The sequence below is a fragment of the Amblyomma maculatum genome, chromosome 2 (assembly GCF_055883805.1).
Source record: "Amblyomma maculatum isolate TAMU_Amacu chromosome 2, ASM5588380v1, whole genome shotgun sequence".
NCBI classification, from domain to species: domain Eukaryota; kingdom Metazoa; phylum Arthropoda; class Arachnida; order Ixodida; family Ixodidae; genus Amblyomma; species Amblyomma maculatum.
In genome coordinates, this window is record NC_139345.1 from 228,211,357 (window position 1) to 228,283,445 (window position 72,089).

Sequence of the window (72,089 nt, forward strand, 5' to 3'; positions counted from 1 at the left end):
GAAAAAATGCTTGAAGCAGCGATCAAAATCAACGCCACGGGCACGCCTGACAGCTCCGATCTCGGCGACGCGGTGGCACTGTACGCTGACATCGGCGCGTCTCTGACCATCACCATAGAGCGATGACGGCAAAGAAAGCACAGAAAATGTCTTTACTGACGATCTGACAACTGATACGGCCGACAAAGATCTGTGACAAAGATTAGCGTAGCGACCGTGCGCTACGTGCTAAACACGGACTGCGGTGGCGTTTTTGCTTGCGTGCTGCAAATTTTGCAGCCGGAGAGAACAGCGTGTAGGCGGGAAAGAAGTAAACGATGCTTCGTCTTGTTTAGTGGGCGCTTATATAGCACATCGCACAGCGTTTATAACACAGCGTTTTCACCGTATCGCCAGTTTCGTAGTTACCGTACTGAGAAGAGAAGTTAGAAGAAAAATTGATGATGATGACAGTGGCCCCGAAACATAAAAGTGCTACAAAAATTATGCGTAAAAAGACTTTACATGCTTGTCAATAACATTTTTTTTATATTAATATGTACTACGTTGTAGCGAACAGACCAGCGTCTTCTGAAAATTATAGCAGTGCGGTCATAGTCACAACGCCTGCCGCTAGGCCAGATAGGCAGTCTCAATCCATAGCCAACTCAATTTCTGCGCTGTTGTTCTTTGTCTGCCGAAGTGTTCGCCGGTTCCTTGTGTATTCAGGCATATACCTTGTTCTGGCTTCCTATCTAGATATGGCACAATACAGTGCACTCACCGACCCGCTCCTTCTCGGCACTCTCACATGGAGATAGAAGATATGTATGCATGCGCGTCCCTAATGGAGCCGGAGACGCGCCGAAATCTGGGAGCGCGTGGCCTTTTGAATATTGACCGAATAGAGGACTGCGATTTTGAGCGGCATTTCAGGTTCAAGAAGACCGATTTCTATAATCTGTCTTCTTGCCTGATGGTGCCGAACGATTTCGTTAGCGCCCAGCGCGTGACTGTGCCAGGCCATGAGGCGCTTTGCATGGCACTGCGGCGGCTGGCCTATCCCAACCGCCTCTTTGACCTCGAGGTAATGTTCAACCGCCACCAGTCTGTGATCTCGAGTGTGGTGAATATGGTGCTAGCCCATGTCGAGCACTACTTCGACCACCTTCTTCAAGACCTGAGCACCCATTCGTGGCTCACTGTGACTTCTCCCGATCAGGTGTTTACGTCGTCGGGAAAGCCGGACGGATCCGGGAGGTGTACGGCGGACGGACCCTATCGGTGGGGTTCGTCCGACGGACCCAACGCATTTTTCTCCGATATGGGCCTTGGGTTAGGAGGTTAGGATCCGTCGTGAAAGCCGGACGGATCCGAGATCCCCAGATGTGGTTGTAGCAACAACTGAGTAGCCATATGTAGCCAAATCGAAGTTGGTACGAGGTGTGCGAGATGCAAGTATGTACTACATACTACATGCGTGAAATGTGAAATTACAAAGAATAGCACAGTGGCAAGAATAGTGCCTAGAATAGGCGATAGACTACGTCATGGCATGATGATAGGTTTACGTGAGTTGGACCGCGGCAGGTTGGAAAGCACGACCAGAGCGCAAGCGCATATAATCGCGGTGTTGACGGCCAGCCCGCGGCCCGCACGCCCGCTCATTTGGTCCTCGTTATCATATGGATTAACGTCTACGACGGTCATTATGTAGTTATGTAGTTTTGATTCTTCAAAGTTTCCTCACTTCCATATGTGATGAGATGCGTCACGTAACGCATCGCTTTCTGCTCGCATTGAGGTTTGGTGCTGCAAGTTCTACATACATATACAAGCGGCGCTGAAAAAGCTGGGTACCGCCGGCGTGTGTCTAGCCCATACATCGCGTCATTCGTGTTTGTTGTACAACTGGAGGAGTGGTTCGTGCTTACCGTGAGATGCTGTGATGTACGGATTACGTCCTACGAGAGTGCGCCGATGTCCGGACAAACATCAGTGTGTCCTTTTTTGATCGGCGATGTTCCACGTGCATGTCAGTGTTTATTAGGTGCAGTGGTAATTTATTTACACGCGCTGTGCAACAGTCAGACGAAAATAAGTCATCAACAATTTGTTATCAGACTGCACTACAGAGCTCAAAACTCGGAAAATGGAAATGAACATGATGCAGTTTTCGCATGTTGGAGTGGACCGAAAAATAAGTGCCCAGCCCACACCGCCGAATACTCATTACTACAGGTGCAATGGTTCAGGTTTCGGTAAAATAGCTGCATGGCACAGCACCTTCCTAAATGTACAGGCTTTGTACTATTGTTGAAGGCCACTTTATCAATAATAAAGGACCGAATATGCTTTATGTGTTAATGATAGTGCTTTTTCAATATACTATGTTCATTTTTTTTCTCGTTTTTCCTTAGTTTCCTTTGTTTTTCGTGCTAGACACACACAAATGGCACACTTTTAAACTTGTCAGTCTAAAGCTGAACATGAATATCTGCCATGCATGTGACGGCTTTAATGCTGGAAAGGTTGACGTGTATAGCATATACGTACATGCTGCGACATCTCAGCGGCACATTCGGCTACTTGCCCCAAGGTTGTGACGTTTAATGCCAGTGATGGCAGTCGCATTTTGGTGTAGGTGAAATGCAAATGCATCTGTTTCCTGCAAGACGACGCAAAGCACAAAGCCCGGGCAGTCAAATTAGTCTGGAGCTCTCCACTAGTGTTCTTCATAGCTACATATGTCACTTTAGGATGTGAAACCCTACATGCCACAGGTAGAATGTGTTGTTTTTTAGATTTTGCAACTTCTCATATATGTTTTGCAACATTTGGCTAATTTTAGTTCCCGAACAGTTGTTAAAGATGAAACCTAAGCAGTTCTTGGCATGGTTTCCTGCTTGGATTAATTTGCTAATTGCAGTTCTTTGAAACTTGCATCAATGCTGGACAGTTCAAATAGCAGTCAGTTGAAATACAGGAATAATGTGGATCATGAATTTCGGTTCTGACAAATGGAAAGTAACGGTCCCCTTCATGCATGCATAGGTGCCCTTAGACAAATACATACTCGGGTGTGTGATTGTGACACATATCAAGGGTCGACAGAAGGCCATGGAGCCAGTGTGATATTCTTCATGAAGGCTAAAATAAAATTGTACAACAGCTGCTGTACCATGCAGAAAAAAATTGGTCATTTAGCGTATGATTATCTGACCATGAATAGCATCTTACTCAGAGTATGATGTGATATATAATATCTGGTTTAGCATCCCGAAACAACTACGGCTATGAGGAACACAATAATTGAGGGCTCCAGTATAATTTCGACCACCTGGGGTTCTTTTACATGCTCTGACACTGCACGGTGCATGACGGCCTATTGTTTCGCCTCTATTGAAATTCCCCTGCTGTGGCTGGAACCAAATCTGCATCTATGGGTTCAGCAGCCAAGCATTCTAACTACTGAGCCAGCACAACGGGGCCAAGTAACAAAATGCATGCCATTACATTTCCTTCTAGCCTGTGGTTTTCTTCACAGAACTAACGTATACAAGGAAAAGTAAATAGCAAGAAAACACGTTTTATTGCACATTATATTCATATTTCAGCAAACATTCTCTAGGAAGAAATTTCTCATAATGTTTGCATGGAAACCATGAACATCTTACAGAAACAAAACAATGCACTTACTGCACTCCATTTGTTAATGGGCAAGGTTGCATCTATGCTACTACACTGCACTTATCACAAAACCACAAGCCCCATCTGCTTTGGCCAATCACTTGATGAAACTAATGGAGACAGATGTCGCACACCACAGACTGGTCGTCTCGCAACATATCTCTGTATATGTTGCATTTCAATTTCATGCCTTTCCACTTAGCTTCAACTGTTGCCAGCATTACTAGTCACCCATCTTTTCTGAAGTTCCTTTCTACGCTGTTGGGATCAGCATCCTTGTTAACGATGGTCTCTGGAATTTTCGATGCTATCATTTTCACATCTTTCTCATCTGGAAGAACGAAGAACATTACAAGCCTTGAGCAGACAAAAAAATAGGGAGACTTCTAATATCCACCTGTAAGGGTATGATGTGCCAGCGTTAATGGCTCTTGTCTGCAGATCCCACTGTGGATTCTCGTTAATTTACATGCCCTTTGCTACAAACTTAATTACTAAATCCTTAATTCATGCCTCTGTTATCTCAGACATACTCATTAGCTAATGGTCGTAGGCTGCCCTGCTATGTGATAGACAACCTAGCATAGACCTCTGTAAGCCTCACGTTAAGCAAACTGTACAAACATGCCTCCATGGCCTAGGAGTAACCTTTCTTAGTCTGAGCTGAAACATCCCAGAACATATTTCAAATATAACTTTGTAAGCTTGAGTTAACAGCTCCTGCCATGTCGTGTGGCCTCGTGACATTTGGCTCGTGGCTCTTCTGGCTTGCGCAAAGGGTCCATCTGTTAAATACTGGTTAACATGCACGAAAAATACATTTTCACACAAACTGGTGACAAATGGTGAAGTGGTGCACTGCAGATTCTGAAATGTATACCTATATGCATGCAAGGATGGCATCATCACATAACACGATCGAGAGTTCTGTCAGTACCTGCAGTTACATGGCATTTCAATGCCCATTAAAGGACCACCTCAGACAATGGTTGTTGTTACCACAAGACCTGTTCTAACAGCGTACCGACACCATTCCACTGAGCAATGGGCATGTATATGCATACACTAGACAGCTCATGATTGCGATTTATTTCTATGACTTCCAAGGAGTGAAAGGTGATGAAAAGAAATAACCAGGTTATCTTGCCGCATTGCTAAATTACAGAGGGTGAATATGCTGCATGAAGATACCAAGAAGCTTGTACAAAGAAAAGTGAGAGTGAAATGGAAGGATTTTTGAAACATTGAAATAAACTACAAACTATACTTTGTCAAACCTGTCATCGAGGAATGGAAATCATGCAGTCATCAAAAACACTACATGGAGGACATTTTCGGTCATCTTCACATAACACATCCCCCCGCCTGACACACAGCTTCATACTTATGAAAGAGGACTAACCAGTATGCAAGGAGTGTGGAGCTGAACTAACAATAAACCATATCTTACTTACACGTGTGCCAGAGTCGAGAAAATAAGAGGAAAACATTTTGTACAATTTTGCAACAGATTCCTTTCTATCCCAGCATGATCCTAGGAGAGACGTGCAAATTTTCTACATTTTTGGTTTCCTAAAATGTTCCTAAACAAGCTACATCCAAAAGAACATTTGAACATTACACGCAAAATAAATACATTAAACCTTGTTCCTGGTGCATGGCAGCATTAGTCGCTTATGCGTCATAAAAATCAACACAACGCTGTAAGGTATACCTTGGTTAGCTATGTTATATGAGATGCTTTCGGTCTGGTGTGGTCCGTATTCACGTGACAGCGCTGTCATGAGGGTTTATGTCCCAGCAGTCGGAAAGTGACCTATCGAAAAAATTTAAAAAACTGAAGGCGATTTTACAGATCTCTAAAGACACGCGGATGTTTGGTTTCGACTGGAGTGCTCAACTGCTTTATCAGCGTCCGCCTGCCTTGACAGCCTGGAGAGAAACTGTTGAAGAGAACACATTTTTGAACATTTAACGCGTTTCTGAAGGCGTTGCATTCAATTACGGAGCCCACAAAAAGCAGCTGAATGTCAAACGCCGCCTAGGTAGGCTTTCTATAAAGACAGCGGTGCAGCGTGGAAAATCGCTCCGCCGGTCCATCGCTGGCACCGCTGACTTGAAAGGCGAACTGTTCAAACTTATAGCTACTGACCACACCTGAAACACTGAATTGTGCATGGTCAAGGCAAAATTTCTCTAACACTGAGCACTGGTAGCTATCGATTTCACACCCAATATTATGAAAATCCGTCCTCTTTTCAATCATTGATACGTCCACGGTTGAACATTTATGCGCCTCGGGGTAGGTCAGCCGTGGGAACATGGATTGCATGGCACACTCTGCAAAATTCCAAGAGTCAGCTTCTGCAACGAAATATGCAGCGCGCATTTTCTACCACGTACCTAAGTCCGGCGACGCATGCATATCTCCCGCTCGTTTCAAAGCTGCGCAGCCGTTCAGTCGGGTCACGCTAGCCTCGAGCATGCGGGGGTTTAAACTACATGTACGCAAAATTCAACGACGAGAAAAAGTTGCAGGCTGAGCACTTTAGTCTAGTCTTCCCCTAAATACCAAAGAACATTCCTGTTCATAGGGAATTCGGATCATTCGCGCTTCCGGCTTTCCGGTTGTGCACCCATGTATTGCGGTGCAACAGATCTTCGTCTCGACGAGTCGCCGTGCAACTCGCCGCAGTAGAAGTGTAAGCCTATAGTAGATTCAGCATGTCTTCTGCAACGGCTCTGAGGTAGAATTTAAACGAAGAATTTAACTAGAAACATCCTGTTTCCTCTGTCTGCGTGTGAGGAACGAGCATAATGCCATTTCACATACAGCGCAAATACATACCTTAGACTGCCGAATGTTCTGCACGGCGAGGTGTGTGTGTTGTGCCGGCGCTAGATCTTCGGAGGTCGATGCTGGACCTAAGACAGCGTAAATACTAGGAATAGCTCACTTACATTACAGGCAGATCGAGGTGATAGTTTAGTGCGAAGCGAAGGCTGCTCGTGAATGTGCGTATCTTGATGCCAGCTGGTGGAGCTGGTGCAGTATGTCGCATCGCCCGCAGCTATGTGAATGACAGCGATGCTTGCCGTACACAATCCTTAGGAAGACCGTGATCTATGTTAGAACAGATGAACTCTTCGTAGCACTTCATCGAGAGTCGCGGCTAGCTGATACCATAGACCATGCATAGAGGATAAGATTCGTTCACGTGTAGAGGGCGGAATGTGGCCATACGCGTTCGACGTAGATATAGAGGGTATTCACTGACGCGCTGTGCGCGGTGCATTGTGGGTAATTGAGGCGCAGTCGGCCATGTTTGTGTCCACAGAACGAACAGAGCGTACGTACGTATCAAGTGCTGTCGTGCGGTTCTACAAGCAGTGGTATCCGCAGCTATATGTTGTTTATTGAGCTATCGTAGACTGTAATAGGCGCGTACACAGTGTAAACAACGGAAGCTGAAGAGCTGCGCGAACGACCTCGGCATTTTAAGGTTCCGGAAGTACACACGAACAACGCCACTCGAACGAGATACCTCACCGAGATGCGACATCACGTATGGCTGGCACGGCTCAACCGCACAAGTATCATGGAATATGAGAAATGTATGTCAAAATGGGCTGGACTGGAATCTTCTGGATGTGCCCTAGCAGCCAGCTCTTGTCACTATCCGTGCCCGACTGTTCTTCACGCACTCGGAAGACACATTTCCGGTAAAAGAGCAGCGCGGTATCGCTTCCAGTAATGCGCATGCATGCAGCGCGCCGCCAACACCTCTTCGTCATGTTTTGCTCCAATAAAATCCTTCAAAGAGGGCTCGCTAAACTTTGTGCTTGCCGCAATTGCTTTTTTTTTTTTCCGAAGAGTTTGCCACAAGGCAGAAGTTGAGAAAGGGGGAATGGGATGCAGGAGATAGAAAGTTAAAAGAAGGAGTGAAGTCCAGTTGCGCTTATGTATTCGAGAAGGTTGGCAGTATAGCCATTGCCCATTTCTCATAATCACTATCGCGATTCCACCGCAGGTCCACCTTCATGATTATCCGTTGTCTAATATTAGTCGTTGATGGACACGTCCACAACAAGTGACGCACATCGCAGACGTCAGGTGGAGTGTCACAGTGAGGGCACCTGTCAGTCACTGGTGGATCTTTTTCCCGCCATCGATGTCGAACAGACGGGGTCAGAGCCGCCCCTGCCTGGATCCGGCGCACTGTCACCTCCTCCTGCCGAGTAAGACTACGGGGGAGAGGGTGCGAACACGGAGGAATGAGAGCACGTGTTCGCTGGCGCAGAACTTGCGAATCGGAAACGTGGGACAGGAACGGATCTGGGGGAAGAGGGGAAGGTGGTGGATCGCCTGATGTGTTTATATGAGTCATAGCATCCGCTTGAATATTATGTGGATCGCGAGCATGGCCGCGAATCCAGTGTATGCGCACAGGACATGGGTACTTTGAATAGAGCATATGTATGGACTGTGGTATTTGGAATGTTGAGGGTCGCTGGAGAAGGGGTAGGCAGCGAACGCGATGGTTAGATGGCATTCTCGAGGCATTGCAGATGAAGCTATGTGATGTTAAGAAGATAGTGAGATACCGGAAAGCGTGGCGTGACATGGTCCATAGGGTCACGAAGAGTCGGACACGACTGAACGCCTGAACTGAACTGAATTTGGAATGTGCGTCGAACGGCCTTAAGCTGTTTAAGGGCAGTGAGAGAGTCTGTGTAAAGATGAACTGCATTGAATGTAGGAACTGGTGGAAGGGAGTGTATGGCATTGTAAATTGCTTGAAGTTCTAGTGCCAGAGGGGTGCACGTATCCGCGGTATATGTCATGTGAGTGTTGGGATGCGGATGAGAGGGACTATACACAGAAGTAACTCCTCGCTCTGCAGTATGTGATGCATCGGTATATGATATGCAACCTTCAGGCAGATGTGCGGATGATACCGACGGGGAAGCAGTGGGGCGATTGTCCGTGAGCTGGCAGTACGACCATGGAGGTAGTGTCTTTAAATGATGCAGTTGTAAAGATTGTTTGCGAGCTCTGTTTGCCATCCGCTGATCAACGAGTTCAGTGAGCGTATTCAGCTGGGCATACTCTTGAAGTACTGGTATGGGTGTTAGGCGGGGAAGATATGTTATTGCACGCATAGCCTCACGATTGATGGCCTCAAGGGAGTCCCATTGTCTACGGGTGAGACGTTGAAACTGTGCCTGGTAGATTATATGCGGCTGGAGGACAGAGCGAACAAGCTGGCAGGCCGTGTGAGCACGCGCGCCGCCAGAGCGCATAGCTATGCGACGAATGAGACCTAGAGTAGCGTGAGCGGTCTTACGGATGGCTGTCAGCCACGGGGTGCTAGTCCCAGAGGAATGAAGAAGAAGACCAAGAATGCGAACGGTTTGTACCTGAGGAATTGGGGTATTATCTATCATAAAATTTATAGTGGAAGCTTTCCGTCAGCCAGCTTTATTTCCAATGCGAATTAAACAGGATTTTGTATGCAAAAGAGTTAGTCCCAAAGGAGGGAGGCGAAATGTCAATACATCCAACGCATGCTGGAGGGCCGCCTGATGGACAGACGTATCTGGGTGACAGCACTATAAGGTTATATCATTGGCATACGCAAGCACGTGTATAGAAGGGATGGCCTCTAGGGCTCGAACAAGTGGAATGAAGGCCACATTAAATAATGTAGGGGCGAGAACGGAGCCCTGGGGCACTCCTCTGTTTGAGGGAAAGTGACCAAAGGGCTTTCCATGGACACGCACACTGAATGTTCTATTTGTTAGAAAGGCGTGAATGGCGAGGAGAAACCTGTGAGGAAGACCAAGAGTTTGTAGGGAGGCAAGAATGGCTGAGTGAAGGATGTTATCATATGCGTTTGTTATATCTGTAGCGATCACAGTTCTAACAAGATGACTGTGCGGAGAGTGGTTAAGCACGTCAGCAGCCAAAGTAGCAAGACAGTCCTCCGTTCCTATTTGCGGGCGGAAGCCAATTTGGGATTCTGGATAACAATCATGGGATTCCAACCACCACGATAAGCGAGTGGCGAGAATGTTTTCGTCAAGCTTGCAGACTGTTGGCGTCAGAGAAATTGGACCAAGGGCCGAGAAAGATACTGGAGGATGACCTGACTTCGGTATTGGAACAACAATAGAATGCTTCCACTCGTCCGGCATGACACTAGAATGCCACGTCATTGAATGCATCAAGCAGGGCCTGCAAAGCAGTCCCTTCCAAGTTGCGGAATAAGGAGTTAGGTATGCCGTCGTGCCCGGGAGCAGAGTTAGATTTGAGGCGTTCAATGGAGGCCAGCAGCTCTGCCATGGTTAGGTCAGAAGTAATCGCATCGGGGGGTTCGGTAACCGGTAAGCAAGGTGGAGAAGTTGAGGTGGAATCATAGTGGGGAAAAAACTGTCTGGCCGCCTGTTTTGCAAATGTGTCCTCATCTACATTCATCGCAAGGCGAATGCTCTCTGTGTACTCAGAAACTTGAGAAGAGCGCTCCATGGCGTGAAACACTCTCCAAAGTTGTCGATTACTCTGCTTGGAGGACAGGCGCTCACACCATGAAGCCCAACGTTGCCGTCCTAGACGCTTTTCATACCGCCTCGCACGCGCGGTAGCCCGGTGAAGAGCGGGGATAGCCGATGGGTCATCGGGGTTACGAGCAGCATAATGATCTGCCTGGCGACGCAGAGCCCAAAGATTCAGGAGGTGGATGTCCGGGTTTGGCTCGTCTTCATTTACAGTGGTGGTAATCGTGTGGGACGCAAGAACAGCAGAGAGAGTAGACAATGCTGATGATGGGGTGAAATCAGATAAGCGATTGTCTGCGCGTACAGAGTCCCATGATGTTATTTGTACGCTACGGCGTATTTTATGTATCCGCGAAGGAGTGAGAGAGATAAAGATAGGACTGTGATCACTACCCCAGGTATCTGGTTCAACAGCCAGACCAGGGCTACCAGGGCCTAACCGCCAAGTCAAATCAGGTGAATAAGGCCCACCTCGTGGACGTGTAGATGTATTCGGGTAGTTTAAAAGATGAAAAGAATTATCTGAAAAGCTTCCCTGGATGTGTGCACCCCTGGGAGAATCCGATGGGTAACCCCACGAGGTATGTGCGCCGTTGCAGTCTCCACCGACTAGAATAGGGATACCCGAGTAGGTAGAACGCAGAAAACGAACCCATCCAAGATTAGGAGATGTGGAACTAGGACGGCCATAAAAGGAAACTAGTATAAGTGGCGTGCGTACAGGCTTAACTAGGAGTGCTACCACCTCTTGGCGTGTGTTACACCACCGTGAAAGGTCAATCGGTGTGTGGGGAACTGAAGTGCGAATATAAATTGCAGATTTAACTGGGCTGAGGGAAGAGGTGATACAACGGCGATCAGGAATGGAAGGTGAATGGTAAGCGCAGAATCCTGAAAGGTGAGGAAGTTAGTTATGCTCTTGAAGTAAGAAGGCCCACGCCTTTAGCTTTTTGTCGCGAAGACGGATGTTCACTTCAGAGGCCTTATTCGCAAAGCCTCGACAATTCCACTGCACCACCAGAGACAGTGCATTATCCATTGCGAGGCCGAAGAGCTTCTACGATGAGGGAGGTCACCTGCTCCATAAGGGCTAATATTTTATCCACTGTCGGGGTATTCGGGGTTAACGTGCTGTCTGCACGTGATTGGGGTTGGATGCTTATTGGAGGTGATTCATCTTGCTTCATTCAATCAGAAGAAGTCGGATGTTTGCATCGTCTGTGTCGGCTGCTAATCAGAGCAGACCGCATGCAGATTCGGCGAAGGAACGTAGGCGGGCAGAGTTGTTTTGCAGAAGGTTTGAAGAACTTTATAAACTTATTTTTCTAATAACAAATCAAGTTTAGCTTGGCCAAAACTGCGCTGTATTTCCAGAGTTTTGTTGCAAAAAAGTTATTTCGAGCCCGCAAGGCAATGAGGTGGCGCCACCGGTGTCATCCCTGTGGCTTGTGGCAGCGGTTTCTTTTGCTTCGTTACCGCGACAGACGATGCAAACATCCGACTTCTTCTGACTGATTAAGGCAAGTGCATCAAACAAGTTTTGTATAAAACATCCTGACTACCAAACGCCATTTATATGCAGAATATCAGCTACAAAAACTCAGCGGTTTAGTTGGTATAAACGTTGGACGGCACGCACGTAATTGCACAAAGAGCGAGTTCGTCTGCTTCAGCCGCGGCTCTTAACCCAGCCGCTTGTAACGTAGTTGCGTTCTTCGAGTGGTCAGTAGGCTTGCAATTGGTTTCTTGTGACGAAGCTCGTCCGTAGGACATAGAATTCATGAATGTCGCATATATTTATGCGTGGGCACAGGCCGACGCTTACCGTGCAGTTGCGCATATCGACTGCACACGGGTCGGTATCAAAGCTTTGTTTCGTACAAGTCTCTGTCCGCATCGCGCGCACTTTGCCGATAAATCGAACTGTCACTCATTATACTGATTGAGTTTTCATAACAATGGTGCTGGCACGAGGTAGAGTGAAAAAGCAAACGGACGCGCACGAATAAGCTAACCGCCGCCCCGTACTAGTACTAGTCAAAACAGGACGCAAAGATGGCGTCGGCTGCACACTGACGTCAGCTGTGACGTCATGTGAATACCCCCTATAGCCATGAGCCTGTATTGCCTGTATATCGACGTCCGCCATATCTTTACGAGAATCGAATGGGTACTTCGGACCGCGCGTCGGACAAACCTTTAAGGCCGCAATATAGTCCGACGTAACGTGCGCGCGCTCACGTCGGCGAAAAACCGAGATCTATAGGCGGTATTCACTGACGCGCTGCGCGCGGTGCATTGTGGGTAATTGAGGCGCAGTCGGCCATTTTTGTGTCCACGGAATGAACAAGGCGAACGTACATTTCAAGTGCTGTCGTGCGCCGGTTCTACAAGCAGTGGCATCCGCAACTATATGTTTATTGAGCTATCGTAGACTAATGGACGCGTGCACAGTATAAACAACGGAAGCTGAAGAGCTGCGCAGACGACCTCGGCATTTTGAGGTTCCGTATACACGAACAACTACACTCGAACGAGACACCTCACCGAGATGCGATGTCACGTATGGCTGGCACGGCTCAACCGCACAAGTATCATGGAATATGAGAAATGTATGTCAAAATGGGCTGGACTGGAATCTTCCGGATGTGCCCTAGCAGCCAGCTCTTGTCACTATCCGTGCCCGACTGTTCTTCACGCACTCGGAAGACACATTCCCGGTAAAAGAGCAGCGCGGTATCGCTTCCAGTCATGCGCATGCATGCAGAGCACCGCCAGCACCTCCTCGTCGTGTTTTGCTGCAATAAAATCCTTCAAAGAGGGCTCGCTAAACTTTGTGTTTGCCTTACTTGCCTCATTCAATCAGAAGTGGGATGTTCGCATCGTCTGTGTCAGCTGCTAATCAAAGCAGACCGCATGCAGATTCGGCGAAGGAACGTAAGCGGGCAGAGTTGTTTTGCAGAAGGTTTGAAAAACTATTTATCTCTAATAACAAATCAAGTTTAGCTTGGCCAAAACTGCGCTGTATTTCAAGACTTTTGTTGCCAAAAGTTATTTCGAACCCGCAAGGCAACGAGGTGGCGCCACCGGTGTCATCGGTGTGGCCTGTGGCAGCGGTTTCTTTTGCTTCCTTACCGCCACAGACGATGCAAACATCCGACTTCTTCTGATCGATTGAGGCAAGTACACCAAAGAAGTTTTGTATAAAAGATACTGACTACCAAGCGCCATTTCTATGCAGAATATCAGCTACAAAACCTCAGCGGTTTAGTTGGTATAAACGTTGGACGGCACGCACGTAATTGCACAAAGAGAGAGTTCGTCTGCTTCAACCGCGGCTCTTAACCCAGCAGCTTGTAACGTAGTTGCGTTCTTCGACTGGTCAGTAGGCTTGCGATTGGTTTCTTGTGATGAAGCTCGTCTGTAAGACAAGGAATTCATTAATGTCGCACATATTATACGTGGGCACAGGCCGACGCTTACCGTGCTGTTGAGCATATCGACTGCACACGGGTCGGTACCAAAGTTTAGTTTCGTACAGGTCTCTGTCCGCATCGCACACACTTTGCCGATAAATCGAACTGTCACTCATGATACCGATTGAGTTTTCATAACAACGGTGCTGGCATGAGGCAGAGTGACAGAGCAAACGGACGCGCACGAACAGCTAATCTAACCGCCGCCCCGTACTATATAGTCAGAACAGGACGCAAAGATGGCGTCGGCTGCATGCTGACGTCAGCTGTGACGTCACGTGAATACCCCCTGTAGGGACCGGGCGCCCGTTGTATGGCGCCACCATTGCCTCGGTGAAACAGCGCCGCTTGCGGCGGAGTGCCGAAGCAGCGGAATGCCGAGGCAGCTGAGCGGCGCACTCGTTTCCGTTCTGCGAGGCATTTTTGAGCCTGTTCCTACCCGTCGTTTTGCGGTGTGGCTATGAGAGCTTTGAGCTGCGTTGAGTCATCGCAAGAGTATTTTCTGACCGGGAAATCTTGAAAAAGAAAAAGGCCGTTCTCGGCAGGGCGTGCGTTTTTTTTTTTTGAAACCGCCCGGCGCATGGTATTTCTGTTATATACTCGAAAATGCCGCGCGCGTGATTTCACCATGCGCTATGAACACCTTCGTTAGGGACTTGTTAAGGCGACTTCGAAGACGGGAATTGCGCATGCACTGCGCGTCCATCTTATATTAGGTTTAGTCGAAACCTGCCTGAAGATCAAATACCGCCAAGCCGTAGCCGTGGCGCCGTAGTAGTGCTAGTGGTCAGCGTTCATGTAAAATGAAAAGGCTGCTGCACCTGTCTTTTTTTGGTAATAGCTAGGCTCAAACGATTCATAGTAGAATAATAGCAAATGACATTCCAGTTTCAACTTTGCAACGAGAGCTGTAAAAGGAGAAAAATAAACAAGCAACAAAAGTAGGATCCTATTTATGGTTGGAATGGCAAACACACATATACTTCCAGGACTTCCTGCACAATTACGCTACAATAGCTCACTGAACCCAGCCTTGAGACTATCAAACGTAATCATAATATAAGCCAAATGAGTAATACCACCTCCAGCATCATTTTTACATATACGACAATGTTCTTGTTGAACACGTCGGAGCTGCTACATATAATTGACTTAGAAAATATTATACTATACATGCCTTTCTCGACATGCTGCAGAGATTCTGAAAAGAAAATGAAAATTAAATTTCCTGCTAGCGTTCTCTCAGCGCAGGAAGTTCAATGCGATTGACCGCACCTGCCTTGAACATCTGAAGGCAATAGTCCAATACTGTCAAACTGTTAAATACAATCGAAAAAAAAAAAAAACCCAGTGTGCTGTGCTGTAAGATAAGCCACCGACAACTAAGAGAGCGTTCTATTGTTAAATGAAGGCTGTGGCTAAAGGTACGTCCGACGGACCCGGTGCGTTTTTCTTCGTGATACGACGGACGGATCCGGGAAATATTTTTCAGAGGTACGGCGGACGGACCCAATCGGTAGGTTTCTTCCGACGGACCCAACGCATTTTTCTCCGATATGGGTCTTGGGATCCGTCGGGAAAGCCGGATGGATCAGTGTCCGAGATCCCCAGATGTGGTTGTAGCAACTAGTAACGTTGGTAGCAACAACATGGTAGCCATATGCAGCCAAATCGAAGTTGGTATGAGGTGTACGTGCGAGGTGCAAGAAGTATGTACTACATGCGTGCGTGAAATGTGAAATTACAAAGAACAGTACAGTGGCAAGAATAGTGCCTAGAATGGGTGATATACTAGTAGATGGCATGATGATAGGTTTAGGTGAGTTGGACCGCGGCAGGGTGGCAAGCAGAGCGCAAGCGCATGTAATCGCGGTGTTGACGGCCGGCCCGCATGCCCGCTCATTAGGTCCTCGTTATCATGTGGATTAACGTCTACGATGGTCGTTATGTAGTTTTGATTCTTCAAAGTTTCGTCACTTCCATCTGTGATGAGATGCGTCACGTAACGCATCGCTTTCTGCTCGCATTGAGGTTTGGTGCTGCAAGTTCTACGTAGTACATATACAAGCGGCGCTGAAAAAGCTGGGTGCCGCCGGCGTGTCGCTAGCCCAAGCATCGCGTCATTCGTGTTTGTTGAAAGTGTGGTTTGTGCTTACCGTGAGATGCTGTGATGTACGGATTACTGCCTTAGAGTGCTGTGTGAGATTACGAAGAGTGCTGTGATGAGTGCGCCGATGTCCGGACGGACATCAGTGTGTTCGTTTATGATCGGCGATGTTGCACGTGCATGTCAGTGTTTATTAGGTGCAGTGGTAATTTATTTACACGCGCTGTGCAACAATCAGACGAAAATAAGTCATCGACAATTTGTTAGCCTGCACTACAGAGCTCAAAACTCGGAAAATGGGAATGCACATGATGCAGTTTTCGCATGTTGGAGTGGACCGAAAAATAAGTGCCCATCCCACACCGCAGGGATGCGCATTACTACAGGTGAAATGGTTCAGGTTTCTGTAAAATAGCTGCCTGGCACAGCACCTTCCTAAATGTTCAGGCTTTGTACTATTGTTGAAGGCCACTTTATCATTAATAAAGGAACGAATATGCTTTATGTGTTAATGACTAGTGCTTTTTCAACATATGTTCATTTTTTTTTTTTCGTTTTTCCTTAGTTTCCTTTGTTTTTCATGCTAGACAAACACAAATAGTACACTTTTAAACTTGTCAGTCCAAAGCTGGACATGAATATCTGCCATGCATGTGACAGCTTTAATGCTAGAAAGGTTGACGTGTATAGCATGTACGTAGACGCTGCGACATCTTAGTGGCACGGTCGGCTACTTGCCCCAAGGTCGTGATGTTTAATGCCACTGATGGCAGTCGCACTTTGGTGCAGGTGAAATGCAAATGCTTCTGTTTCCTGCAAGATGTCAATGTAAAGTACAAAGCCCGGGCAGTCAAATTAGTCTGGAGCTCTCCACTACGGTATTTTTCATAGCTACATATATATCACTTTGGGATGTGAAACCCTACATGCCACAGGTAGGCTGCATTGTTTTTTAGATTTTGTAACCTCTCATCTATGTTTTGCAACATTTGGCTAATTTTAGTTCTCAAACAGTTGTTAAAGATGAAACCGAAGCAGTTCTTGGCATGGTTTCCTGCTTGGATTATTTGCTAATTGCAGTTCTTTGAAACTTGCATCAATGCTGGACAGTTCAAATAGCAGGCAGTTGAATTACAGAAATGATGTGGATTTTCAGTTCTGACAAATGGAAAGTAACGGTCCCCTCCTTGCATGCATAGGTGCCCTTAGACAAATACATACTCGGGTGTGTGATTGTGACGTATATCAAGGGTCAACTGAAGGCCATGTGGAGCCAGTGTGATATTCTTCATGAAGGCTAAAGTAATATTGTACAACAGCTGCTGTACCATGCAGAAAAAAATTGATCATTTTGTGTATGATTAACTGACCATGAATAGCATCTTACTCAGAGTATGATGTGATATATATCTGGTTTAGCATCCCAAAATAACTACGGCTATGAGGAACACAATAGTTGAGGGCTCCGGTATAATTTCAACCACCTGGGGTTCTTTTACATGCACTGACACCGCACGGTGCATGACGGCCTATTGTTTCGCCTCTATTGAAATGCCCCTGCTGTGGCTGGAACCAAATCTGCATCTTTCGGTTCAGCAGCCAAGCACTCTTAACTACTGAGCCAGCACAACGGGGCCAAGTATCAAAATGCATGCCATTACATTTCCTTCTAGCCGGTGGTTTTCTTCACAGAACTAATGTATACAAGGAAAAGTAAATAGCAAGAAAACACTAGTTTTATTGCACATTATATTCACATTTCAGCAAACATTCTTTAGGAAAACATTTCTCATAATGTTTGCATGGAAACCATGAACATCTTACAAAAACAAAACAATGCACTTACTCCACTCCAATTATTAATGGGCAAGGTTGCATCTATGCTACTACACTGCACTTATCACAAAACCACAAGCCCCATCTGCTTTGTCCAATCACTTGATGAAACTAACGGAGACAGATGTCGCACACCACTGACTGGTCGTCTCGCAACATATCTCTGTATATGTTGCATTTCAATTTCATGCCTTTCCACTTAGCTTCAATTGTTGCCAGCATTACTAGTCACCCATCTTTTCTGAAGTTCCTTTCTACGCTGTTGGGATCAGCATCCTTGTTAACGATGGTCTCTGGAATTTTCGATGCTATCATTTTCACATCTTTCTCATCTGGAAGAACAAAGGAAATGACAAGCTTTGAGCAGAAAAAAAATTAGGGAGACTCCTAATCTCCACCTGTAAGGGTATGGTGTGCCAGCGTTAATGGTTCTTGTCTGCAGATCCCACTGTGGATTCCTGTTAATTTACATGCCCTTTGCTACAAACATAATTACTAATTCCTTAATTCAGGTCTCTGTTATCTAAGATATACTCATTAGGATACGGTCGTAGACTGCCCTGTTAGGTGATAGACAACCTGGCATAGGCCTCTGGAAGCCTCAGCCTTTATTAATTGGAGCTGAAACGTCCCAAAACATATTTCAAATATAACTTTGTAAGCTTAACAGCTCCTGCCATGTCGTGTGGCCTCGAGACATTTGGCTTGTGCACAGGGGTCATCTGTTAAATACTGGTTAACATGCATGAAAAATACATTTTCACACAAACTGGTGGCAAATGGTCAAGTGGTGCACTGCAGATTCTGAAATGTATACCTATATGCATGCAAGGATCGCATCACCACATAGCATGATCAAGAGTTCTATCAGTACCTGTAGTTACACAGCATTTCAATGCCCATTAAAGGACCACCTCAGACAATGGTTGTTACCACAAGACCTGCTCTAACAGCGTACTGACACCATTCCACTGAGCGATGGACATGTATATGCATACCCTAGATAGCTCATGATTGTGGATCTCATTTATTTCTGACTTCCAAGGAGTTCCTGTCGTCAGAAACACTACACTTTATGAAATTGAGGCAGTTGTCTTGAAAGGTGATGAAAAGAAATAACCAGGTTACCTTGACGCAATTCTAAATTACAGAGGGTGAATATGCTGCATGAATATACCAAGAAGCTTGTACAAAGAAAAGTGAGAGTGAAATGGCAGGATTTTTGAAACATTGAAATAAACTACAAACTATACTTGTCAAACCTGTCATTAAGGAATGGAAATCATGCAGTAATCAAAAACACAACATGGAGGCCATTTTAGGTCATGTTCACAAAACACATACCCACACCTCACACACAGCTTCATACTTATGAAAGAGTACAAACCAATATGCAAGGAATGTGGAGATGAACTAACAATAAACCATATCTTACACGTGCGCCAGAGTCGAGAAAATAAGAGGAAACATTTTGTGCAATTTTGCAACAGATCCCTTTCCATCCCAGCATGATCCTAGGAGAGACGTGCAAATTTCCTGCATTTTTGGTTTCCTAAAATGTTCCTAAACAAGCTACATACTAAAGAACATTTTAGTCATTACACACAAAATAAATACATTAAACCTTGTTCTTGGTGCATGGCAGCATTAGTCGCTTATGCACCATAAAAATCAACACAATGCTGTAAGGTATACCTTGGTTAGCTATGTTATATGAGACAAGCTTTCGGTCTGGTGTGGTCCTTATTCACGTGACAGCGCTGTCATGAAGGTCTATGTCCCAGCGATCGGAAAGTGACCTATTCCAATAATTTTACAAACTGAAGGCGATTCTACAGATTTCTAAAGACTGGAGTGCTCAAATGTTTTATCAACGTCCGCCTGCTTTGACAGCCTGGAGTGAAACTGTTGAAGAGAATACATTTTTGTACATTTAACGCGTTTCTGAAGGCGTTGCTTTCAATTACGGGGTCCACAAAAAGCAGCTGAATGTCAAACGCCGCCTAGGTAGGCTTTCTAGCAAGACAGCGGTGTAGCGTGGAAAATCGCTCCGCCGGTCCATCGCTGGCGCCGCTGACTTGACAGGCGAACTTCACACCTGAAACACTGAGTTGCGCGTGATCAAGGCAGAATTCCTCTAACATTGAGCACTGGTAGCTATCGATTTCGCGCCCAATATTGTGAACATCTGTCCTCTCTCCGATCATTGATACGTCCACGGTTGAACATTTATGCGCCTCGGGGTAGGCCAGCCAACAGGACCTTTAAACTTTGTGGTGCACTTCTACTGCACAGTGCAACATATACTGTGCCGTACATGTTTAATCACTGTGCAAGCCAAAGGAAACGAGATGGAATTTTTAGCCTACCTGTTCTTTCCATGACCTGGCATTATTTCGGTTCCAATCCGCTACGTGGGTACGTCACATCTACAAAAAAAAAAAAAAAAAAAAAAAAAAAAAAGTCACGCACCACTGCAAAGCCCTAGTAGTTCTGGCATTATGCTTTATTCGCATTCCGTTTAGCAACAATTACGAACCTACATATCTTTTTAACCACGAAATCTGTGAGCTTTCTTTTGTCGCCATGCGGCTGCGCACGGGTGAACGTAATAATTACTCTCATTCCAAGACTCCACTCTGCCTTGAGAGTTTCCTCAAAAATATTACCAAACACTCGTAATAAGAAACGCAGGTAGAAGAGAGAGGCGCGAGGCACTCGTTTCCGGGCCTTTGTAGTACGCGAATAAACATCTCATGGCAGGTATCGCCTCACGCTTGTAACCACTCCATGCTTGAAACTTCATGCTGACCAAAGTGCGCAGTAGGTTGCAGCTGTGTTATAAAACTTCACCCATCCAGCAATAACATCTAAAAGTAATGTTCACGCACTGTTACTTACATTCGGGAGTGGCCAGCCGCTCTTTTCATCCAAAACAAAGCACCAACTCGACGAAGTCAGTTGGAAAGCTTCAGGGCCAAAAGGAGGTCTCGACTAGCGCATAAGTGGAATATCACTTTTGTAGCACAGCCAAATAGCCACACAATAAGGAAACAACACAAAATAAGCTCGAAAAACGATATTCCAAAAAAAAAAGCACCACGGAACTGCACGGAACGACAAAACCCGCGGCCATGGCGCCAAAAATACTTTGTCTGCTGGAGTGGATCGGATCGCATCGACTTTCAGGTGTTTGAGGTGACAAGCTCCTATGCAGTGCGACCCAATGGGCCCTACGTTTAGGTGCGGCCTGGTAGGAGTTTCGCTTTCTTTCACCGAACATGTAAAAATGTCGGAGAGAGAAAACGGTATTAATTATCAATTCAGATGCTAGAAAGTTGCATGATTAATTTAGATGTTATATCAGCACTAATTGGAATGGGGTCAGATAATTTCGTCATCTGCACAACAGCCGAATCACTTGTAATTTGCGTGAGGACAATTAAAACATGTATGTCAGCCAGAAATTCGTGGCCATAGACGGACATTCGCGGATACCTCTCGGACGTCCGCGAGCGTACATCCGCTCACCATCCAATAACGGATGCCCCTCAAACATGCACCGAATCTCCGATACGGATATCCGAATTTGGACGTCCGTACGGATGCCTTACGAACGTCCTCTCATGGCAATGGAGAATCGGATCCTAATCGGACGTACCACGGATATCCGTGGTTGACTGGCGCGCATGCGATTGTGTAACGCACTGTATTCTTTGTCATGCGCTCGAAGCTTGGGCATCAGACGATTTCATGATAAATTCCAACTTCGCGAGACCGCGAACAGGGCGCACCCACCACCACCGCTTTCGCCTTCATCGAACTAGAGTTCTTGGCAGCAAAAACAGCATTGCACATGACTATAACCATAAGCCCATCTTCTTCGTTGAAACAATTGTACATTTTCATGCTTGAAGGGATTCCGAACTGATATAGTACGTCAAGCCACGGCCGGTCTCGAGGGAGAGAGCGCTCGCGCTCTCCCCCGAGACCGGCCGTGGTCAAGCGCAGTAAGCAGACGAAAGGGGCCGAAAAGGCGCGAAAGTCGGCTCTTCCGCCAAAACTCGTTCGGAGCGCGAGATTTCGTGAACGACTCGAGTCGCATATATACGCCGGTGTGAGCAGTCGGCGCGCGACCTCCGCGACTCGCTGGTGTGAACGCTAGCCATAATCTACCAAACTGCATCTTTTTGCACTAACCTGCGATGTAGGCAGATGTTGATTAGCACGTCTTTGATGCGCTCGTCGCAACTGCCAAATCTCCTTGCCTAAGGATCGTTCCTCTTTTACAACGCCGACAAAATCGCGAAATCCGCCTACATAGCCATAGCATGTTCACGCTTTAATAAAGCGAGAAAAACCTAACCATAAAAAAGCGAAAAAATAAATTTTATTTCATTGTGCAGTCGTGAAAGGTCCTACAAATTAACCGGGTTGGCTGATGACCAGTCGGTGGGAATGTATTGGTGAATTTCGCGAGTGCCACTTTTTATTGTTATTTGCTTCATTCTGCAACGTAATCCGACCTGCGTTTTCTGCTCTTTTCGCCAGGTCGTGCAGCTTCTACAGGACCTGGAAAGTCGGCTCAACAACCTCGGCGACCGTGTACACCGGTTCTCGTCGGCACTGGAAGTGCTCGAACGAGCCATTGAAGATCTGCGAGTTGCTGATTTTACAGCCACCCCACTGACATATGATGCGGACTAGGCCGCCGAGTCACGGCCGCGCTGGTTGTGCGCCATTCTTTCATTTTTTATTTATTTTTTGGTAAACTCTTGTCATTAAAATATTATTCAACCATGGTTTAAGGTCGAATAAATCGTCAAGTCCAGCCGTCACACAAATGTTGTAAAAATGATATTTTTACGTACAACGGAAACAGTTTGGACGCGTAACGGGTTAACTCCGTTATCCTGCCTCGCGGGCAGAACCATGCATTACTAAATTCTACAAACAAGAAAGCGCGCATAATGCATTTTTAAAAAGTGCGCCAAAGATTTCTGAACAGTTCACACGGATTGCATACCATAGTATAAGGTCTTTCATATTTTCTTTTGAATAAAATACCTCGATAAATGTTGTATGGTATGGCATTGTACGTGCCCGTGATTCAGCTGCGGCGTTTTCTCGCAAGGAGAGCAACCACTGCATGCATGTAAAACGAGCGGCATGCAATAAATGAGGCAATGCGAAAAAATTACGTCAAATTTTTCGAACACGACCTGTAATACCTCGCCAGGCACTCAATATAAATGTTATATAGTTTTGTAGGCATCGCGAAGTGAAGTGAGTAAAGATGAAATTTCGGTGAGTTAAAACTTCATTTCGCTCAGAGTGCACAAAACGGCCTTTTTTTTTTTTTTTTCGCCCTAATCTTTCGTACCGTCCTGGTGCGCTGTGAGCGCAACAAATTCAATTGTGATGGTGTCGTGGCGTTCAGTAGTTCACAAACTACGAATGTTTGCTTGATCATTGCATTCAATTTTAATTTGGTTCCCTGCACATATTCAACATATAAGAGAGTGAAGAATGTATTCGCTTCTTTTACGTTGTTTCTGAAATAGATGTGTTTTTTTTTTTGTGTGTTTTTTTTTTGTCATCTCATTTTTTTGGTGCCTCATGTTGTTTCGATGTATTGCGAACGGACATGCTCATGCATGAGAACTGCTTAATAGTGTTAATCGCAGCAGTAACCGAAAATCCCGTAATTACCAAGGAGGTCTTATAGAACTTCAGGAGTAGAAGTGGTTCGTTATAAGTGAAGACGGCGTCCGCCATCTTGCAAGGGGCAAAAAGGACGCATCTCCAAAGGACGTATGACCATATATAACGCCCCATTTGTGGCTCGGCTCTACGAAATGTTGCCCTTGTCTGGATACCTTCCCGCGCTCTTGGATAAAATTTCAAAGAAAAAGTTCTGAAACAAAAATAATGCGCAGCATTACATGGTCCATGCATAGCATGTACAGAATGTTTGTAAATGTGCTGTTTAGATTTTTCCGAGTATAGTAGCCTCGTGTTATATCGTTAAATAGACTGTAAATTTTTTTTGCTTAAAAATACAGAAATTTTCTGGCAGCTGTCCTGCCAGAAATTTTCTGTTCTGTTTATGTTTTCTGTTTTTGATTTTTCTGTGATTTTACCGTTTTTTCTGTTTACAACTGACAGAAACTTTTTGTAAATTGACAAAAATTTTCAGTTGTACGGCATTTTCTGTTCTGTTTTTTCTGCCGCATTGACAGACCGCAATTTTGCGCCACAAATTTGAAACACGTGACTTTTCTTACAACCAATCAGAGAAACAACATTGATGTGTGTCGAAAATATGGCTATTAATAGGGCCCCAGGATTGGCAATTTTGTTATCGGCGCGGTCGTAACCGCGGCGCCGAGCGTTGTCGGCCGCTCCGGAAACACGTCACTAGTGCTAATGTTTTTTTTTTTTCAACTCGATTGCACATCTGCAAATCTCGGTGATGCGTAGACTGCGATAATGTAGAGTCCTGTCATATTTACCAGCACCATCATTTCATGCACTCAGGGAACCAAATTTTGCTGCAATGAGTTCACACAGTTGATTTTATTCTACCGATAAAAAATTACTACCGATAGAACTATCCATAGTACTATCGATAGATTTTTTTTTTTTTTTTTTTTTTTTTTACCGTTGATAGTTCAATAGTGACCGAATTCTGTCGACAGTATTGATATTACTATCGACAGATCTGCATCACTAAAGTGTAGCCCAGCACAGCGCACGTGTACCCTGAATGCTGGATCATCTCAAGGGCAGCGAAGACAGTGCTGCAGGTTGCTCAAATCAACGTTTATAGATATACTTTGCTCAAACCTTGCTATGTGAATAATGCGGTATGAGAAGGGGGACGACAACGAGAATTAGGAAAGGGAAATCGTGGACGACTATTTAAGTCAGCCGTTCGTGTACCTGGATCTTGAGCATCATGACAGCCACCGCCGTAAGGATCGATCCTGGCATCATATCCTTTGCGTGCATGTTGCATGATGATCACCTTGTGGACGAGTTTTGTCGCCAGCATGGCCTGCTCCCGGCAGCCCTAACAACTCTGCCCTCGGACGAGCAGCGCCGCGGAAGGCTCAAGAAGTTTCAGCATTTCTGGGGAATGTGCGGACGACTTGGCTTCAATCCCGTTAAGCCAAACTGCACGGGCTCTGTCGTAACGCGGATGCGGAAAGTTAAGAAAGGGCCTCGCCCAACCTTTCGTGGCGGGAAATGCCGGAAAGAGCTGTCCCAGGAAAACGGAGAATCTTTTCTTCACGGCCGTAAGACTACGAACAGCTTTTTCGCTTCCCAGGATGCTGCTGATCGGCCCAATATGAAGCTTTCGCGGCGGGAAATCCTCTGGCTGATGTATGCCCCAGCCAAAGGAGTGAACGCCGCCTTGGCTTCGGAGTGGGTCAATAAGCGGTACAAGCTCGGACCGGAGGCCCGTACGGATTGGACAAACTTCATCCGTGAGGTTGTGGGCAAGGACCTGCGACAGAGACCGCGCATGGGCGACCCCGGGGAGGAAATTCAGGTGGACGAATCCCTCTTCCGCGCAATGCCAACAGCGGTCGGCTGCTCACAGGTGACAACGTTCCTGGCCGTTTCCGGAACTACGGTGATGTGGAAGTCCAGGCCCCTGGATCGTCGGCCTCTATTGGGTATCTACCGGAGAAACTTGAATGTTCCGAGTACGCAAGCGCGACGCCGCTACACTGGAGGTAATTGTTGCGGAAAATGTTCTCCCTCGTACGAAGGTGGTGACGGACGAGTGGAGGGGATACAGCAGGCTGGAAGAGCTGTAGGACGCGGTCGGAGACATGCACCTGACAGTTTGCCACGAATAAAACTTTGTGGACCCCAGCGCCGGTGCGCACACACAATGCGTCAAGCAAGCCTGGTAAAAAGCCAAGCGTGTTCTGGTACGTACCGGCAGAAACCGCGGCCCTGCTGAACTCACATTTGGATTGGTTTTGGTGGGCCAACATCAACGTAAGGACAAGATGCGAGGACCCCTTTCTTCGACTATAGTTGAAGCTGTCGCCCGCCAATACCCCCAATAAACTCTGCAGCATCGGAAAAGGCCCTTCTCAGGGCCACCTAATTCGTGCTTTGGCTGAGACCGCATTTGGTTCCCGACCGGTTCCATTTTCCTCTCTCAACAAGTTCAGGAGTGCAACAGATGAAATAGGATTTGTAGCAATTTTTCGAGTAGCAAAATCTTAGTTTTGTAGCAGTTTGCGCCTTGCAGCACACACACACCTTGCAGCACAAATTCAAACTTTGCAGCCCTTAAGCTGGGAATAAACCTTACTTTCAGCGTAAATGTGATCCAAATGAAATCTAGCAAGGACCACATATTGCTATCGCAAACTAGCTTCTTTACCAGGTGGGGGATACGAAATGGGAAGCTTAATGGTACGAAGCTTAATGGCCTGAAGGCTGCAGAAAGAAGAGTTACACCCAAATTCTGAAACGAAATCACATGATTTTTGGTAGCGCTTCCTGTTCACACTTCCTGCTCGCGCAGCTCATGAGGCTTTCGTTTTAAAAGACGAATACCCAGCCATTTTGTTAAATAAATCTAGGCCACGCTCCTCATTGGGGCAAAAACATAGCCTATAGCAACATGAGGGATCTGCGTGGCCGAGCGCGTAAGCACTGCATTCGATATAAGTTAGCAAGAAAAATGTGCGATCGTAATTCTGCACACTCGTGTTCGCTGTAGTGGGCCGCCAATGTCGCCGTTGGCTTCAATTACGACAGGCGTACCCACGTGTTGCAGGGCTTAATATACGCTGCACGCAGCGCTGTTCGTTTGCACGGCTACGCCTGTAGACGAGCTTGTGATTAAACACACTGTTAAGCACTGGTTTAAATGGTAGTTTCGTCTTTTATTTATGCCAATGAATACGGTACAATGGTCCGTGAAGTAGTGATACTTGGTTTCGATCTTGTTGAAGGGAAGGTTGAAGGGGTTATCTGCATTGTCGAATTGATGGTCTTGCGTTGGAAAACCAAGCCTAAGCTGGCGCCGTATTGGTTTGCAGTCTTTGGTTGGATTTGGTGCAACTACAAGTCAAACCTCTCTTCTGCCATTGGTACGAAAGATGTTTCACTCTTGGATCTGTTGTGGTCACCCACGGCGACCACGAGTTCCTTCTCTTGATAACATTTTGGGCAGAGGAAGGCGCAGTATACTTCGGGTGGGCACCACGGAATCGTGGACACCCACACTTCATTAGGTCCAGGTCACAATTGGAGGTCAAATTTAGTGTCATGCGGTGCCGGCTCTACCTAACGTAGTGAACAGCTTCTATAACTTAGTTTATAAGAAAGGAAAGGGGCAGTATCTGCTTAAAGGTGAAAACCGGCACTACGCTGAAGGCTCGAACTATCTACCGTAGTTCTTCCGCTTCGAAACGAATAAAACAAAAAGACTACTCGTCAGCGCGCAGCGTAGAAGCAGACGACGCTCGCACTCCGCTGGCACAGCCGCCCGCCGACCAACAGGGCTCTTGGCCAAGCGGTGACGTAGAGGCACGTGACAGCAGCGAGGCGCCGCCCCATTTAGCAGACTGCTTGAGCAGACGACGCCACTCGGTGATGGCCGGAATATGGGCACAGTCTAACGGAATATTGCAAATGAGAACCGCTACGGCCGCTACCATGGATTTATTGATGTACGTCAATAAAACCGTCAGCCAGGCCAGTGGGTGTGTGAGTGCTACGTAGCACTCACACGCCCACTGGCCTGGCTGACGGTTGATGCAGCTGGAGGCTTCTGTGTATATGGTATGACACCGTAACCCTACAACGCATGCATCAAAACCAATCAAAAATTCTCGCGAGCGCGCTTGCCGCATCGCGTGCATGCCGTTTATGCATCCGTGTTGTGGCTTGCGTGCCTGTCATAAAATATGTAGCTTGATAGATGTGCTTCCATTGCCAACTGTACAAATTGCTAACTGCTGTCTTCAGCCGTCATTAATGATGGTCTCCGTGAGGTTTGCCTAAAGACTTTTGCTTATAAGCCAAGGAGCTCCTGCAGCATTCGTGGAAGTCCTGCCCGTCGGGGGGAGTATATGACCCTTCTTACCTGCAAACTCACAACACGGGCATACACATGAGCCGCGCGATATCTTGATCAGAAGCAACTCCCTTGAGCTACGTTCTGACAAAGGTTACTAGGATACATATAACCCCTGTATATAGAATTAACGGAATGTTTTGTGCAATGCTCTGAGGCTGTCGATGACCCAACTGAGACTCCTCTATTTTTTTTTAAAGGTAGCGACAACTACACGAGCGCCCCCTGAGGGGTCTAAGGGGCAGTGGCAGCAGACGACGCGCCGCTCTTTCGTGCATACCGCGCGTATTCATGAAGCCGCGCTCGGTGCACACATGAACCGATAAATTCAGAAGAGTTGTGTCCTATGCTACTCAAGAAGCTTCAAAAGGCAGGGAAAGTAACTTGCACATGTCTGCGCCACATAAACGTCGAAATAAAACACATCTGTTCTACGAACCAGCTCATTCTGCAAATTTTGGAAACGTTGCGTACAGAGCTCTCAATGGGCGTCATTGCGTTTGTAATCGTTCGGCAGTACTTCGTTTTACACTTTTTGGCTCGAGTTTATTTCGTTTACACAATATTCCTGTGGCTTTATTTTGGAGAAAAAGTAGGTTTCCATGCAACGGTGGATGACGAACCCATTCATACCTCCCAAGAAATAGAAAAAAGAAAATATCCGGTATGACATGATAACAAAGTTAATTAAGTTTCCTCACTTTTCCATTTTTATTTGCTTTAGCGCTTCTTGAAACTTGATTCGTCCCAGTATGCGCGTTCAGCGGAACGCGTTTTTTGCATTCGATGCAACGTCGGTTGTTCCTGGCCTTACGGGGCTAGGACTGGTCGCTCAACGCAGCTTGCGGCGGGGACTAGCCTGCCACCGAATTTTTTATCTGTTGTAGGCTGTCATTGCACCCGCCACCGCTTAGGTGGTGGACGACGGTTGTTGCGGCGCACGTCTTTCTCTCCCTCTTCTTTTTCTTTCTTCTCTACTTTATCTCTTCTGTCCGCACGAGGCAGCGGAGGTGGCTCAGCTACAGAGCCAGTATAGCAGGCCCGTGCATTTTCTTTTCTTTCTTCCTACAGCCACAACAACAACGTCGGAGGACTCTTCCGTAGGGACGTCTTTTTTTTTTTTTTTCGTTTATTTGGAGTTTTATTTTTTTTTCAGGCACCGATACTTAACGTAAGTAAACATTGGCTTTCCATCCTTACCATTTTGACACATTTGTACTCTGTATCCAATGTTTCCTCTTTCAATCATATCAATTAACTGATGAATCGCACTCACTTAATTTTCATAAGCATCATCAAGCATTGGCTGTTCATTCTGAGAATGTTGATACCTTTTATTGCACCTTTTGAATTTTATTGCTATTTTATTTGATCAATAAATAGCACTCAAATATTTTTTTATTAGCATCAGCCAGCATTGGGATTTCCATTCTGAGCATTCTGACGGTTTTGTAGCTCATTTTTTTAATTATTGCAATGAATTTATCAAATGGACGCTGGAAATCTCAACATCATCAAGCACTGACATTTCGTTCTTATACCTTGGAAGCCCCCCCCCCCCCCCCCCTTTTCTTTTTATCTCCATTTTTTAGATTTTTTTGCACTTCGTCAATCACTAATTAAATCAATATTGCGTATCGTACCACACGCCAATCAACATCATTAGACCCACAAATTGTCATAGGATTTTTCTTACGCAGTCCTCAATTATTTTCGAGACGCTGTGCCGACAACTACTAGGACGCCGACTGCTTTTCGGCTGAACGAGCTGTATAAGGTATCGCTTAATAAAGGGTGCCTACTATCATCCATCAGGTGCCAATCATACAAAATGTGTTGCTGCTAACGTTGCCGCGAGGAATGGAAAATATTTTTTCCCGTCTTCCGCACGGTTCCGGCAGCCGAAGGCACAGCAGCCCGCATAGTCGCATGTCATGCGTACACTACAAAATTCGAATTCAGACACGTACTTCTTGTGTCCACTTAGGCACCAAGTACTGCATATACATTCCTAAAACAGCAACTGAAGCATGTAAACTACTTTTTGCTTGCTTAACCAGCCAATATGACTTGGCGCCAATAGCTTGGCCAATGTTAGTAGAGCTTGGCGGCGAAGAGGTCACGTGCTGCTAACCGGCCTCACCAATAGCTTGGCCAATGTTAGTAGAGCTTGGCGGCGAAGAGGTCACGTGCTGCTAACCGACCTCACCCAAGAATCTTGAACTATACTTGAAGTAAACTTTTAGGCCACGGCATTTTAGACAGACATTACCCATAAAATTATTTTCTAATTTAAAACAATCTGTACACAGTTTTTAGCAGTAAGTTGTTTTATGTTGCCAACTTTCAGTGATTATTTTGGTTGCCAGACTTTGATTTTAATTTAAACCTTTATTTACTTCATGATGCCATCTGTTCTATAAAAGTTTTAGATAAAAAACTACGGTAAATATAAAATATATAATTATTTTTATTCTACCTTTTGCAGGACAGTTTTTTTTAACAATGTTGCTAGGCATTACTGCAAACTTAATATACAGCGTTGCCTAGATTTCCTGCAAACATTACTGGACACCCAAAAATCGTTGTTAGTATTACCTGTTTACTGAACATTTGCTGTTACTTTTTACTCTATTGCAGAAATTTTATGGGCAATGCCTGCTTTCGTGGTTATGAAATTGTGGACTTGTGGCTACCGCCGTCGCGTGAGTCATGGTCATGGCGTGAGTAGAGTTGTAGAGCACCGTGTTGTGGAGTGTACTAGCGTGAGTAGTGCGGGACCCTCCTATATTGGTGGAAATGAAGTTCTCAATCAATCAATCAATCAATCAATCAATCAATCAATCAATCAATCAATCAATCAAGGGACCAAGCGTAAGTTTTCGCAAATGCCTCCTGAAGAAAGAGCGGTCCGTAATACGGCCCAGGGGTTTCTCTGCCCGCCGTAGAGCGCTCGTCCTCCGTGTGGCGATGTCCCTTCAGTTCCGACGACTCGATGACGGAATCAGACGGACCCGGTACCGGGTAGATAGGTGAATCTGACCGCTGTGTTTTGATGTTGTGGCTGAAGATACGTCGGCCGGACACGGTACTATTTCTCGGGCACGCGGGTACATCAGTTTTCAAAGTTCGACGTATCATCATGTATCACGCATGCCCGAAATGAGGCGCGATTCGCGTCCGATGTGCGTAGTACGTGCTTGAAAAGAAGTGCCTGGCACAAGTCCTGGATAGCAGCGTTGAACTGAAAATTTACTCTTATTTCCATGCAAACATCTGATTTTCTGTGCTGTGCTGTACAGGCTCGGCGCACTGCCAGTCATCGCCGCTGTACCTGCGTAGGCCTCTAGTAGATTCGGCATGCTTTTTGCCTGATTTGCGAGGTAGAATGTAAAGAAAGAATCGAGAACCATCCTATTCCCTATGGTCTGCATGTAAAGAAGAGCATAGCGTGTTCTGCGCGGCGATGTGCATCGCTCGATCTTCGGAGGTCGGTGCAGGATCGAAGATGGCGCAAATTACGAGCAGATCGAGATGACAGTTTAGTGCGAAGCGAAAGCTGTTCGTGAATGTGCGTATCTTTGCTGGTGTACGTAGTACATACTTTGTGTCGCCGGCGCCTGCCACCGACGTTTTCATGGAACCTGTGCGCGTGGGAGCAGCCGCGAAGGTGGAATGCAGCCATACCAGAATCGAATGGGTACGTCGGACAAAAGTCTGATCAAGGCTTCCCGCCCCGTCAAAAGCGAGTGCCGGGAGAATTTGAGCGCGTAAATTTTCGTCGCCGCCGACAAAATGTTACGTGGTGCACCCAGCTTCCCTATGTGCGTGCGTGAGTGCGCGCGCGAGTAGTGGCCATGTGATGGCGCCAGTTAAATATGTATGCACTGATCCTGAAAACAACTGTGCCATTTTGCCATGAATGTTATTGCTCTAGCTGCCGTTTCAAGCACTAAAGTTATGTTTAAATGTTAATAAGGTTTCTTTATAGTGCTGTATGTGCATGTTAAGTACTAGTGATACACCATATGCCCGTTTGTGCATGTTGGCTTTTATGTTTTAGGAAGGAAATGTCTAATACTGCTGTGCTGATGCAAAATTATTCTCATCAAAAACCTGTGCTTAGAAGTTCACGCAACATCTAACTGTTTTCATTCTAAAATTTTCATGTTTAAGCTGCGAACAAGGCTGCAGCAAAAAAATAAGGTCCCAAAAGATGGCAACTCCTTTCCAAAAAAAGGCCATATTAACGCATGAGCACAGTGTAAGTGCATGAGGAATCCGCCACCCAGCAAGAAGATTCAAGACGTACAAAAAGACTCTTGAAAAAGGAGAATCAGTAGTTGAAGGGAACAGCTAGTTAGCATGCTGGAGAAAGCTTTCTGTTGTGAAATCTTTCAAGCAGGCTGGTTTCAGTTTATTTATTTTCAATTTGTTGAATTTTAGAAATGACAATTTTTGTTTTCTCAGGTTTTCCTCTATGGGATGTGTACTATGAAAGCTTTCACTACTGTTTTTTGCTGCAGATCATGTACTGAAAACAGGAGCTGGGGCTGAAATGGCGAAATCCAGCAGCGGGCAGCCATTTGCAATTGTGGTCAGTGAGAAGGCAACCACAATAGTTTCCACCAACTTGCAAGCCCCGAGCAAGTGGCAGTCAACATGTCTTACGGACCAGCATCAGACGAAGAGATGTCCAATTAAGATGAAACGCATGTAGCTGATGCAGACGGGCCTGTGCTCTTTGGCAGGATTGGCGGTGAGGTAATAATGAATCTTTAAAATTATTGTATTGATTAACTCTATTTTTGTTATTTGGCAGTCAGCCGTCACTGAGAAGAAAGTTATCAATGGATTATTCCTTACTACTGAACAACCATAATGTAGTCTAGCCCACTGTCTGTTGTTTCAGCACCCGAAAAACCATTTCGAAAATGAACACCCACAACTTTCCATGTTTACAGAAGCTAACCTCCATTCTTACTCATTTTAGTGAATTAGTCTATCACATATTGGTGCATGCAGCTTTTACATGTGATGATGGTGGAGGGCGCTGGAATAAAGCACCAGTTAACTATGCAACAAAAGCGACCATCTATCAGGTCGCCTTACCAACCGCAACAGTCACTCGACTTTTTACTGCACAATAATCCACTGTGGTGTCGACTGCACTGTGAGGAATGCAGGGAAGCTTGGCATACTACGCTGGGTCAATACTATGCAGACTGCAAAGATTTTGAGTGCCACTGTAGCCTGAAGCAAGGTCGAATTTTATACTCTCATCATCTGAATTAACAGGCATGCCCACAGCCAGACATAAGGTATTTTTTCAGTTAAATTCCTCTCTTTGATATATGCTTCTGGATTTAATTCTCACTGCATGTTTCTTTATGTGCATCTCAATTGGTCATGGAGTTTGGCAATTATCCAGATGTACGTGCACATTGTTAAAAATTGTGTTAAACATTATGCAACAAAGGTCTCAGCTTCCTACAACAGTGTTCACATAACACAGTAACATGTAATATAGGTAAATGTTATCGCAACGTTCTCGCTTGTGAGAAATGCAGTGTTAATTATGCCTGCAACCTGCAACGTTCAGAAAACATTTCTAAAGCGGAATTGAATGCAGTCGAAGAAACAGAGATGATGAAGGTGCACCGGTTGAATGCAGAACTTACTACTGCGATTTAGCAAGAAAACAGAACACCCGGCTGACCAAAAAGCATGAGCAAATGAAACACAGAATTATGCTGCACAACCACACACACACAAAAAAAGAGAAATGTGAATACCTTCAGGCATAGGAAAAGTATGCATGGTAGTACTTTGCTCATTGCAGTGTTTGATAAGCAGTTGCCTATAAAAGCTAGCCCTTCAATGCCTGCTATTCCTGCAGGTAAATGAAGCTCTTGTCAGAAATCAAAGGGCACCCATATTTCAGAGAGGCACAGTGTTCCCTTTATTCTGAGTAGGAAATTAAGCATTGAGGGCTCGTGTGAAGTGAGCACGCATGCACAAATGTGCTCTTTTCCCTACGTGTGCAGAGTTCCTATCTGTACTCTGTATATATATAATCTAATATAGTAAAAACACTGTTGCCTGGTGGATATCATTTCTGCCTTGCTCGTTAGTGATATCAACACAATATGTGTTTGCGTTATCTTGTACAGTAATTATAAATCTGCTGTTTGCCTTAAGGAGCCACCACCTAGCTATTTGCTTTATTTTTTTTTTTCCTTCGCCTTTGCAAAAAGACTCATCTGTAGTTGAGAAAGTTGGATTCAAAAATATGTCAATGCCAAAGGTGACTCCGTGACTACCGTTTGGGAGTACTATATCATGGTGTGGTAGTTTCAGAGATTGTAATAACAAAAAGAGCATTAATTTCGCTGCAGTGCAGGAAATCAGCGCCGGATGATGATATGTTGCTGCACCATTGTCAGTGGAAATAGCCCCTTTAATTATCATTATTTTGTCTTCAGCCAGATTGCACTGCTTTTTTTTGTTGTTCTAACCTGCACGAAGCTTTGAGGCTTTTTATGAATGTCAGAAGTTTGAACTGAGTAGTTGGAGAAGAGTTCCATTTTTAAATCCATTTTTGCTAGGAATAAAAATGTCTTTTGCTGTTGAACACTGATCATCCACATACTAGCCAAGCACAATCTATTTTTCCTTTTCTGAAATTTGATACTCTTGTCCTCTGTGTCCGTTTGTATAAGCTCGTTGGCGCCAAGGTTACTGCATGAATAAACAAGACTGAGTGGTTTGTGCTCAAATCTTCATAAAAGAAGCGATCATGCTGTAAATTTTATATGAAAAGGCTGAACCAAGTGGAAATGTCTTGATAAGGCTGGCCAACATTTATAGTGGAATACCTGTCATTTTAGAAGTTGTCATCCTTAGCAGTTTGATTCTGTTGTATTTTTTGTACTGTTCATTGCAGCCTATGGGGCTCAGTGTGTGCTTGTCGTGTTCTCTGGGTCCTTCTCTACTGTCTCATGCTTTTTAGCGCATTTTCTCATGACTTTTGAATAATGCCATATGAATCACCTGTACTCTTAATTTAACTCACCGAAGAGAGGCATTTTTTTTTTTTTTTTTACATTTTTATTTTATAAGAAATGTGATTTCCTGAGCTTAAAATTGAACGTGTGGGACTATGCAGCCAAATGTCATTAAAAACTGAGTTGTCATAGCCTCATTTGGTTGGTTGTGTATGGTTGGTGGAGTACTATGGATGCTGCTCCTGTATATGTTGGTTTTGCTTGAAAAGCTGGTATAACAGAAAAATGAGCAGTGTTAGTGGACATATATATATTTATTGGCTTATTTAGGTCCTATCATCTTGGGCCCACACTTTTAGGGAAAGAAATGTTTTGCTATTGTAAAGATACAGCTGACTTTTTATGCTTTGGAATGCCCTCAGGCACATATGTGGAAGCCAGAAAAAAAGAGAAAGTGGCAGAAGAGCAATCTGATTTGGGAACTGAAGAAGAAGCACCAATGAAAATAATTAGCAAGCCTTCACAGAGGTTACTCCACGAAAGTGAGTACTACTTTTACAAACTGTACTAAATACTTCGAAATATATATATATATATATATATATATCATCCTCTTCTGTAGAACTCTGCGTGGCATATTGGTTTCATCCTCCCATATACAGTTTTGAGAGGTGAGATGAGGGAGGGTTTAGGTGTTGACGCAACAAACAGTGGTTAGCGTGGCATGGCTCCAAGCATTTCCACCCTTGAAAACAGTGTGCAGTCAGAAAACCTCGAGGAGCCTGTTGACAATAAAAGAAAGCAGCGGTGTGTTGAATCTGCCGACAGGGCAGAGAGCGACTCACAACGTTATCAGCATACACGTGCCATCAGGCTCCAAAATTTCTAAATTTGTGATGTGGAAGTCGTTTGGTTACAGCAGTGATCTCTAAGGATATTGCAAATACTCGTCTTTGATACTTTGGAAAGAAAAGCCTTTATGAGTGGATTACCAGGTGAGGTCACAGTATGTTAAAATTAAATATGCAGAGTAGGTGCAGGCAGCACAGGGCACAGATAACTTAAGAGCAATATGAGTAGTCTCTATACAGTAATGGGCCAATGCAGTTTGTGGCAACCATATACTGAGTTCGTAAAGGGTTAAACCTCTGCAGTGCATGTATAGTTCTACCCTAAGTTTTCATTATTCAGGGGTGAAAGGAAAGGGGCGATTGGAGCTCCATTTGCTCCGTTCTGCCCCAAACTGCTTCTTCTTGTCCATCCTGCTCCAAAACTGCTCCAAACCGGCTGCCTCGATGTTCTGCCATCAATTTCAGCAGAAGACGGATTTTTGCTGCATGGGGTGCTATTAATGATAATTCTTCCAAAAAATGTGATGTGATGCAATTTGTTTAACAGACAGTGAGAAGTACATGGGGCAGTGGCATACTGAGAGCTCCATGCACACGCTCTAGGGCTGCTGTAGTCAAAACAAAGGCAGCACAACGGTGACGGCTCAGGCTGAGCTTAATACGTATAAAAGTTTCATAAACTAGACAAATTTGGAAGCAAATTTTAAAAAGCTGCAACAAGCGATTGGAGAGAAATAATTATGAAAAAATGCTCTGTGCACTTGACATAGCTCCTTCTTCAAGCCTTTTGAATTGCCGGTGGCGAGAGAAGTGAGCGAAGCAATCATTGCGGGTGCCTCGAGCCATTAGGAAAGTTGTCCAACAGCACAGAACAAGTTTAGTTGTTCTAATGGTTCAGCTGTGAAAACAAGCAGGTACTTCACCATTGCACCTCATTATTAGTACCAACCGTGCCAAGCCCATGTCAGGCAAAAGCATACTTGAAGCATAAAGGGGTGACACCACAAAGGTGCCATTCACTAGACGTATTCTCAAGAGTGTTGGAAAGCCATACAGAGCCTATTGCCAAAGTGTTTCTATTGTTTCTTAGCTGAAAACAGGAGCCACTGGCAGAAGGCTATGAAGCAAAAGAACCTGAGTGCAGTCTATCCATCCTGAAGGTACTACTGACCAGTTCCCTGGAATTTTTCATCATAGGATCAGAAAGGATATGAACAAAGAGAGCGAAAATGTGGTGGTCAATGATGTGAATTCCAAAATAGTGGTGGTGCTTGAGCAAATCAAAGTGACAGACTCCACGTTTCAATCTGTCATGTCAAAATAGTCAAGCTTAGTTCAGTTATGACATGTAGAAGCAAGCATTTGGTTTGCTGCTAGTCTTTTCCAAATTGTTCCACAGGTCAGTTGTGTTACTTTAAAGATCTTACATATTTTGGCTGTTTGTCTTGTCTTGTCAGAGATGCAGGCGTAGTCAGCAAAGCATTGAATTTTACATAGAAAGGAATCAAATTGAGCATTTTTGTGTGTCAGAAATAAAAACTTGCAATTATTAAAAGTGTTTGGCTCTAGAGACATGCTCGAAAACATAATTTGAATGCTCCAAACTTTCATTTTATTGCTCCAAAGCTGCTCCGAATTGGCTTTATGCTCCTTGAGCTGCTGCAAAATACTCAAGCCTGCTTCCAACCCTTCATTACTGGACTGATTGACTGATTAGCCGAAAATTCCTTCTGTCATACGTGCCAGTGCAAGCATCATGGAAATTGCAGTGTTTAACAGGAGCTGCAAAATAACTTTTATAAATTCTTCAGGCAAAAAAACGAGAGGAAAGGCACCTCATTTATAAGGACACGAGACCATCTCATGGCACACTGGCAAGTGCTAGGACCAGTAAATCAAGTCACAAAGTGTGTCCCAGAGATATTAATTTTGTGGTGAGAATTATTCAAATTTCAACATGCAACCAATTATAAAGTTGTCTCTTCAATATAATACAGTAGTGAATTTGAGTAAGTTCACTAAATGTTATATGTTGAGTCAACATTGTGAAATGCAATTTTAGGTGTTTCGTACACTAATACATACAAAGTGCATAACAGTGGTGCTGCTGCCTTTCTCATTTTTAAAATTAAATTAATTTTCGTTTTCTCTGGTAGTTTTAAGACCCATCTACACTTGAGAGTCTCAAAGGCCATGTGACCGGCTGTTGCATTTAGCATGACCAATGTTCATACTTGCAAATGTGAACCACAGGTCGCTTTCACAAATTGGTATTGTCCGGAACGATAGTTGTGGATCTTCATTGTTCACCAGCAAAGAGCAGCTGGATATAAAACTAACTTCCGTTCACTTCAAAGTGGTAAATGGCTCGAAACCAGCAGTCACAAGGCTAGAAAATAGAGCAGTGCTCGAACAGCCTGCAAAAGTCATACAACCTCCACGAGTCGATAGTGTGAAGGTTTTTTTTTTTTAAGTGTAAAGTGCAAGGAGGAAGCACTTCCTCTGGCACAACTTTTTGCCAATACACAGAATCTCAACTTTCCAAGGCATCCTACAGCATCTGTTAAAGAGTTACAGGGTTTGAATATGGGTCTGTCACTGCCACTCCTTCATCGCACTGTGAAGGCAAGCACTGGACACAATTTCCAGAACAGTTTATGAGCTCACAATTACACTGCAGATAGTCTTCAAATGATGTGTGGCTGTTGACATCCAGCTGGTTGCAGACCTCTGACTACAACATGGAGTGGACAGCATCGTCGCGATGTTCCCCTTTTACCGACATTCAACATACGAAGGGGAAAGGCCAAATTTGAGCCAGCAATTTCTAACTGTAGCTTTGCTTTGGATGCCACAACATTGTTGAACTGATGGCAAAAATAAGCCTAGGTCCACTAATTGAGTTCATTCAATTGAAATTTTGCTATTCCGAAATTCACTGAACTGAGACATTTTTGCATGAAATGCATAGGAAAATCAGCAGGGATTTTTTAAGTTTGTTATTCTGAAATATTCGTCTAGCTGACATTCATTCAACTGAAAGTTTACTGTATAGCACATTTTTGTCTGGTAATGACTACTCATATCTTCCTAGAGTTTGATTTCTTTTTCTCACATGTATAGTGACCTAGATAGGGGCCAGGCAAGTTTATGGGGAGCATATTGTGGGCAAAAACGTATTGGTGGTTAAGGCCCTAGTTTTTAGTAAGATAGCTTGGAGTATGCCTTTGCACATGCATTAACCTCTCTTTAGTTTTTTACCATAGCGCCGCTCTGCATGCTGCAGCAGCATGTTGAAGCTCTCAGCAGAATTGAAACATGCATGTGCTTGAAGAAATTGTTAACCCTTTACCACTGTCAATACAGCAGCATTGGTCTCCTTGGAACAGTGCTGGATCTGGCAGAAAGTAGAAAGGCTTTGGCAAGTTTTATTCAATTACTTTTAAGAAAAGTACATTGGTGTTTAGTCCACTTTGCCTTCTGAATGGATGTTAGTTTGCACGTTATTATATATTTTTTACAACCAATGAGGGGTAAAAGTAAGAGTGTAAGGGATGTGAACTACTAGAAGTTGCATTTTTTGTATTTAGTCGCCAAAAAAAGCTCAAATAATTGAAATTCTTATGTAACAAAATAAAATCTATAGCCTGAAAGAACCGACCACTGAAATAGGAAATTTTTAAAGTAAATCTGGCAACCAGTGGCATCAAACCACACCTATTGTCGTAACAATATGGTCACTGTTGACTACGTCATCTTTAATAAGTAAATGCCATTAGTTCGAGGATTTTTTTCTGAGGAGAATTTACCGCTTCATTCTAGGTCTGTATAAGACTAGAGAAGCTTCAGTTTGGGGCAGAATACATGATCTCTGCATTTTGCACAGAAACTGTGTGCTTTGAATCTGAGCTGAAAATTTGAATCTATGTCATTATTAGGCCGGATGCATAGTGCATATAGCTGTGGAGTAGTGCGTTGAATATGTAGTGGTAGTGAACCTGCACAGTTATGGCGGACTTTTAAGCACCAGTTTTACCGATTATTTTACTCTCTTGGCTCACGGCAGTCATACTTGGCTACTTGGCAGTTTCTGAAGTTCTGAGAAGCTGTATTGTGGAGAAGCTCTGGTTGGAAGATGCATGCGCGCTTCATTATACTGTTCTGCTATCCACATGAAATTTGAACTTTGCAGCTGCTAAGCGATCACCTGTAAGAAACGACAAGTGGCCTCTCGAAGTGTGGAATTCTGAGCAGCATGTTGCTTGAAAAGTAAGAGGCAATAAATTGTAATCTGCAGTATCAAGCAAGGTGCATGTTTTAGGTCCTTGATATGTACGAGCTGATTTCAATAGCAAAGCGGCAATACTCGGGAGGTCACAGAGGCCCCATATCAAAACTGAGCAAGACAATAAGCTGTACACGCAGTATGATTCTTACTATATCACTTTCCAGTGTCACTCTCAAAAATTTTTTCCACTTATTTCTAAAAGTATCATCTCAACAACAAAAAAAATATTTCACTGAGTTTTCTTTCTTTCTTTCCAGTTGAACTTATGGCCAAACGGACCCCTTCCATTTAAGCTGTATGCTGAGCATTTAAAATAGTAATGTACTTGAGAAACCTTCAGCATTATAGCAAAGTCAACTTGATAATAATTGCAACTCAAAAAAGGCAAAAAATTTGCCTGCTCGTACAAAGTTTGAATTAAACTGAGTCAAAATGAGCCACAAAACGAGATTGCGTGTAGGCAATTCACTCTTCTACTTTGATTATCTGTACTTAGATGTTTAAATTGGTTTTGCACTCTTTCATTGTAAGGCATTTTAATTTTATATGCTGAATTGAAAGCGTGTGTTGATATCAGCCACACATTGTTTTAATGACCATAGCCAAATCTAATGAATGACATTTACCTGTTTTTTTTTTCTCTTTTATTTGATGAGCATGATGACGCTTATGCAAGCTTTTCAATACCTCTTACAGACTTCCTAAACGTACACAAAATATGCATTAAAAAAGTTTTTATCACTATTTTTATTGGTACAGGAGCTGAGCGCACCTCTACACAGTGCATACTTGAGGCACTGATGACACACGAAGCAGCTATATGGTATAGCTGGCTGGGGCAAGCAGAAGTTCTCAACACCTCCATGTCTATGAGCTGATCTACGGTAAGTGGTGTACTCACACTCTGCATATGCATGTTGTGTCAAGGTAGACAAAGCTAGCCAAGCCAAGGCCAGCCGAGAGATGATGGCGATCTCACGCCAGTACTCAATCATGTAACTCCCGTATCCCTGATTGAAACAACTTCTGCTACGTGATGTCAGAAGCGCAATTTTGTACGATTTTGCGAGGTGAAGAAAGTAGTCTAGAAGAGAGGACTGGCAAAAGGAAAAGAAACCAGTGAAGAAGAAACAGGAAAAGCAAGAAACGCAAAGTGGATTTCAAAATTATGGCAGGGAGTGGACTGACAGCTTCGAAATCTCTCTCGCCAAGTGTGTGGAAGGACTGGCTACGAAACTACGAATAGTATGCTACAATGGTACAACTCCGTAAGAAGTTGCCGGAAGTGCAAGTGACAAATTTCATGACTGTCATTGGACCGGACTTGCAGGTAGCATTCTGGACACTCTCGCTGAGCAAGGATGACAAGAAAAATTATGAAGTTGTTAAGCAGAAGTTCAAAGAGGACTTTTCTCTAAATATAAGCCATGCCTGTGAACACTACAAATTCAACCAGATGAAGCAAAAGGAAGGTGAGCCCTTCACCAAGTTCATGACAGCAGCGAGGCTGCAAGCAAAGAAATGTCAGTTTGGACACCTAACTGACGAGCTGATCAGAGGTTGTATCATAGCAGAATCAACGATGATGTGCGGGAGAGGCTGCTCAGTGATCTTAATGTTCATCTTTAGAAAGCCGTCAACTTATGCAAGGCAAGTGAGCAAGTATCAATTCAGCTGAAGGAAATAGCAAGCAAGGACACCAAAATAGTCAAAAGCAAAACTTGGGCACAACGGGGACAGTCACGGAGGCAAAAATGCTACAGACAAGTAAGTCTGGAGATAACAAAGCATGTGCAAATTCTGCGGAAGGTACCACAAGTTTAGAGAATGCCCAGCTTATGGCAAGCAGTGCTATACCGTATAAACTCGTGTAAGGGCCGCACCTGTGTATGGGCCGCACCCCCACTTTTGACTAGATAAAATTGCTAAAAAATATTCTAGAATTTATTCGTGTAAGAGCCGCACCCCCACTTTTTCAAAGCGCGCGCCAGGTGCACCCGCGCTCGCCGTGTTTACGTGGCAGTCCGAAACGCGGCGCGCGCATCGGAACAGCGGCACAACCACTTGTTCTCTTCCTTGCTTTGTCAGCCCCATCGGCACCTCGTCAGGCCTCGTCTCGTCATCCTCGTGTTTATCGTGCACCTTTGGGGATTGCTTGGTGGCTCAAGCCTGCTCGACTTGCGTGTCTGCATAGCCGTTCTACCTGGCCAGGATGGGCAAGTACTTGAACAGTTATACTTCAGTGTTCAAGCTAAAAGTCATCGACTATGCCCTGAAGCACGGTAAGCGCGCAGCAGCAAGGCACTTTGACGTCGACGAGAAGAATGTGCGACGCTGGTGCAACCAGAAAGATTCGTTGGCAAGCACGTCGGGCACTAGACGCGCTTTCCGGGGTAAGCCCTGTAAATTCCCGGAGCTTGAAGTAGAGCTCGCCAGCTATGTCTCCGAGGTGTGAAGCAACGGGTATGCTCTGTCCACCGACATGCTGCGTTTCAAGGCACTAGAGCTGGCGCGTGCAAAGAGTATTCCTCGCGAAGATTTTAAAGGAAGTGCTGGTTGGGCGCGAAGATTTATGATGCGCAACAATTTGTCCATTCGGCGAAAGACAACAATGTGTCAGCGGCTTCCTCACGAATACGAAGACAAGCTGCTGAATTTTCAGAAGTATGTTATCGCAGTGCGACAGCAGAATCAATATTGCTTATCGTAAATTGGAAACGCAGACCTAACTCCGGTATGGTTTGACAGCCCAGAAAACTGCACAATCGACTTCAAGGGGAGCAAGAGTGTCACTGCGTACAACTGGTGCAGAGCGGCAGCGTTGCACAGTGATGTTATGCATTATGGCAGACGGCCGCAAGTTGCCGCCGTATGTTATATTCAAGCGGAAGAATATTCCCAATGAGCAGTTCCCTCGAGGCATCGTCGTACGCGCTCAACAAAAGGGCTGGATGAACGACACCCTCGTGTCTGATTGGATTCGATCGGTGTGGAATAAGCGCCCCGGTGCCATGCTGGCAAAAAAATCCCTGCTTGTGCTGGATAGCTTCCGCGGGCACTTGACTGAGGAGGTGAAGGACGAGCTTCGAAAAGCCAGAACGGACATGGCAGTCATTCCAGGGGGGCTTACTGGTATGCTACAGCCCCTGGATGTGAGCGTCAATAGGCATTTCAAGGTTGCGTTCCGTCGGTGCTATACGGAATGGATGACGAACGCCACCCATGAAAAGACTCCTACCGGACGGCTCAAGAGAGCTCCCTTGGTGACTGTTGCGGAATGGATTGTCAGCGCATGGGGCTCTGTTTCTCCTGAAGTCATTTTTAAGAGTTTCAAAGTAACCGGAATTTCCAACGAACTTGACGGCACCAAAGATGACCTCGTGTTTGAAGACCGAGCATCCGAGGAAACGGACCAGCCAGCCTCGAGCTCCGAGAACACGGACAGTGAGTGAGGAAGAGCCTAAAGCCAAAATAAAGGCATTTTCAATCCTATGCATACAATCGTCATTCATTTTCTTTTGGCAACGCAAAAAGTTTTATTTTTTATTCGTGTAAGAGCCGCACCTTCAAAACACTCGCCCGAATTTAAAAAAAAAAGTGCGGCCCTTACACGAGTTTATACGGTAAATGTCTAAAGAGGGGGCACTTTGCCACAGTGCTGCATGAACAGATATAAAACTCAGCAACAAGTGCACTCTGTCGAGGATCAGGAAGATCGAGAAGTGTACGTGTCAGAATTGAAGACAAAAGAAAGCAAGGCAACGTGGCAAGAAAAAATTCAATTCAGCGATGGCACCTCTGTGACCATGAAGCTAGATACTGGTGCATCATACGTTCATCTAACGTGAGAATCTCAACATACAGTAGCCACAAGATTCAAGTGATGGGTGAAGCCTGCAACAGCAAGGAGACAACCAAGCAATGCACAAAAGACCATCACATCATGACAGTTGTTCCAGTGGCACCCGAGACCTGGGAAGACTTCAAGGAAGGTGTTGAAATTAACACTGGATTACAAGAAGTCATTAGAAGAGTCACAGAGGGGTGGCCAAACAATGCCAAGGCCCTGACAGAACCAGCAAATCTGCACTACAGTCGAACCCGGATATATTGAACTCGAAGGGGATCGCGAAATAGTTCGATATATCGATATTTCGATATACAAAAACCGGCTTGTGACGGCACTTACGATGCCAAAAAACGATACCGCATGTTGTCGCGTAATCAACCCACTCGCATAATGAACCCACCCTCCACTTTTGCACCCGAGAATTTGAAAAAAAAAAAAAAATGCGTTAAGACCAGCTCGCGCAAATGCAAGCGATTGAGCGATCTCGGCGACAGAGCGAAAAATTTCGAACTTGTTGGAACTGCGTCCCTCTTGCCGCTCGAGCCACCGCGACAGCTCAATACAAGGTTTCTGTGTCGCTGCGCGCGCGTTTTCGCTTGCGTGTGGATGGCGCGCGTCACTCCGTTTCGGTCGTCGCATCCACAGCTCATTTCTTGGCAGCGTGCCAAGATGCTGCGCAGCGATAACGTCAGGGCGCGTTTATCTTTTTATAGCTCCTCCGGTGGCGGGGAGCGAACTTGGCAGAGTGCCCGTGATGGCTTGATTGCACAAGCCTGGTTCGATTTATCACGCCGCGCTTGGGGGCGGGCGTCATGATCGCAGCAGCAGACCGCGTGCTTCTGTTCATTCATACATGCAAAGATAAACTGCTCCCGCCAAAAAAAAAAAAGAAAAAAAAAAGCCTGCCGCTATCTTACGCGTCGCGCGTACAGCACAACGGTAAGAAAGGATGACTCGCAAAAAAAAAAAAGAAAGAAAGAAAGAAAGAAACAGAGAGCTGCCGCTTCTTAACGTCCGCAGGCGCCATAGCCACGTCAGCCGCGCGCAGAGGGTTCGCAAAACACGTTGGAGAAAGCGTCCGACATCTGTCTGAAAACGGGCTGAGCTGGCTTGGCGCATGCGTAGCGCGTGCTGAAGGAGAGAGATAGCTCGGCAAAAGAATGTGCACACCCACGCACATGGCTTGCAAACGTCATGTGTTGGCGCGCGGGAAACGATAACTGGAGATGCGCGCGCCTTTGGGCAATGGGCGCGGCGCTGTCCAGAACTGTCCCCTCTCATTCCTTCCGCGCGTGGCTTGAAAACGTCACGCGGCAAACGGCCAAGGGTGGTGCGATCATCTTTGGGGAAGGCACACTTTCCAGTGCGTGGTGCGGAGTTCGATATATCGAACGATCGGTGAAATTGAGTTCGATATATGACGCGGCTTTCCTATACTTTTACATGGGATTTTCAAGGGGATATTCCGTGAGTTTGATATAACCAAAATTCGATATATCCGGGTTCGATATAACCGGGTTCGACTGTAATCATTTCAGGATGAACTACACGTGAATGAAGGTGCGCTGTTCAGAGGTGATCGGTTTGTGATTCCAAAATCGTGACAAAACCATGTCCTCAAGCAAATACATACAGGACATATCGGCATAAACACTTGCCTTAACAGAGCCAGGGACCACAGCAGACATAAAGAACTTTGTAGAAGGTGCTCCACGTGCCATGGAGCCGGCAAGAAGCCACCGCATGAGCCACTCCTCATGAAGGAAATACCAAGTCTCCCTTGGGAAAGAGTTGCATCCGACCTATTCATTAAAAAGGCGAAATCCGGGTTACATAGACTTAAGACACAATATGGTGAATCTCAAAAAGAAGTCATCAGTGTCATAAAAGATTGGTTTGCCACTATGGAGTCCCAAACCCCGAGATACTAGAAACCAACAACGGACCTCTTGCGTTGCACAAGAGTTCAAGAAATTCAGCAAGGACTGGGAGTTCAAGCATGTAACATCAAGCCCAAGGCACTCTCAATCAAACGGCCTTTCTGGGTGATTCTGTGAAATACTGCGCTACTTGATAGACAGAGACAAATGGAAGACACACGAATTTTGCGCTTCATTGGTGTGTCGTCTTCCATTTGTCTTTGTCTATCAAGTAGCGCAGTATTTCACAGAATGATCAACCAACTGGCCCCCGTGTTTGCATTGTTGGCTACTATTTCTGGGTGAGCTGTCCTAACAGCAAAAGGAATACTGGGGAAATGCTCTTAAGATGAAACGGATGTACAAACAGTTCTGCTGAACCTAACAAACACTCCAAGCAACACCCGTGCAGAGGTTGTACAGCAGAAGAACCAGCAGTGGCGTCATGAGGCGGTGCGGGGGGGTGTGGCCCGCACCGGGTGCAGGGCTCAGGGGAGTGCAGCTGGGCAGTGAGAGGGGGGGGGGGGGGGGAGGCAAAATGAATTATTACCCGCACCGCGTGCCTCCGCACCGGGTGCGGGTAACCCTAGCTACGCCACTGAGAACCAGAACACCAGTTCTAATGCTTGAAAAACTGCTCCAGCTGGAAATTGTGCCAAATGTGACTGACAAACTAAAGACAGCACAGTTTCCTGAAAATCACCAGCTTCCGCGTTGCACTCAGGAGACTGAGTAAAAGTATGGGAAGATGGCAGGAAGTGAGTACCTGGAACAGTTGTTTGCCACGCTGACAAACTACACCAGTTATAGTGCAGATACCGAAAGCATGCTACCGGTTGCAAGACATTCCAAGTGCATCCAACGAAAGCTGATCTGCACTGCAAGATAAACCTCCAAGCAAGTTTAGAAGAATGCTCCAATGAATGACCAGCTGACATAGGCTCCAGCTCACTATCCGGGGAGAATGACAATAACCCCACAGTTACCAAGAGTGGTTGCACAGTAAAGCCCGTTATGAGGCTGGACCTCTAAACAACAACAGAGAGGGGGGATGTCAAGGTAGTCAAAGCCAGTCAAGCCAAGCTCAGCCGAGAGACGATGGCGATCTCTGGTTACGCCAGTACTCAATCATGTAACTCATATTTTAGAATAAACTTTTGCTACACATGGTATACATGGTATAACAAAACTCCTAAAGAGTGCACTCCGATTTGTTTGGAAGGTGGGTCATACTGGATGGATTACTTTTTCCACCAGCCTAGTTTTTTGTGCTGTTTTACCATTTCATTTTTTTTTTTCTATTTTACCCTAAGCAGTGAGTGCACACCCCCCATCCTACAAAAGAATTTCAGATGAACAATAGGGAAAAGGCTTTCATTTTGTGAGTAAATAAGATACATCCTGTATGTTTTTTACATATTGGGCTCCCCTGTATGCATATTTCATCTGTATTTCATATTTCATGTTCACACTGCAGAACAAAAAAAATTGCCTTGCATTACCTGCAACAAGCATGGCTGTGCAAATAATGTCTCATTTGTCACCAGATCAAGCTTGTATTGAATTGCCTACTGCAGTACTCAGGCTTGCATTTAATCATCACTGTCGCAGCTGTTTTCCTACGAATTCTCTCCTACATGTAAAGTTCAGTATGAAATCCTCCTGCTTTCCTCTTGCACACCAATTCTTATATATAATTTTTAGGCATGGATAATGCAAAAAACAATCTTGTAATGCTTTAAACGTGCATGATTTTATATTTCTGTACTTTTCCATCCTGCCACAATGGCTCAGTGTTTAGGATGCTCAGCCACTGAGCAGGAGCTGCACTGGCTAGGCTTCAATAGAGGTAAAAGGCACCTGTGTGCTTTGTGATATTAGTGCATGTTAAAAGACCTCTGGCTTAAATATATTCCAAGCCCTCCAATATGCCTCTCATGACCTATAACACTACTTAGAGCAAGGGGTTCAGCAAGCTGCTTTTGCGGGCTCTACAAGCTCCCACTGGACTCCCTCCGCTTCCCTCCCTCCACCTCTTTTCTTGCTATATGCAGCCCAAATACCCTCACTGTTTGCTGTACAATTTGTAACTTTTTTTCAGGACCCCTGCTGAAGAAGTCACCTAACTGCCCTTGATCCGTCAAGCAAAGACCTCAGCCTTGTTCCTGTCGCCCCGGAAGCCCCCCCTACAGGTCACCGAACCAGCTGCCAACTCCAAGACCTACAACCCGAACACGGTCTGCTGCCTGACCCTTAGAAATGGCCCAATCAACAGCACCAGTCGTCTTCGTGCAGTCCAAGGAGCCCCCCATATTCCAAGGACTGCCCAGTGAAGATGCGGAAGACTGGATGGACCTTTTCGACCGTGTGGCAGAATTCAATGGCTGGAACAACGCCGCGAAATTCAGGCAAGTCTACTTTGTTCTTCAAGGACATGCCCAAGTTTGGTTCGAAAATCATGAGGCAACTATGAAGGATTGGGAGACTTTCAAGGAAGCGTTTTTGACTGCATTTTCAAGCGTCGTCCGAAAGGAAAGAGCCCAGGCTCTTCTTGAGTCAAGACTTCAACTCCCTAACGAGCCTGTCCTGGCGTACGTTGAGGAGATGAAGCGCCTCTTTCGCCGCGCCGACCCTAACATGACCGAAGGTGAAAGAGTCAAATTTTAATGCGAGGCATTAAAGAGTCACTTTTTGCACGTCTTGTGCGAAATCCGCCAGAACTGTGGCGGAATTTAAAACGGAAGCGTCTACCATCGAGAAGACATTGGACAACCGGATGCGCCAATACGAGCGACCACTCCAACCGGACTACTCAAGCCACTAACCCAGTGCATCTACAAGCGGAGAGAACCTTCAGGACCTCATTCGTGAGATCGTGCGAGAGGAGCTCCGCCGATTGCTGCCATCATCGCAACAACCCCAGGTGGGGACGCTCGCGGGCGTCGTCCGTGAAGAAGTTCAGCAGGCGCTGGGCGTTCCTAAAGCGATGGCTGCGACAGTTCCAGCACAAGAGGTAACAGCGATGAACTACGCTGCTGCATTACATCGCCTGCGCCCCGACGTGATGACTTTCCAAGCCCTCGCCGCTACCGTCCTGCTCCTGAAAGTCGCCCCTTGGCCCCCGCCCGCCAAGCCTACCAATGACCCCCAAGCCCCAGGAAGTGCGACGCCTGGAGGACAGCGAACAACCGGCCATTATGCTTCCACTGCGGTGAGGCTGGCCACATTCTGCGGCACTGCCCGTACCGACGAATCGGTCTCCGCGGATTTGCAGTCGACGCTCCACTACCACGGCCAGGTGAACGACCGCAAGAAATCGACAACTATCTGCGTAGCGGTGAGATTGCGCCACCAAGCCGTCGGTTCAGGTCTCCATTGCCGTACAGAGCCCGCTTTGCGTCTCCAGGCTGTAACTATGATTAGAGTGTGCGCGGAAGGTCCCCAAGCACGCGCAGGGGAACTAAACAGAGCAACCTTTGGAGGTGAGGTTGCTTCACGGCAAAAACACGAAGATCCTCCATCGCCGATGATGAGTGATGATGACGCAGCCATTAAATCGCCGATTCACAAGACAACAACGTCGACGAGATCACGACCAGACTTCAAGTTGACATCGCCGCCCAGCGACGTTACGATGGTGTGTCCTGGCCGCGACCTCAGCACAAGACGAAGCAGAGATCGAACACCGAAGCCAACGTGCAATACTAGGATGCGAACAAGCAACCTTGAGGTCACTGTCGATGGACGCACGGTTACCGCCCTAGTGGACACCGGTGCCAACTACTCTATCATCAGTGGAGCTTTCGCCGCCCAGCTCAAGAAAGTGACGACCACTTGGGACGGCCCGCTAATCCGCACCGCTGGTGGTAACCTTATTACGCCGGTGAGGTGATGCACCACAAGGGTTACAGTAAATGGACGTACCTACCCTACCAGCTTCGTCGTACTACAGCAGTGTTCCCGCGATGTGATTCTGGGCATGGATTTTCTGAACGAACATCGAGCGATCATCGACCTCCGATTCAAACTCATCAAGCTCTCGACCGACAGAGCCATACCTGCTACGAGAACTCCGACGCATCATGTCGCTCTCAACGTCCTTGACGGAGAATTGACCGTACCGCCCCAAGCGTCATCATCCCTGTGGTTACAACAGGAGTCGAAATCACGGAAGGGGTTGTCGAAGGAAACACTCAGTTCTTACTGGATAGAGGACTTGGCATCGCAAGAGGCATCGTCCATTTCCGTCATGGACAAGCTGATGTGCTCTCCATGAACTTCACCGACGAATACCGACACGTGAACAAGGGCATGACGATTGCTTTCCTTGACGAGCTAGCGGACACCCGGGAAGTCTTCGCCCTTCCCAGCCAACTTGCAGACGATGCACCCAACCGAGCCAAGCAGCCCAATTTCGACATTTACCCGGCGCTCCCCCGAGACAGACAAGACCAGATTCGCACTCTTCTTGAAAACTACAGCGAGCGCTTTTCTTCAGCGTCGAAAGTGCGGCAAACTCATCATCACAGATGAATACGCTCGACTACTACGTCAAAGCCTCTACCGTGTATAGCCACGAGAATGCCAGGCCATACATGATCATGTTGAGGAAATGCTGCGTGATGACGTGATCCAGCCATCCAACAGCCCCTGGGCGGCACCAGCCGTTTTGGTGAAGAAGAAAGACTGCACACTTATTTTCTGCGTTGATTACCGCCGCTTGAATAGCATAACTAAGAAGCATGTCTGCCCGCTTCCCCGCATCGACGACACTCTCGATCGGCTCTGCTATGCAAGGTACTTCTCATCGATGGACCGGAAGAGCGGATATTGGCAAATTGAGGTCGACGAAAGAGATCGCGAGAAGACCGCATTCATCACACCGGACTGCCTTTTTGAGTTCAAGGTGATTCCATTTGGCCTCTGCTCCGCACCAGCCACGTTTCAACGAGTAATGGACACAGTCCTGGCAGGCTTGAAGTGGCAAATTTGTTTGGTATATAAGACCACCTAAAACGACTGCAGACAGTGCTGGAAGCTATCAAGTCATCGAGACTAACGCTAAAAGCAGAGAAGTGCCACTTCGCCTACAAAGAACTGTGGTTCCTAGGTCACATTGTTAGCAAGGATGGTATTCGCCCAGACTCGGAGAAAACAGCTGCAATCACACAATTCCCACCGCCTGCCGACAAGAAAGCTGTGCGCCGATTCCTTGGGCTGTGCACTTATTATCGACGATTTGTCAGAAACTTTTCGTGCATCGCCGAACCATTGACGCAGCTTACAAAGGCTGACGTACCTTTTAAATGGGAAGCGCTGCAAGGGGAAGCCTTTGACGAACTCAAGCGCTGCCTGCAGTGCCCTCCTGTACTTGGCCACTTTGATGAAAACGCCGAGACCGAAATTCACACCGACGCGAGCAGTGTGGGCCTAGGAGCCGTTCTCGTCCAGAAGAGTGCCGGACAGGAGAAAGTAATCGCCTACGCTAGCAGGTCCCTCACAAAAGCCGAAGTCAATTACTCGACGACCGAGAAGGAGTGCCTCGCGATCATCTGGGCCACATCTAAGTTTCGTCCATACCTATACAGCAGACCATTCAAGGTGGTAAGCGACCATCACGCGCTCTGCTGGCTGGCTAATTTGAAAGATCCCTCCGGCTGCCTTGCCAGATGGAGCCTGCGGCTTCAAGAATTTGACTTGACTGTAGTCTATAAGTCTGGCCGGAAGCATTCCGACGCAGACTGCTTATCCCGCGCTCCAGTCGACGCTCCCCTGAAGGACGATGATGATGACGCCTTTTTGGGACCGGTAAGCGCCAGCAGTTTCGCAGAACAACAGCGATCAGACCCTGAGCAGAAAGCGCTAGCCGATTACTTAGAAGGAAAGACCGCTTCCCCTCCTGGTGTGTTTCAGGCGACATTTATCGTCGTTCGCGTTAAGCAATGGCCTCCTTGTGAAGAACTTCGCACCCAACAGGACTGCGCAGCTTCTTGTAGTGCCTAAAAACCTCCGGCAGGAATTTCTGCAAGCGTTGCACGATGAGCCCACAGCAGGCCATCTCGGATTTGCGCGCACGTTGCGTCGAATCCAGGAGAGGTACTACTGGCCGCGACTACCTGCCGAAGTTGCCCACTACGTGAAGACGTGTTGTGAGTGCCAACGACGCAAGACGCCGCCCATCAGACAAGCAGGACTACTAAACCAGGTTCCGCCCCCAATCCTGCCCTTTCAACAAATTGGGATGGATCTCCTCAGCCCCTTTCCATCTTCGTCTATGGGTAACAAGTAGATCATCGTGGCCACTGACTACCTTACCCGTTACGCCGAAGCAAAAGCACTACCAAATGGTACCGCGGCAGAAGTCGCCAAATTTTTTGTCGAACAAATTTTCTTGCGACATGGCGCCACAGAAGTGCTCATCACGGACAGGGGTACGGCGTTTACGGCAGAGTTGACGCAAGCCATCCTGGAATACAGTCATACAAGCCATCGACGAACAACTGCGTACCATCCCCAGACCAATGGCCTTACGGAGCGCCTGAATAAATCAATCGCGGACATGATTGCCATGTACGTCGACGCTGAACACAAGACCTGGGACGCCATCTTGCCGTACGTGATCTTCGCGTATAACACGGCAGTCCAGGAGACGACCAGAGCGACCCTGTTTAAGCTTGTCTACGGCAGGGAGCCTACGACGACGCTCAATGCAATGCTGCCGCACGTAACCAACGAGGACAACCTTGACGTCACTGCCTACTTGCATCGTGTCGAGGAAGCCCGACGACTAGCACGGCTGCGTATTAAAGACCAACAGCGCACCGACAGCCGACGATACAACTTACGACGATGCCACGCAGAATACAATCCAGGAGACCAAGTGTGGATTTGGACACCAATTCGCCGTCGCAGACTAAGTGAAAAAGTTGTTGCGTCGATAATTTGGGCCATACAAAATCATTCGCCGCGTCGGACCACTGGACTATGAAGTCATTCCCAACGGAACGTCAGCATTACAACGGCGACGCGCACGCCCAGAAATTGTACATGTTGTTCGACTGAAGCCATATTATGCGCGTTAAAGAATCTGTGGTGTTGAAACTTTGCAGTGTTTAAGTTTCTTTGTTTTGGAACATCGAGGCGATGTTTCTTTTTATGGGGGAAGTAAGGCTGCGAAACCTTTAAAACTGTATTTGTTGTTTTTTAACAGCTACCGGCATACAGTCTTATACCGGCATACGGCCTTATCACTCTGATTCTGGATCGCGTATCAGTTCCATATTCTTTGTTTGTTAATGCTCGATGTCCCGAGTCACGCCTTTATCAGTTTCGTTGTAGCACCGAGATCTGTCTCGAAGATTCCGGTCACTCGTGTGTCTTTCTACAATTTTCCGGCCTGTGCTGGTAGCTGTTTGCGACATTATCTAGATATTCTGAGCAGCCTTTAAATTGAGCGTTGACAAGTGCGACGGGCATTCTTTGTTTAACGATCGACGAGCACGTGTGTTGCTCTCGCCGCCGCCATGTTGCTTAGTTCTTTTGCGGGTGCAAGTCAGCCCAATAAAGAGTTTCTTCAGTGCAGTCACCGGCTCTTCATTTGTGTCATCGACCTTGTCACCACCACGTGACAATATTCAAGCTACAGCTGCCTCAAGAGCCCTACCAAGAAACTTGGCATGAAGATTTTGTCATTTTATTTGCTTGAGCTCATTTAAATTTTATTCATGCAGTTCTAATTAAGTGTGCAACATTTTTACAACCGAGCTGCCAGATCCATGGGAAGGAACTGGGCATTTCGAACAGGGAAGATATTGCTGTCATGCATAAGCCTAGTCAATATTTTACAGTTCTAGTCTGTAAGCACAAAGTGTGCTGCATTTTTGCACTATTTGCATAAAAATATAATTTGTGCTAAGTACATTTGAGTCTTACTCTGCATGTAAACACTGGTGTCACTGTTTTGCATGAACTGTTTAATTACATCATCAATTAAGAAACCTACGTAGCTACTTATTTAACACTCTGGAGAGTGAAGTACAACTGGACACAAACACAGCTACAAAGCATGATCTTTTGCAATGACATTTGGTTCTGCATTGAAATTCTAGCAGTATGCAAGAAACACACACACATACTGCTGCTTGTCTTGGAATAGTATGAAAAAGGTCTGAATACTTGTTCCCGAGGACATTTTGAGCGAGTGGTTTATATGTGCAAGGGACCTCATTTGGATTAGGACACCTTGATCAAGGCATTCTGATGACATTCTGTGGTTAGCTGCATTGCCTAACTGTTGCATCTTCTGTAGTCTGGTCTCCTCACTGGGGCAGAAAACTTGGTGTAGTTAGTGAATTTGGTATCCATTGTGTTGGTCATTTATTTTTGGTTGTGTTGTAGAACATGTTAGTGGAGTAAGCATTAAGTCGTGAAAAAAGATCAGCTGTCATGAGTGCACTAAGACTTCTTTGGGAATTTAATACAGTTTGTCAAAATACACTAGCGGTGCCTGTAGCAGTATATCAACTCAGCCCTAGTTGCTGATAAGAGAACTGAAGAAAGTAAAGTTGCAGGAGCCAGTTATAACTGATGGTTGTGAAATTCACTGCACCCAGTGAACGCCGTTTGGAATCTGACTAGCCGCGAGTTCAGAAACGTGAAACATCCCATAATTTCCGAATATTCACACCGAACACATACAATAAGTGCACTGCAAATGGAATGTTCTGACACCTCCGGGAGCTGCGACATGTTAGGCAAAAGAAAAAAAAGAAAAAGTCGTGCCACGCTTGCCGGGCTTGTCCTTTTAGTGCAAGCTGGTGTAATTCCGCTCAGTGGTGGTTTTGGCGCAAAATATTCCATTTGTAACAAAACTGCATGATTTGTACAGCTGTCCCAGCTCTGTCAGCACTACCACTCCGCCGGTGTGGCTAAGTGGTTAGAGCACTCGACTACTGTTCCCAAGAAAGCCGGATCGAATCCCGGCCTCTGCAGCTGCTTTTCGTTGAAGATGAAAAGCAAGGCACCCATATGCTGTGTGATATCAGTGCATGTTATCTGACGACAGTGTGGTGCTATGTTTGTGAACATCATGGCATTGATGTATGAATTTTGTAAAGTGTTATTGCAGTTTGTGAAATTTGTGCAATGTGTGTGATGTGGACATTTGCCCCATATACTTGTGAGCGCGATGTTCGTGGTTGTTGTGAATATTGTGGGACAATATTCTTTAAGGGAGGGGCAGTGTCACGAAATCGGCGCACATTTTCATCAAGCCGGTATGTGCCCCGGGTGGTCTAAATATCTGGAGTCCTCCACTACGACGTGTCTCATAGCCTGAGGGCTTTGGGACGTTAAACCCCGCAAACCAAACCAAACCTGTCAGCACTACCTGAACTGCAGAAGATGTGTCATCAACTGTACTTTGTGGATCTGGGTTCTAGCAGAATCATCTTCGAGGATGTTTCAGGGGTTTGCTTGTTTGCTTGTCATATGCTAGTGGGGATTTACTTTTCCAAAGGATTAACAAGTGCAATGCAGGTTTGTCTTTTAGCAATGGGAAATGTGAATGTTTTAAATGCTTCCCTGCTCCACTAGAAATAATCTTCGCACACTCAAAGCTAATCTGAGCAGCCTGAAAACTGTAAAAGAAATTGAAAATTGTGTGACTTAGGATGCATCCCAAAGAAATACAAGCTATGAGGGATGTGCAAGGAGGACTGTGGGATTGTTGGAACTAGTTAGTTACTGTAATGAAATTATTGTAATCTGATTACTTTTCACACTAATTTTTGATCTGATCAATCATTTTCCTGCTTGGATAAGTTAGGACAGTTAGTTACTGTAATGAAATTACGGTAATCTGATTACTTTTCACACTAATTTGTGATCTAGTCAATCATTTTTCTGCTTGGATAAGTTAGTAAACGAATTACTTTAGAGCAGTAATTTCTAGTAAAAGTAATTATTTTCACTAAAGTGAATCACTGCTGTTTCTGTACATCATAATACACATGCTCCCGGTGCCGTTGCTGCGAAAGCAGTAGCGACGTGTGGCAAGCTTGGTGAAGTGTGACGAATCGACAAAACAGACAAAATTGAGTAGAACTGCGCATCTAAGACCTCAGACCTGTGGTTTCCTGTCTCCGGGTCACAACCATTCTCTAAGCAGAAAGGTACGTGTAAGGCTGTTATAACTTAAATGTTCTGTTTGTTTTCACTTACATGAAAGCATATGTGATTCTCATTACATCAAACCATTTTAAAGTGATTTATCTAGGAAGTGGCACCACTTGGAACTGGTCTCAATTTAAATTTTCACCTGGTGTATATTCCAAATGGATTTTGTAATTGCATGGTTCCAAAAGCCCAATTGATAATTATCTGGTTGAAAAGCCGTATAGGACCCAATGCCTGCTTACCTGAAACAGCACGGCCGTTTTATAATTTCTCCATCGAAACGCCGCTGTTGCGGCAGGGATTCGATCCTGCAACCTTGCGATCAGCAGCCAATTGAACGTCAAAGCCATTTCATTGTGTCCTTGAAATGCTGAGCCATCATACGAAACCAAATCCGCGCTCATATATAGTTTCATAAGTACCAAAAGCAACCCTGAATATGCACCAGCTGTTGCCATAACCGGCCATACAGCCTGTATTTCCTTTCTCTAGGTAAACGAGGGTAGTGGGGCAAAAGGGAGGATTGTTGGGCTAGTTGGTTCATGACCTTGAATAGAACAGCATGAAAACACAGGACGACAAAAAAACACAGACACGAGCCCTGACTTACAATTGAGTGTATTTCGTGCAAGAATGCTACTACGGAAAGCGAACAGAAGAATATCACAAAATTACTGCTGATATTGTTTGTCAATATTAAAAAAGCTATTTATTTCTTCGTTAAGTGAAGAGATGGTTCGCTCAAGCGGTTTTCAACTCTTTCATGGATAATGAAGGCTTCGTGAAGCTCCCGTTTTACGCAGCACTTTGCACTTCCGGAATTGAGGAATGTACCCACACATAGTCACGTATTCGGCAAAAGTGATAACTTTGCTAGTCCTCATGTCATTCGCTTGCTCCCTTAAAGTGTCATTTATGCATCGCTGGTCTGGCCGACGTATGTGGCGCCGCAAGACTGAGGGATTTCATGAATCAGCTTTTACATTCCGCAAACTGTCACGTGCTTAGTAGTACATTCAGCTTGTTTTCACTTTACACAATTTACTTTTTTGCACGTGCGCAGGTGTACGCCTCCTCTTTTCAGCTCCCAACAAACTGTCAACGTTGTGCAAAAAAAGTAAATTGTGTAAAGCAAAAAGTTGGATGCGCTACTAAGCACGTGATACAGTTTGTGGAATATAAAAGAAGGGTGATTTATGAAATCCCTCTCTTGCGGTGCCACATACGTTGTCCACACCAGCGATGCATAAATGACACATTAAGAGAGCACGCGATTGGCGTGAGGACTAGCAAAGCTATCACTCGTGCCGAATACATGACTATGTGTGGGTGCATGCCTCAGTTCCGGAAGTGCAAAGCGCTGCGTAAAACGGGAGCTTTACGAGGCCTTCGTTATCCATCACAGAGGGGAAAATGGCCTGAGCCAACCATCTCTTCACTTATCGAAGAAAAAAATAGCTTTTTTAATATTAACAAACAATATAAGCAGTAATTTTGTGATATTCTTCCACTTGCTTTCCGTATTTGCATTCTCACATGAAATACACTCAGTTGTAAATCAGCGCTCGTGTATGTGCTTCTTTTCTATCATCCCGTGTTTTCACGCTGTTCTATTCTAGAGGGTAGAGGACTGAGCGTGTCGTATTCCATAAAAGATATGTTGTCTTTTGCGCTACTGCATGACGTTATTCCAACCCCAACCAGTTGATATTAACTGCACACGTGTAGCCCAGCTAGTCGCAAAAAAATTTTCAGAGGGACATTGCTCTGGATTCCCTGGTACTATGAACAGAAATATAGAACCATGAAACAGAACATTGCAGCAACTGCAGGTTTTTTGTATTTGAAGGCAGAATACCTATAGGGAACCCAAGCTGGAGTTTGCTCCGCGAAGCCAGCGCTCGGTTTCTAGTGGAGCGGAGAGGAACTACAAAACCTACGCGCATCCGCGCCCGCGCTGCGCACGGCTGTCTGCGGAGCCTGCCCAGTCCAGCCCTCTCGCTTGGGAGCGCGTGCCACGGGCAGCCGCACGTGCACGCGGAGCGGAAGAAGAAGAGTGAGGACGAGGGGGATGGTCGCGCGTCGGCGCGCGCAAAGCCGACGCTATTTGCCAGTGGGGTTTCTTATTTTTGCTTTTTTCATTTTTCCGTGCCCCGGCTGACATAGGCTGGCTGAAGACACATTTTTTTACTGGTGCTTTCGAAAGCGAGAAATTATGATTAATTGATCGCCGCGGACATTGTTTTCAAAGAGCGCTTGTTGGCAGGCTCAGACATTCAAAAAACAAAAGAAAAAAAACGAACATGAATTTGCTACTCGAAGGCGAGAGGCAAGCGACAGGTATTTTGAAGGACTTGAGGCGGCACCTCTTGATGTCTCTGTCCATGTTGTTCCACAGAATGAAGGGTCCAGCCTACTCGTTGAGAATAACCGATACGCTTGTACACAGAGACGAGTGCTCCTGGCGCTGCTTGGGGAGCTTTCTTTCCCTTTGTGACTGCTCACATGAAAGGGGTATGTTCAACTCTTTGGGGACAGACGTTATAGGCGATGCTACCGGCGCCATGGTGCCTGTTTTCGGCGCGTTTAGGACGCGTTCCCTACAAAGACACAAAGCATGCCGCCTTAACCTTTGGTTTCTGCCGACAGCGGCCAGGGGAAGTTCGCTGCTGCGGCGCTGCCATACGAAATCAATGCATTTTTGCGGCGGTTTCCTCTCCACGAGACGAAGAGCGAGGAAATGCCTGATGACTTTCCATGCAGACGGGGACATCTCTCTACGGAAACCTTCGTCTTCTTAATTCCACAGCTACGCTGCACAATTCCTAGTTCAGTTATTTCCTCTAGCGAACGCGCAGATTTGAGCTCCCGAAGCAGGACCGCGTATGAGGATAGAACGATTAACGATTGTGTTTTTCCTTTATAAGCGCCAAGTGATCGCATTAATGACGAATATCTGTTTCTTGAGGCCGATTCGGTTCCGCGATGGCTGCTGCGGCATCGCCAGTTACAAACTGAGGTGCGAGATACGAGCGGTACGAGGTACCCCCCCCCCCCCCCCCAAAAAAAAAAAAAAAAAAAAAAGAAAAGCCGACAACTATCCCGTTACCGTTTCCACACAAGCTTTGCGAAAAAGCGTGCCGTCATTTTTTTATTCGTTTTTCTTTTTTTGCCCTCTTTGTTGGAGCGCGACGGCGGTCAGAACGCGGCCGGAGGAGAAAACAACTGAGCGCGCGCGCGCGCGCAAACACGTGCTGGAAAGCAGCGCGGAGCAGACGACAACATGCTTTTCCATGCGTACAAGTTTTATGCCAACAGGGATAAATATACAACGCAAAGCAGCGCGGTGGTCTAATTTAGCGCTTAAAACGTGTAAATGAAAAAGCGCTGAGCTGCAAGTTCAGCCTATTTTCGATTTAAAAAAAAATTAAGTGCCTGTACTTCGACAAAACACGAACAGAGTGCACCATAACCAGATATTTTGACCTGGCTAGCTGTATAAAGTTGACGCACACTTGTGGGAAATTGTAACAAATGAGGTCTGTACCTAATTATGTGCAGCAGCTCTCAACATCTAGGTTCTCCGAGATCATATCACTTATGAACCAGCGACCAATTGCCAATGGTATTTAAACTAGGGCATATCTTCAGATTTTCTGCAGACGTGTACCTTGCATCTTCCTCCCAGCAAGCACATGTCACAGCCACATTTCCTAGAAAATCAATTTGTTAATTGCTTTTCAGCTTTTGCGATTTGAAATGTAACCCGTTTGAGTGTAGCAGACCACAGTTCATTTTTCAAAAGAGAGTTATAACTGCATTAAGTAATAAAGTAGTTATATCCATACATTTCATATCACGCCATGTTTACCTATTTTAATGTCTGCTTCACAAAAGCAGTAGTGGAAGAAATATCCTTATCTAGTAGTGATCTAGTGTGCTGACATCCCGAGTTCTGCATTAAGAATAAGCATTGTGGTGCATTTCATGTGCAAAAACTGGCTGACAAAAGCACCTTGCTGTGAGTCCAGCAATCTCACCTGAACGTTGCTTGATGTAATGGGCAGGTAAATGAAAACCGGTGTCTGTTCAGGTATCCTTACCTACAGAGCCTTCAGTAATGTTAGAACAACAGTTCATGGTATAAGGCAGTGCTGTTTTGAAAATTGTATAGCTTAACACTAAAATAATAGCCCCTGTAGGTGTATGAGAACATCACATCATTCCATTTTTATTGCGGACATAGACAATTAACGAATAGGACAGAAGTGTGCTTGTATTCATGACATTTTCCATGCGGCTTGGATTCATGACATGACATTTTCCAGAGCGGCGCAGCGCCCCCTGGCCCAAGTTTTCTCCCCTAGTGGGGAGCCAGATTTCCTTGCATAGATAATAGGATTGCCAATTGCCGAGATATCAAAGCGAGATATCAAAAATAGAATTGGCCGAGATATCAAAGCTAATCAATAAGCGCAAAGAGGCTGATATACAGAAGTATAACATGGAGAAAATTGAGCATGCTGTAAAGAACGGGGGAAGCCTTAAAGCGGTAAAGAAGAAATTGGGCATAGGCAAAAACCAGATGTATGCGATAAGAGACAAGGCGGGCAACGTCATCACGAATATGGACACGATAGTCAAAGTAGCCGAGGAGTTCTATACAGATCTCTACAGTAGTCAAACTAGTCAGGGCCGTAATGAGGTTGGCGGTAGGGAAAAACAGTCAGACGTTCCATCAGTGACGAAGGACGAGGTCAAGAAAGCACTAGAAACTATGAAAAGGGCGAAATCAGCTGGAGAGGATCAGATAACTACAGATTTGCTGAAGGACGGGGGGGATATCGTGCTAGAAAAACTGGCCACCCTGTATACGCAGTGCCTGATGTCATCGACGGTACCAGAACCATGGAAGAATGCAAACATTATCCTCATTCATAAGAAAGGGAACTCTAAGGACCTTAAAAATTACAGACCAATCAGCTTACTGTCTGTTACGTATAAAGTATTTACTAAGGTAATCGCTAATAAAATCAGGACAACCTTAGACTGCAATCAAGCAAAGGACCAAGCAGGGTTTCGGAAACTATACTCTACTATCGATCATATCCATACCATCAATCAGGTAATAGAAAAAAGCTCGGAATATAACCAGTCCTTACACATAGCATTCATTGATTACGAAAAAGCATTTGACTCAGTTGAAACCTCGGCGGTGATGCAGGCATTGCGAAATCAGGGGGTAGACGAGCCGTACGTGAAAGTGCTGGAAGATATTGTGGAAGAAGGCTAGGTCAAGACGGCGAGGTCGTGGCGGCAAGGACAGCGAAGCCTTGTCCAGCGTTTTAATCCGGTCACCAACCCAGGCACGCGCCAGAGCCGGCGCCGCGGGACGATGATGATGGTATGTACAAATGAAAGAAGATGATGATGGCATGTACAAATGAAAGAAGGTCCACAGAAGGCTCACACAATCTGCCCGGGGGGTCGGAAGCGGCCAGCCTGGCCGCTCCTAACTAACCGATGTACCGCGGCGCACAAACGGTTTCAAGCGAGAGACATGGACAATTTCAGTTCCACGGTGGCGTCGATCGGCTGGGGGATCAACAGGCGCGACTTTGTAGTTAACTGGAGAAGTTTGGCTGATGATCTTGTAGGGACCAAGGTAGCGGTGGTGGAATTTGTCACTAAGGCCAGGGGTGCGCAGTGGAGTATAAAGCAGTACTTCGTCACCGGGACGATAAGAGACCACGCGATGCGTAGAATCGTAGCGGCTCTTGCGGTCTTCCTGGCACGCTGCTGTGTTGAGGCGGGCAAGATGACGGCATCTGGCCACACGAGATAAGAACTGGGTAGGTACCGATGTGGAGTAGTCGGGCGTAGAGAAGAAGGAAGCGTCGAGAATTGTAGTGGGAGGACGGCCATAAACGAGGAAAAATGGAGAATAACCGGTAGTCCGTTGTACTGCTGTGTTATAGGCGAAAGTGACGAATGGTAGAATAGTGTCCCAATTTCGATGATCCGGTGTGATATACATGGAGATCATATCCGATAAGGTGCGGTGAAATCGCTCAGTCAGCCCGTTAGTCTGGGGATGGTAGCTCGAGGTTGTCTTGTGAAGGGTGGATGACGCGTAAAGAACTTCGGCAACGACTGTCGATAAGAAGGCCGTCCCGCGGTCACTTAGGAGCACCCGAGGAGCGCCATGACGCAATACAATTGATTGCAAAAAGAAATTTGCTACTTCTTGAGCGGAACCGGTCGGTACAGGTGCTGTCTCAGCATAGCGTGTAAGGTGGTCGACAGCTGTTTTAATCCAATGGTTACCCCCCTCGGAGAGAGGTAGGGGACCATATAAATCGATGCCGACTACGTCGAATGGCGTGGCGGGACAGGGAACGGGTTGTAGAAGGCCAGCGGGTGAAGAAGTCGGCCGTTTGCGACGTTGGCATAGAGGGCAGGATGCGACGTATTTGGCAACGCTGGAAGATAGGCCAGGCCAAAAGAATCGTTTTCTCACGCGGTCGTAGGTTTTGTCAAAACCAAGGTGACCTGCAGTAGCGTCATCGTGGAGAGCCGCCAGTATACGTGGGCGAAGCACACGCGGCACGACTGGGATCCAGCGAGTTCCATCAGTGCAATACACGAAGCGGAGTAGGATGCCATCTTCGAGCTTGAAATTGCGAAGTTGTCGGCGAAGCCGAGCATTGGGTGGGTCCGAAGCGCCAATAAGGCGATCGATGATGGGACGGCAGTAGGCATCGGCTAATTGCTGTGAGCGGAGAGTGTGTTTGTTCTCTGCGTCGTCAAATGAAACTGTTGTGATATACGTCGGGGAAAGAGATGGTCGGCTGTGGTCATAGGTGGAAATGCATTGGGAAGAAAAACAGCAAGCCGATTCCGAAAGTGGACAGCGAGAAAGAGCGTCGGCGTCTTGGTGTTGGCGACCCGATTTATAAATGACGTCAAAATCGTATTCTTGCAGGCGTAGAATCCAACGGCCAAGTCGGCCTGTCAAATTTTTGAGCGAAGACAACCAGCAAAGAGCATGGTGATCGGTCACAACTGTGAAGTGCCGACCGTATAGGTAAGGGCGAAACTTTTGGACAGCCCAGACGACGGCAAGGCACTCCTGTTCTGTAATAGTGTAGTTTTTCTCAGCTGGAGTCATAGTCCGACTGGCGAAGGCAATCACTTTCTCCCGCGAAGTTGCATCGCGCTGCAGAAGTACAGCGCCAAGACCGATACCACTGGCATCAGTGTGCAGGATGGTTGGAGCGGTGTCACTGAAGTGGCCAAGAACAGGGTCTGATGTGAGGGCGTGCTTCAGGTTATTAAAAGCAGCTTCGCACTGTTCAGTCCACACGAAAGGGCTGCGTGCTTTAAGTAGTTGATGGAGGGGAGCAGCAATACTTGCAAAATGCTTTATAAAACGCCGGAAATAAGACGCCAGGCCGAGAAAACTGCGCAATTCTGTAGTCCGTTGTGGACGAGCAAATTTCAAGACCGCGATAATTTTTTCAGGGTCTGGACGAATGCCGTCATGGCTGACTAGATGTCCCAATATTTTAATTTCCTTCTGTGCAAAGTGGCACTTCTTGGTGTTGAGCTGAAGGCCCGCTGAAGCGAGACACGTGAGGACCTCATTCAGGCGCGTGAGATGGTCGTTAAAAGTTGACGAAAAGATGACAATGTCATCCAAGTAGCATAAACAGGTTCTCCATTTTAGGCCACGAAGCACAGTATCGATCATCCTTTCAAATGTCGCTGGTGCGTTACAAAGTCCGAAAGGCATAACATTAAATTCGTAAAGGCCATCGGGAGTTGCGAAAGCGGTTTTTTCTTTATCGTCCTCGTGCATAGGTATTTGCCAATAACCCGAGCGGAGGTCCAAAGTCGAGAAATATTGGGCGCCTCGGAGAGAGTCAAGGGCGTCATCAATTCTTGGCATTGGGTATACATCTTTGCGGGTAATTTTGTTGAGTGCGCGGTAATCAACACAAAAGCGTACCGAGCCGTCCTTTTTTTTAACTAACACTACTGGGGAGGACCATGGACTTGTCGAGGGACGAATAATATTGCGATGGAGCATGTCATTTACATTTTCTTCAATTACCTTTCGTTCAGAGAGGGAAACCCGATAAGGCCGCCGGCGAACGATAGAGTTACCTTCAGTAATGATGCGATGGTGCGCAACACTAGTCCGTCCCAGTGGTGGGGAAGTGGCATCAAAAATGGCTTGGTGTTGTCGAAGCAATGTCAGCAGTTCTTGGCGTTGGTTCGGCGTGAGGTTAGGATTAATAGTCTTTGTGAGAACAGAAAAAGAGACGTCTGTCGAAACACGGTGCTGAGGCTGAGGGGCGGTGAGCACCATCAAGGACAAAGGTTGAACATCCACCTTGCAGGGGAGAGAAGTTCCTTTTCGGAGCACGAGGGATTCACGTGAAGTGTTAGTGGCCGCTACTGTCGCTGAGCCGTTGCAGAACCTCACAAGACTAGACGGGAAGGCGATACCGCGTTCAAGATGACGATAAGATGGTGCGATGAGTACGTCCCCGTCAGCGATGTGGTCAGAAACAACGGTAAGCAGTTTTTCGCACTGAGGAGGCAGAACAGTATCAGCGGCGGCAACGAGGGGATGATGTCGTTCAGAAACTTCAGATGAAAAATCGCTTTCTGTCATATGGATAACACGGTCGCCACAAGAAATTAATGCCGAAGCGGTTGACAAAAAATCCCATCCAAAAATTATCAGATGCGCACATGGAGAGAGCACAGCAAACTGCACATGATGGCGGACGCCGTCAATAACAACTCGTACGGTGCACTTTGCTAAAGGGCGCAAAGGGACGTCATTGGCTCCACGGAGTTCAGGCCCATCATATGGTGTCGTAACTTTTCGCAAACGGTAGCACAAATCAGCGTGAATGACAGAAATTGCAGCCCCTGTATCAATTAATGCTTCTACCGGTAATCCTTCAGCGAAAACAGAAATCACATTATACGGGCGATCTGGAGGACTTTTGGTAAGTTCGCAGACTGCAGTTTGACCTCCGGAAACTGCAACGCTTAGTTTTCCGGATGGCGGACAGGGAGAGTTGTTGCGGGTCGGAGAGGGGAAACTGAGCGGCGGTATGGGGATAGGGACCGACGTCGGGACGCATGGGTTCCACGAGGCTCAGACGAGGATTCTGGAGGTGGAGATGATCTTCGAGGTGGGCTGGACATAGGAGGTCGTCGCTGATAATATGAGGGTACGTCACTTTCGAATGCGTCATAACCACGCCGCTCGTTCTGAATACGGCGACGGCAGAAGCGGGATATATGTCCTCGTATTCCACAGTAGTAGCACACTGGGCGAGAGGGGCGCCAGGGTGCGTAATAGTGTGGCGTAGGCTGAGCCGTCGTCACGGCGTTGATGTGGTTGTAGGGCGATGCCAGTTGGGGCGGCGGAACAAAAGGAGGGGGTGATGCTGCGACGTGCGCGTAAGTCGATGCTTGGCGGGGTGCAGGAGGGTCGGACGGCATAGGTCGCGTGATTGTTGCCAGCTCATCTTTAATGATGTTGCGTAGACCGGGGTCATTAGAAGGTACGGAAGAATGATCGCACCCGTGTCGACAGACAGGCTTGAGGGCTTGGAGCTCCTCCCGGATGATGGCTCGAATCAGTGCCCGTAGATCCAGGTCAGCATAGGTCGGGCCTGTAGCAATGCTGGGCTGCAATCGGGAGGACTGCAGCTGGTCGATGCGTTGGCAGGTCGCAATAATGGCGTCAACAGTAGAAGGATTCTGGGCAATCAGGGTATTATAAGCCACAGAATTAATTCCTTTTAAGATGTGGTGTACGCGTTCAGGTTCCGGCATGGTGGGACTAACACGCCGGCAGAGTGCAAGTATGGCCTCTATGTAAGACGCGTACGACTCATCGGGACCTTGGAGGCGAGAGGCGAGCTTGTTCTTCGCGACCTCAGTGCGAACTGCTGGGTCGGCGAAATATTGGCGGAACTGCTGCTTGAATGTTGTCCAGTTAGTGGTGTGGGGTTCGCGGTTAATAAACCAGGTTCTGGCGACCTCAATGAGGTAGAAAGAAACGTTCAGAAATTTTAGAGCGTCGTCCCACCGGTTGTAGTTACTGCAGCGTTCATAGGTGTCCAGCCAGTCATCGACGTCTTCGTCGCGACGACCAGCGAACAGCGGCGGGTCGCGTTGTCGTGCGGGCATAGTCGGAGGGGGTGGTGCAGCCGAGGTAGAGGGTCCTGCCGATTCTTGGGTGCTCTCGGTAGACATAACGATGGTGGCAGGCGGTAAACAGCGACCGGAACGTAGCTCCAGCGAGAGGCAGGGCACAAAACAGCAAGGGGATCAATTCTCACCTCCACCACTTGTGGAAGAAGGCTAGGTCAAGACGGCGAGGTCGTGGCGGCAAGGACAGCGAAGCCTTGTCCAGCGTTTTAATCCGGTCACCAACCCAGGCACGCGCCAGAGCCGGCGCCGCGGGACGATGATGATGGTATGTACAAATGAAAGAAGATGATGATGGCATGTACAAATGAAAGAAGGTCCACAGAAGGCTCACAATATATATACTGGCTGCACAGCAACCATAGTTCTGCATAAAGAAAGTAACAAAATTTCGATAAAGAGAGGTGTTAGGCAAGGAGACACAATCTCCTCAGTACTATTCACAGCTTGCTTAGAGGAAGTATTCAGAGACTTGGAATGGGAGCAGTTAGGGATAAGGGTAGATGGAGAATACCTCAGTAATCTGCGATTTGCTCATAACATTGCCTTGCTAAGCAACTCGGGGGATGTACTGCAAATAATGATTGATGACCTAGACAGGAAAAGTAGAAAGGTAGGCCTGAAAATCAATATGCAGAAGACTAAGGTAATGTTCAACAGCCTTGGAAAGGAACAGCAGTTTACATTAGGTAGCGAAGTACTGGAAGTAGTAGGCGGTTACTATACTTAGGACAGGTATAGTAACCGCAGATCCGGACCATGAAAAGGAAGTAACAAGAAGAATAAGATTGGGATGGAGCGCATTTGGCAAGCACTCGCAGATTATGACTAGCAGCTTACCGGTATCGCTCAAGAGGAAAATGTACAACAGTTGCATCTTGCCTGTACTCACCTATGGGGCTGAAACATGGAGGCTAACCAAGAGAGTTCTACTTAAGTTGAGGACAACCCAGAGGGCTATGGAACGAAAAATGGTAGGGGTAACATTAGGAGATAGGAAGCGTGCACAGTGGGTCAGAGAAATAACTCAAGTTACCGACATTAGAAATGGACATGGGCAGGACATGTAGTGCGAAGAGAGGATAACCGATGGTCGCTGAGGGTAACAAACTGGATTCCAAGGGAAGGAAAGCGTAGCAGGGGGCGGCAGAAAGTTAGGTGGGCGGATGAGATTAAGAAGTTCGCAGGGGTCGAGTGGATGCAACTAGCACAGAGCCGGGTTAAGTGGAGAAATATGGGAGAGGCCTTCGCCCTGCAGTGGGTATAGTCAGGCTGATGATGATGAGGATTGCCAAGTACAATGCACAGCCGAAGCCCCGTACGAAGCTAGAAATCGCACTACACGAGAAAACTTCCTCTGCAGCAATACGTCACAATCAAGTGCGTCCAAACTGGGAACCCAAGCTGGAGTTTGCTCCGCGACGCCAGCGGTCGGTTCCTGGCAAAGCGGAGAGAAGCGGCAAAAACCTACGCGCAGCCGCGCAGCGCACGGCCGTCTGTGAAGCCTGCGCAGCCCGCCCGCGCTGGAGTGCGTCCCATGCGCAGCCACACGGAGCAGAAGAATGAGGGGGAACAGTCGCGTACAGACGCGCGCAAAACCGACGCTCTTCGCTGGTGGGGTTTCTCATTTTTGATGTTTTCGGTTCCCCGGCTCTCAAAGAGCCTGGTTGGAAACGTGTTATTTATCGGTGCTTTCGAAAGCGAGGAATTATGATTAACTGATAACTGCGCGCCGCTTCAGGTCCTGAAAAACGGTCGCCGCGACGCGCGAACATTGTTTTCAAAGAGCGCTTATAGGCAGGCTCTGAGACATAAAAAAAAAAAAAAAATGTGAACGCGATTCGCTACTCGAAGGCGAGAGGCAAGCGACGTATTATAAGGGACCCGAAGCGGCACCTCTTGTGTTGCTAAGGTGTGGGAGAGTAAAGAATAATGCGAAAGTCCCGATGTCTCTGTCGATGATGTCTCTGTCGGATAATCATTGATACCGGTGTACACAGCGACGAGTGCTCCGTGCGCCGGTTGGGGAGCTTCCCTTCCCTTTGTGACTGCTCATTTGAAAGGGGCCCATTCAACTCTTTGAGAACATATACTCCGTTTCATACATCAAGTGCAACACTACCAGAGCTACAGCTCTTGTTTGCGCTCTCCGCATCCGCGATAAAAAATAGTGCCTGCTCTTGACGAGAGAAAATAATAGTTGCTTTGTCTGCAAGCTTAATACATTTTACATTTGCCATCAACTTCATAAAAAGCACCTTTTTTAGGGAGAAAAGGTCGGATTCGGCTAATTTGTATGTTTTTTTTTATGTCGTTTTTGTTCGTGGCGCGTTTTGCTGCCCCGCAACCTTGCCAGCTGTGCCACCAGATGGCGCTGGCTGTGCCCTCCGCGCTGCGCATCTCTTTTTGAGAAAATGGTTCTTTGGTGCGCATTTTTTCTATAAGATCCGCTCTGTAAAGATGTCATGCGAAGCATGTTATTGCAAACGTGTATGCTCGGAATAGAGCGCGTTCCGGCAGGAACCACTCGCCTACAGAACGAGCGCGTAGTGATACGCCTCCTGTTTTTTTTTTTCTTGCGGACTACTTGCGTAGCTTTCGCTGCGTTGCACCTGATGTATGAAACGGAGTATACACGTTTTAGGCAACCCCCCAACAAGGCCAACGAATGTAAACGTTGCTTCCCATAACGACCCATTCGCTTCAGCACGGTGACGACTACACAGGATGCTACCGGCGCCGTACGTGCATGTTTTCAGCCTGCCTTGGACGTGTTCTCTACACAGGCACAAAGCGTGCCACCTTACCCTTTGGTTCATGCCGACAGCGGTCAGGGGAAGTTCGCTGCTGCGGCGCTGCCATCCGAAATCACTCAGGTGCAATGACCCATCTACCTTAACGATGAGCGGTTTCTAACGACCTGAATCACTCGAGAGAAACCGAGGCGTGCCATTCCTGCGGCTGTTTTGTCTCTCCCACGAGAAAAATGCTGAGGAAATGCGCAACAACTTTCCGTGCAGACGGGAACATCTCTCCACAGACGCCTTTGTTTTCTTAGTCCTACACCTACTCTATGCAATCCTAGTGCAGTTATCTCCACAAGCGAGTGCATTTTTGAGCTCCCGAAGTAGGATCGCACATCAGGATTGAACGCTGCGACACCGCCAGGGTCAAACAGCGAGATATGAACGGTACGAGACAAGGGCCGACAACCACCCCGTTACCGTTTACCACACAAGCTGTGCGAAAAAGCACGCCATATTTTAATCACTGTATTTTTTTTTTGGTCTTTTTGCCCCCTTTTTTGGAAAGCGACAGCGGCTAGAACGCGACAGGAGGAGGAGAACAACAACCGCGCGCGCGCACGTAAAGCACCCTCTGGCTCAGGTTGTCTCCCCTATTCTGCACTCAATGCAGACCTACCGAAGCAGAGCTGCGTGGTTATCTTGGTGGTGTTGGCCCAGCCTAAACGCGGCGTAAGACTTAGTCCCCGCCAGCGCGATCGACGCGTCAAATGCCGACTGTGCCGACGCTGCCAATGCCTACATAAGCTAAAATTATTAAGAACATAAGCAATAACCCTTTTTCAGCCAAAACTTCCAGCTAGACATTAGGATCATGAATGTTTCACTTACAGTTGTGCATATTTTTTTCTTTTTGCTTAGTTTATGTTGACGTCGAATACAGGTCACTACAACATTAAACAAAGAACGCAGAGAACACAGAGCCAGAGCCATCGCTAAAAGAATGAAACGCAAAGCAGTCGATGAAGTTGCTTTATGCAGACGCATCATGCGGACGACACGGAGCAGCCGTCGACCTCGGCAGTAGTAAATGGAGAAGGTGCACCTAGAATTGCGGCCTCAACATGCACCGGTGACATTAGCACAGCTGAAGAGGCCGCAATAGCATTCGTATGCACTGGCACACAGGCCAAAACTATAATCAGCGACAGCAAAACGGTTGTCTGGAATTTTGCAAAGGATGGATTTCAGAGGAGTCTAAAAAGATTATTCTCACAAATCCCATTACTAGAACCATATCCATCATGATACCAGCACGCGAATCTGTCCCTGGCAACGAAGCTGCGCACCTGCTGGTCCGAGATCTCTACCACCGGGCAGCGATAGAACAGCCCGATCGCAATAGAAATAAAGATTGCGCTATCACAAACAATGAGATCACTGAATCTTACAAGCTAGATCGAAAAGTCTACCCTCCCCCAGATCGGTCTCTCACTAACAATGAAGCACGCATCTGGGGGCAATTACCAGTGGCGTAGCCAGAAATTTTTTTCGAGGGGGGCTGACATTGCTGCTCAGTCTCTTCCGTATCGAGAGACCAATCACAAACCTGTCACCTCTCAACTGCGCCATAAATTCTGCATGCCGGGATGCAAAGATTGCACGGAAGAATAGCACCGTCCGGAGCTTTCGTTCCATCAGCTGCGCATGTATTGTTTCAGACGGAAATCATTCGTTAAATTTAGCAAATGCAGAACTCAAAATTCATCATAACCAGTTTTCCAGCCAAACAATTAACATTAGTTCGAATACGTAGTCTTTCTGACGGGCCCGCAGATGAAATGGTTGCCTGCACTAAGTGTTACGAACCAGCAGACCACTTCGACAGAGAAGACAGCATGGCGGCAGAAAATCGAGTTTCGCCAGTGGAGGCTGCTCATGTGGCGTCACGCTCCCTCCTAGGTCTTTTTTTTTTTCTTTTTTTTTTTTTTTTTCCACGCATGCCATATCTGCGTGCTTTGTCAGCTTGTCTGATTGTATGGCTTGTCTCCTTTGTATGGCCCGATGAACGATTTCAGAAAACTAAATTCACCTTTCGCTTTTTTCATTCCCGCCAAAATCTCTTTTTGAGCGTGAAAATGATATACTGGAGACAAAGTCCAGATTGATTTCCGGCTCTGGTGGTTGTTTTGGTCTGCGGTGTATGACAGTACGAAAACAATTCGTGGGCCATAAGCACTCCCCCTGGCTACGCCCCTGGCGATTACAACCTCCCGCCGCGACGTTGCAACCGGCAGGCCCTGACATTTCACCCCTTATGGTTTATACAAAGACGCCGTAATCAGCGTTTAAGATTTATCGTGTACGAGGAATAGAATACAGTCAACAATCCGCTCACGCGCGCGCGCGTGCCTTCGTCAGTGTGGCCGAGCACGGTCGAATGAAGCTTCGGGTACACGTAAACATTTATTGCCCCTAAAGTTTGTACAGAAATAAATTTATCAGGCTACGTAGTGTGCCTTTGAAAGCTGTAAGCAGGTGTAGCGGGACCTGACGTGAGTGCACTGCAAACTGTTGGGTGGTGTAAACCGCTGTCGTTTTCGTTTAGAGCAAGAGAGGCACTGGCCAAAATTCGTGGAGCGTCTCAGATTCAGAGTAAAGAACAAATATTTACGCATAAAGTTAAAATTTCAGCTGTCTAGTGAAGTGGGCTATTCTAGCTTCCTTCAAAACAAATCAGTCGGTTGAAAAACAGATGTGGATGTATACTCTCGCGAGTCGCGACTGACGCATATGTAACATTTATTATAGTGAGGCTACCCAAAAGTAATAGAAAATAATATGCCTCTGCCCGTGCCAGCACATGTATGACAGACGTCGTCGGTTTAATACATAGATAAACAACTTTTAATCAAGAAAATGGGCATAAACAGTTATGCGTAATTGAAAAGAGCGCCAAACCATTAAAAAAAAAAATGCCGTTCAAAGTTACACGTTGTATTGCATATTCATCAAGTCATGAAAACATGACGCGGTAAGAAAATTCATTCTCAATGTCTTCCTGGACGGTTTGTGCATATAAGCTGACCTGCAGTTCCTGTCTGTCACTTTCTTGGCCTAATTGACAAGAAGGATTCTGAGAAATTTTTCAGATATCAAAGAAGCGGGCCTTATAGTGTGGCTGTTGTCAATTCCATCCCGGTAACTCAGCAATGGCGAATTCGCAGCTGTGCTGGTTGAATCAGGATTTGA

At 46.3% G+C, this 72,089-nt stretch overlaps 1 protein-coding gene and 1 long non-coding RNA gene across 2 annotated transcripts; one reads left to right on the top strand and one right to left on the bottom strand.

The window, feature by feature from the left end:
• Positions 1–17,439: 17,439 nt before the first annotated feature.
• LOC146201464 (uncharacterized) lies at positions 17,440–20,770 on the bottom strand. Its single transcript, XR_014704893.1, has 3 exons — positions 20,548–20,770; positions 20,016–20,075; positions 17,440–17,978 (listed from the first exon to the last, which is right to left on the bottom strand). It is a non-coding gene; the product is annotated as an uncharacterized LOC146201464 (long non-coding RNA).
• Positions 20,771–32,292: 11,522 nt separating this feature from the next.
• On the top strand, positions 32,293–49,567 carry LOC146201465 (uncharacterized). The gene is made up of 4 exons (XM_084592533.1): positions 32,293–32,524; positions 35,190–35,309; positions 40,666–40,790; positions 47,777–49,567. Exon 4 carries the CDS (start codon positions 48,662–48,664, stop codon positions 49,565–49,567), a length of 906 nt encoding a protein of 301 aa, XP_084448659.1. The 5' UTR covers positions 32,293–32,524; positions 35,190–35,309; positions 40,666–40,790; positions 47,777–48,661.
• The last annotated feature ends 22,522 nt before the right edge of the window (positions 49,568–72,089 follow it).

Bases quoted from the DNA above. Each gene is read 5' to 3' on its own strand.
- LOC146201465 (XM_084592533.1), top strand. From the start codon at position 48,662: ATGGCTGCGACAGTTCCAGCACAAGAGGTAACAGCGATGAACTACGCT.